This window comes from Oryctolagus cuniculus, chromosome 19 (genome assembly GCF_051225735.1).
Source record: "Oryctolagus cuniculus isolate XC-2025 breed Fujian yellow rabbit chromosome 19, ASM5122573v1, whole genome shotgun sequence".
In the NCBI taxonomy this organism is placed as follows: Eukaryota; Metazoa; Chordata; class Mammalia; order Lagomorpha; family Leporidae; genus Oryctolagus; species Oryctolagus cuniculus.
The window spans coordinates 22430635-22502723 of record NC_142885.1 but is presented as its reverse complement, the minus strand read 5'-3'; the positions used below and the strand labels follow the sequence as shown (position 1 = coordinate 22502723).

General features: G+C 41.7%; 1 pseudogene; it reads left to right on the top strand.

The window, feature by feature from the left end:
• The first annotated feature begins 52648 nt into the window (after positions 1-52648).
• LOC127488830 (mRNA decay activator protein ZFP36L1 pseudogene) lies at positions 52649-53648 on the top strand (annotated as a pseudogene).
• Positions 53649-72089: the final 18441 nt, after the last annotated feature.

The window sequence follows — 72089 nt, the reverse complement described above, 5'->3', positions numbered from 1 at the left end:
TTTTTAACAAAGCAAGACACATAAGCCCAAAGGATCTTGTTGCTATAGATGTAGAAGAAAAGAGAGGCCTGCTGGGTCAGCACAAGTACATCCAGAACAGGGCCTTGTTATAAGCTGCAGTTCTCACAGCTCTCCTCCTCATGGGTACAGCTCCTCAGGAAGACTCCTCGAGTCCCACAAACCACATTCTCTTCTCCCAGATTCTATGGAGTACAGGTGATCTCCTAGTCCCTCTGCCAGCAAGTCACCCAGGAAACTGCCATACCTGCCGTTCCCTACCCATCATGAGTTGGTGGACTGACAATGGCCACAGGGGCTGCTGTGCCTGTGGAAGTTGGAAAGCACATCACATCTGCCTAAGAAACTAGGAGACCATCCCTTTTCCTGGGCCCCCAGAGAGCCTAGATCCATGACAGGCAAGGGAAGTAAGTGTTGCTCGCCCATGACAGAGTGCCGGTACAAGACAAGGGATGCTTGCCAATGGGCGAAGGCAAATCAGCAGTCCTAGAGATTCAGCAAAAGCCTCTGATAAATTTTAACTTTGAATCATCATGAAAAGAAAAGAAAAGAAAAACCCTCTTGTCAGAGAATAAATTTAAAGAAACTTCCTAAACTTGATAAAAACATCTGTGAAACACCTGCAACTAATAGCTTATTGAAGCTGGAAGATTGTGTACTTTCCCTTAAGTTCAGGAGCACAGCAAAGATGTCTTTCTTGTGATCACCATTCTGTAAGTCCAAGTCAGAGAACAATGTCAGAAAGGAAACAAGGGGCAGACAGGTTGGAAATGAGGGAAGCCTCTCTAGGATTAGACAAAACAATGGTCTGTTTATAGAATGCTCCTAAAACTTAGCAATAGGAGAGCTCCCAGAGTTAACTAGGGCATCAGTAAGATCACAGTACGTAAGATCAAAGGAAAAAATCAAATATATTTCTAAACACGAGCAATAAACAATTCAAAATTGAAATTAATAGCAATGAAAAATGAAATAAATACACACTCAACAAAGCATCTGCCAGATCTGTATTCTGAAAAGAACATAATATGGATGTAGGAAGTCCAAACCCAGGTGAATGTGTGATGATCATTTCATCTAAAAGGATCAGATGACAACACAGGAAAGGGGATGGTTTTCCCCAAACTCAGTGTAGCTCTCCCACATGGGTGGCAGGGACCCAACTACTTGAGGAAGCTGGAATCAGGATCTGAATCAGGAAACAATCCCAGACACTCCAATATGGGATGCAAGCATCCAAGCAGCATCTTAACCAGCATACCACACACCTACTCCCTTACCTAATTCTAATTATTTTATTTATAAAATAAACATGTAATACAAAATTCAAAAGGTATACAATCAAAATGAAGTCTACGCACCTATTCTTCCACCACTCAGTGCCCCTCGCCAGAGCAATCAGAGTTACTAGAGTTGGAGTTTTTCTCGACAGACAGCCTAGTGTACAGACATATGCCCTTTTTTTCTTTAAGATTTGTTTATTTATTTGAAAGTCAGAGTTATAAAGAGAGAGAAACAGAGAGAGGTCTTCCAACAGCTGGTTCACTCCCCAGATGGCCACAACAGCCAGGGCTGGGCCAGGCCAGATCCAGGAGCCCAGAGCTTCATCCAGCGTCTCCCACCTGGGGTCAGGGGCCCAGCACTTGGGCCATCTTCCCCTGATTTCACAGGTGCATAAGCAGAGATGGAAGTGAAGCAGCCAAGAAGTGAATGGGCACCCATATGGGATGTCAGGCATTGCAGGTGGTACCTTTACCTACTGTATGACAACATTGGCTTCTCTCTTCATTACATAAATCGTAACAAGTCAAACACTTTTCTGCATATAGAGTTTTACGCTGACTACATTTGGAGAATACTCTGATCTTCTCATACAGACCAGAGCAGCCCCACTCCTCTTCAATGGCTACATGACACCCAGTGTGTGTAGGTACTTCATTTTACTGATGTGATTTCCTGCTGGAAAGCATTTTGGCTTTGTCCAACCTTCTATTAGTTCAAATGATGATGCAATGCATGTTCTTATACCATATGCAACAGTAACTCTAGGATAAAGTCTGAGCCATGGAACTGCTGGGTCAAAAATTATGTTCATTTCACATTTTAACAGATATTGCTAAACAGTATTTTTCACCTATACAAGCAGTATGAGAACCTACTTTTCTATTTAAGGCTCTTACCAATAAACTAGACTATTAAATTTTCATTCTTTTTAAAAGATTTATTTATTCATCTAATTGGCAGAGTTTACAAAGAGAGAGAGAGACAAAGAGAGATCTGCTGGTTCATTCCCTAAATGGCTGCAATGGCTGGAGCTGGGCTGATCTGAAGCCAGGGGCCTCTTCTAGATCTCCCACATAGGCACAGGCGCAGGGGCCCAGGGACTTGGGCCACCTTCCACTGCTTTTCCAGGCACAGCAGGCAGCTGGATCAAAAGCAGAGAAGCCAGCAGCCAGGACTCAAACAGGCTCCCTACATGGGATACCAGTGTCACAGGCAGCAGCTTTACCTGCTATACCACAATGCTGCCCTAAATTGTCATTCTAATGTATAGTTTCTCCACAAATCTTTCCCAAAAAGCCTCAAATTCCACAAGAACACTAGTCTAACTCTGTAACTTCAGGGTTCAGCACATCCTATGTATTCAAATGTTGCTAGAAGAATGAATGAGCAAGAAAAAGGTAAGATTTACTTTGACTATCATAAACAAATATGCCTAAAACATTGGCCATTTTTCCCCTTTCAGAAGGGGAAGAAGAAAGCAAAGATGAATAGATTGATTCTTCCATAAAATTATGTCTCCTATAGGTATTAAAAGAACAGAAAGGACACGTTGTGAGGCAGCAGGTTAAGCCACCACTTGGAAGGTCCACATCCGATCAGAGCACCAGCTCAAGACCCAGCGATTCCACTTCCTATCCAGCTCCCCACCAATGAACCTGGGAAATAGCACATGAAGATTCAAGTACTTGAGTTCTCACCCCCAAGAGGGAAACCAAGATGGAATTCCAGGCTCTTGCCTTGAGCCTGGCCCAGCCCTAAGTTGTAGGCATTGGGGGAGTGAACCAGTGCATGGGTAATATCTGTATCTATTTCTATTTCTCTCTCTCCCTCTCTCACTGTGCCTTTCAAATTAATAAATATTTATGTATTTTAAAAAAGAAGAAAAGAAAACATCATCTGTATTCCTCAGGTCTGTGCTTCTCATTCCCTGCACTGATATTCTTCCACTCCCACATGGCACTATTTCCCAAGGCCCATCTCTTCTAAGGTAAGAGCTACATCTCAAATGTGGGCTGCTTCCCTGGAAATGCTGACCAGATCTCCCCAACTGCCTTTGAAACACTCTGGGAGACCTGAAGCACTGCAGAAACCTGCATCATTCCTGCTGTGAAGAACTCCAGCAGTACAGCTCCTACACATGCACACACACACACACACACACACACACACCAAAAGCAGCCAACTGGATAACTATCTTTAACTCAGAGATCTTTAAAAAGTACCAGCAGCCAAGGATTTACAGGGTATTCATGTAAACAACACAGATGCAGATTCCATGATTCCATAAAATGCAGAATCATACCACATGAGTCCTGTACCAATCAGACATCGTAACCACAGATTTTCAGACAAAATTATCTCAGTAGGACCAGAACAGCAACAGAGTCTGGACACATGACGGAGCTGCTGCAGGTCTTGCTCAGGCCCCTGCATTTCTGCTGCACATGCTCAATGCTGCTTGGTCCCTGGCTTCTTGCTCCCACCTCCAACTATGTGCTAAAAAGTTCACCAAGCAGCTTCTGACTCATGAACATCTCATCGACCCTCACGGGCTGTGACTGAAACAGGCTGGGAGAAGTGCTGGCAGAGGACACAGGGCTACCAGGCCCCCACAGAAGCAGACCCATGGCCACTGGATGGGTGGGAGGGACAAGGGCACAACTGTGCCTTCCCAACTCCAGGGCAGGATGGGGCCTGGGGACTATGTAAATGGATTAGTCCAACTTGGACGCACTCAACACCTGTGTATTGAATGCCTACTGAGCATCAGCCCTCCTGGAATCCGTTCTGATGACCCTGTGAGGTAGAATCTATCATTGCCCCATTTTAACAGAAGAGGAACATGAGGCTTGGAAACTCATCCTTCCATGACATCTCCCCCAGATACCAAACTCTTAACCACTGGGAAATGTGGTGTGTTCCTCTGTTTCATGGCACAAGTTCAAGGACAAAAACAATCAAGAAAGAAAAGCAATGTAAGTGCCCCAAGGTGGAAGAGAACTTGGCACCATCACGGAACTGAGAGGCCAGCATGGATGGGGCAGAGGAGGAAGCTACATAAGGTCAGATTCAGAGAGGTCCCATGAGGACACTCCTGATGGTGCCTTGGGACTTATTCTGCCCCACCAGTCTCACTTCTCTGCTCACAAGGACTCACTCCCCAATTATGCAACACAGGCAGCATCATGCTGTGTCACCAGGGGCAAGTCACTCAGCCTCTCTGAGCCCCAACTTCTGCATGTGAAAATGAGAATAACGTGTATGGAGCAAAAGCCCCACTGTGAAAAAGTGACTGCTTGTGACATTCACCAAAGTAGAACCCAGAGAGGTTGACCCGCCTTTCATTTCCAAAATGAATTCCAAGATTATCAGGTCACAGGGAGGTGGGGGGGGGTTCACAAAGACAAATAACAAATCAGAGGAAACAGTGAGCAAAAATTAGTCAGTGAAAAACTGACCTATAAATGCTTTTCAGGGCCCCTAACCCCTGGGTCCTGCCTCAGGATATGATAAGCTCTGTCCCTTGCAGCCAATTGCAGCATGGACCAGCAGATGGCAGACCTCTCTCTCTCTCGCTCTGTAAATCCTAATTTCAAATAAATAAAAAATATCTTTTAAAAAAGGCATTTTTTTATTCAAAAAGGAAAGCATACCAATAAATAAAATAATACATCAAGGGCATTTACAAGAGTTTATTTAGAATTTGATTTTATATGCATTACCTTACCTATTAACACATTTTTGAAAAAAAGTTTAACTTGGTCTTAGAAAAGATTTTGGTGCCCATTCATTCTCTTTTTCCTTACAAACATTCTGTGTGGTATTATCTCTGACTTGTGCATGAGGTAATCTTAGTAATATATTTTTTTCAGACACTTATGTACCCACTCACACAAGGACTTGAAACACCTGTGATCTACAGAGTTCTCCACAGAACACAGGTCAACTTCCCAGTCACCACCCTGCACAGTCTAGCCCTGCATTTAAAGCATGGATCATGTTGGAAACAAGCCAAATCGAGTCTTCCACAAAGAAAGATCGAATACAAAGAGGTAGCATCTGAGGTCACTGTTGCCATTTTCTATGTGCATGTTATCATGCTGGTATATTTTCTCTCATTTCTCAATATTAAATACAAATTGAGAGAGTAAGACCAACTATCCCCATTTGCAGATCACATGACTCTATATAAAGGTGATCCAAAAGACTACTCTAAGAGACTACTGAAACTCAGAGTAGAATTTGGTAAAGTGCCAGGATAGAAAATCAACATCCTATTTGTATACACAGACAATGTCATGGCTGAGAAAGCACTTCTAAGACAAGAACCGTCACATAGCTACAAAGAAAATAAAGGACCTTAGGATAACTTTAACCAAGGATGTTCAATACCTGAGAATCACAAAAGATCAAACAAAGAAATAGATGAGGACACCAAAACATACAAACAAACAAACTGAGAAGCTTCTGCCCTGCAAAAGAAACACTCAGCAAAGTAAAGAAGAAACTATCAGAATGAGAGAAATTATATGCAAAGTATGCAACTGATAAAGGATAAACGACCAGAAACGTTCAAGAAACTCAATAACAGCAAAACAAACCACCCACTCAAGAAATGGGCAAGGGACTTCAACAGGCATATTTCTAGAAAGGAAATCTAAATGGCCAACAAACACATGCAGAAATGCTCAGGATCACTAGCCATCAGGGAAATGCAAATTGATATTACAATGGCCTTGAGGATGTGGGGAAAAAGGCACCCTAATCCACTGCTGGTGGGAATGTAAACTGAAATCACCACTGTGGAAGATACAATCAAGATACGTGAGAAATCTGAATACAGACGTAGCATATGAGCCAGCCACTCCAGCTCGGGAATGTACCAAGGGAAAGGAAATCAACATACAAAAAAGAGTTCTCTCTGCCCCCATATTTACTACAGCTCAATGCACAAGAGCAAAGATAAGCCATCAGCCAAAATGCCGATCACCTCAAGACTGAATGAAGACATTATAGGTTATGGACACCATACATGCATCTGCAGACTGCATAGCCTGGCTATTGTGCATCCTACTGCAATAAGCATAGGCCTGTGAAAGCCTCTCTGTCTACACAATGATTTAATTTCCTTCAATATGTTCCCAGTAGTGGGTACATCCATACAGTTTTCCATGTTGACAGGACCAATTTCACATGAGAAATTGTATTGCTCTACAGGTATATATTACAGAATGCACACGTCGGATCCATAAACCCAATTTTACCTTCAAACACTAGAACAGCAAAGTAAATCTTAAGAAACCGGAAGGAGGAAAACGATTCAAAGGAAATAAATCCAACAGCATAGAAAATATCAAAACAGACATTCAGTGAGACCAAAATAGAGTCCTTGAAAACTCAGTGAAACTGAGAAAATGTTTATCCACAGGAAACAGGGGGAAAAAAGGAGAACAGACTCAAGTGACTTGACAACAGAAAAGACACAGAGGACATCACTACCAACCTTGCCAAAATAATAATCAAATTCACTGAGGAAAAACCAAGACACAAGGATTTGGTCAATGTAGATAAAATAGAATGATTCTCAGAAAGATGCAAACCACTAAAACTGAATACAGTAAAACAAGAAAATATGAATACACGTATAATTTGAAAAGAGACTGTAGTTGCAGGGAAACTGAAACAAACAAACAAACAACCAAAAACATGAAGAAAAGCCCAGGACCAGATGGCTCCACCGGTGAGAACTCCACTTAAAAGATAATTAAAATCCATGATTCGCACACCCTCCCAAAAAGGGGATGAGAGGAAAAGCCTTCCATTTCATTCTATCAGACCAGCATTATCCCAACATCCCAAAGAAGCACACATCATCAAGAAAATGGCATAGATATATCCGTCGTGAATGTGTAACATGCCTCACCAGACACCATCCAGAAGCACAACCAAAGCTTAGCACACTGTGTGCAACTCAGAGTTACTCCAGAAATGCAAGGATGCCTACCATACAAAATCAATCTATCACAGAACACACCAAACATGGGCAAAACCCACAAAGTATCCCGGTAGACACGGAAAACCTATTCCACAAAAACTCCCATGACTTTTGGGACATGCTCAGGCTGACTTGCCCCAAGTGGTGGAGTTGGAAGCATACCAGGGGATTCCAATTCAATCCCATCGAGGTGGCATGTACCAATGCCATCTCACTGTTCCAGGTGATCAGTTTCAGTTCACAGTTGGTCATGGTGAAGGGACTGGGAGTCAAAGGGAGCACATAGACAAGTCTAGTACCTGCTAAAGCTAACTGATGGAGTAAATAAAGGGGAGAGTGATCCAACATGGGAAGTGAGATACTCAGCAGACTCATAGAATGGCAGATGTCCTAAATAGCACTCTGGCCTCAGAATCAGCCCTAAAGGCATTCGGAGCTGGCTGAAAAGCTCATGAGAGTATTTCAGGCATGGAAAGCCAAGACACTCTGGCAAAAGATCTCTGCGAGTGAGATCCCAGTGGAAAGAACAGGTCTTCAAAGAAGGAGGTACCTTTCTCTGAAGGGAGGAGAGAACCTCCACTTTGACTATGACCTTGTCTAAACAAGATAAGAGTCGGAGAACTCAGAGGGCTTCCATAGCCTTGGAAACTCATGACTGGAGCATAGGGAGATTACTGATGCCATAGACAGGAGTGTCAATTGGTAAAGTCAACAACAGGAGTCACTGTGCACTTACTCCTCATGTAGGATCTCTATCCTTAATGTGCTGTACATTGAGATTTAATGCTATAACGAGTACTCAAACAATATATTTCACTTTGTGTTTCTATGGGGGTGCAAACTGTTGAAATCCTTACTTAATGCATACTAAACTGATCCTCTGTAAAAAAAAAAAAATTATCAATTCCCAACTTGACTCTCACTGGGATTAAACATGACAATAGGTCTGCTCTGATTTCATCATCATTTAAAAAAAATCATCTATTATTTTTCACTTTATGTTTCTGTGTGGGAGCAAACTGTTGAAATCCATACTTAATGTATACTAAGCTGATCTTCTGTATATTAAGATAATCGAAAATGAATCTTAATGTGAATGGAAGGGGAGAGGGAGTGGGAAAGGGGAGGGTTGTGGGGGGGAGGGACGGTATGGGGGGGAAGCCATTGTAATCCATAAGTCGTACTTTGGAAAATTATATGCATTAAATAAAAGTTTAAAAAAAATCATCAAATTAGGAACGGAAGGTACACCTCGGCCTGACAAGGCTCTTTCATGAAAAACCCACAGAGCGCTAACATCACACCCAATGCCAGGAACCCGAAACTGTCCTCCTAGACCAGGACACAGACACGCACTTTCGCTCTCATTCCTCCCGACAACACTCACAGGTCTAGAGCAGGGAGGCTGGGTCCTCGAAAAGCAGACAGACAAGAACACAAGGCCGTTCTGGGAGGAGACCCAGCCACCTCTGCTTTCGCACAGCTGCTCGAACCCTGGGGACCCTTCCAGTCCATCCGCACTGCACAACCGTGACTCCACCTGCGCCTTCATGACCCAAGAGCAACAGGCATGCCTGCAGCCAAGACCCCCCAGCGGGAAACCCCAACAGGCGCGCATCACTCACCTCCAAGGGCACCCGGTCTGCTGGTGGCACTGAGGTCCGGGCAGTCTGTGTGGAGCTGAACGACTTCACATTGTCTTTTCTGAAGGTTTAATAACCCAGGCAGAGTGAGAGCCAGGAGTTAGAGGACTGATGTTTCTCTTCAAGAGATGGAATCTCGCTGAGTGGTGTCAAGGAGGGTCTTCCTCACAGGATGATGGCTGCTTAGGCAGTGTCTGCGTGCTGGGGGGAGTGGAGTGAAATCTGGGCACGTGGGGGAGGAGTGGCAGACCCCCAATGTGGGGTGAGTCTCTGAGCCTTGGCTTCCTAATCTGTGGAGAAGGGATGGCAGTGACTGTGTGTGTCCCGAGTTTGCACTGTCCTGCATGCCTGTCACTGCTGCCATGGTCATCTCAGGTCTAGGAATGCCTGACATTCAAACCAAGGCACCTTGCAGCTTCTGTCCACCTCTGACCTTTTATGGTGCTGGGTTCTGTACCCGGATGGAGGGTTATAGCAGACCCTTTGTAAAAGCTTTTTGGCTTTTTGAAAATTCAAGTTGAAGCATTTAAAAAAAGTTTGTTTATTTATGTAAGAGGCTGAGTGACAGAAAAAAATGAAGGTTTTTTTTTGTAAATGTCACTTTTATTATTTTTTAAAGCTTATTTATTTGAGAGGCATAGTTAGAGAGGAAGAGACAGAGAGAGATGTCTTTCATCCACTGGTTCATTCCCCAAATGGCTGCAACAGCTGGAACTAGGTTGATCCAAAGCCAGGAGCCAGGAGCTTCCTCCAGATCTCCCACATGGATGCAGGGGCCCAAGCACTAGGGCTATCCTCCATTGCTTTCCTAGGCCATTAGCAGATAACTGGATTGGAAGTGGAACAGCCAGGACTTGAACTGGTGCCCGTATGGGATTACAGCACTGTAAGTGGAGGCTTAACCTGCCCCTCAATGTCACTTTTCATCGCTGCATCTGTTTGGAATGTTTGTGTGCCATAGGTTTTATAACAACTAGTTCATAGTCAATAGATTCTAATTATTTATCACTATTCTAAAATTATTTTTATTAAAGATTTATTTAGGCCAGCGCCGTGGCTCAATAGGCTAGTCCTCTGCCTTGCGGTGCCAGCACACCGGGTTCTAGTCCCGGTTGGGGCGCCGGATTCTGTCCCAGTTGCCCCCTTCCAGGCCAGCTCTCTGCTATGTCCCGGGAGTGCAGTGGAGGATGGCCCAGGTCCTTGCGCCCTGCACCCCATGGGAGACCAGGAAAAGCACCTGGCTCCTGGCTTTGGATCAGCATGGTGCACCAGCCACAGCGCACTGGCCGTGGTGGCCATTTGAGGGTGAACCAACGGCAAAGGAAGACCTTTCTCTCTGTCTCTCTCTCTCTCACTGTCCACTCTGCCTGTACAAAAAAAAAAAAAGATTTATTTATTGGGGCCTGCGCTGTGGCACAGTGGCACATCTGCAATACCACCATCCCATATGGGTACCCGTTGGAGTCCCAGCTGCTCCACTTCCAATCCAGTTCCCTGCTAATGTGCCTGGGGAGATGGCCCGAGGTGCTTGGGCCCATGGATCCACATGGGAGACCTCTAAGAAGCTCCTGTCTCCTGGCTTCATACTAGCCCAGCCCTGGCTTTTGTGGCCATATGGGGGGTGAACCAGCAGAGGAAGCTATCTATTTCTCCCTCTCCCTCTCTCTAATTCTGATTTTCAAGTAAGTAAATGAACAAACCTTAAAAAAGAGATTTCCTTATTTATTTGAAAGGCAGAGTTAGAGAGAGAGGAAGAAAGAGAGAAAGAGCTTTTCCATCTGCTTATTCACTCTCTGAATGGCTGCAATTTCCAGAGCCAGGCCAGGCAGAAATCAAGAGCCTGGACCTCCATCTGGGTCCCCTTGTGGGTGGCAGGGATACAAGTACTTGGGCTGTCTTTCACTGTTTTTCTGGTGCATTAACAGAGAGCTGGATCAGAAGTGGAGCAGCTGGGAATACAACCATTCTCCTGTGGGATGTTGGCATTGCAGGCGGTGGTTTAATTCACTGTGCCACACTGCCAGCCCCAAGTCTTTGTTACTAAGGTAATTTCTTCATCTGGATATTATGTTAAGATCCACAGAAATACTCAAAATTTTTCTAGGTAGTGCTTCACACAGATGATTATATAATAAGCTGACAACTTCACATAATTGCCTTGCCTTTGGTGGACCGTGTTTATGCACTTGAAAGGAACAAGGAAAATATTTAGTCTCTTGATCTACTTGAATGATTGCTTATCAGGGCCTCCAGCCTGTCGTATGTAAATGAAGTGACAAGCAGACAGGAGCTGCTGTTGCTGGGAGGGAGGAAGGCAGGGTTCATCTGTTTTTCAGTGTTCCATGAGGGTGCAAGTGTGTTGTGGCCTGTCTTCACAGTAGTGGCACGCATCTTCCTCACTTTGTGTAGTGGAACCATCATGTCACAAGGACGTATGTGCAGAGTCCAGGAAAGCCTAGTTGATTTTTCTTGCCCATGTAAGGTGCTGAACTCGCTGGCCATGGTGATTGGCTGTTTTGGGATATCTGTGTTTTCTTCCACACTTTACAAATTGGGGCACCATGGGTGGGCAGTGTGACAAAATGAACAACGGAGCTCATGGCTCTGAGTCTGAAGAACCTCAAGAACCCTGTGAAAGCCATGTCACTTTTCCAGGTCTGTGAAATGGGTGCTGTGACACCCCGGGGATGCACTCTGCACTGGGACTGGAACGGGCTTGATGGGCTGGGTTAGAACCTCAGCTCTGCTCACGAGCAGTGTGATCTTGGGAAAGGGACTGGGTGTCTCAGGGCCTAGTTGGATGGTCCCTTGTGTGGGGCTGGGCATGATTTTGTAGTAATTGGGTGAGTGCCAATTCTGTGTGAGGCAGTGCTGGGGAAGCCCCTGGTAGTATACTCATCCTATGGGGTCCTGTCTAGGTACCCATTAAGCAGCACTCAGGACCGAGGAGCCTTGCTGTTGCTCATCCTGCTTCCACCCAACTCTTCTTGTTGCATGGAGTCCTGCCCCTGCTGTTTGCTTTGGAGATCACAAATGACCAGTCCACCTTTGTCACATTCATGTCCATTTCTCTTCTTTCCAGAGAACAACCCCCGACTGTTGCCTTTTTTAAAGACTTATTTATTTAAAAGAGAGAGAGAGAGAGAGAAAGAGGGAGAGAGAGAGAGAGAGAGAGAGAGAGAGAGAGAGAGAGAGAGGTCTTCCATTACCTTGATCATTCCCCCAAATGGCTGCAATGGGCAGGGCCGAGCTTAAGCCAGGAGCCAGGAATTTCTTCTGGGTCTCCCACATGGGTGCAGAGGCCCATGCACTCAGGCTGTCTTCCACTGCTTTTCCAGGTACATTAGCAGGGAGCTGGATTAGAAGTGGAGAAGCCGGGACTTGAACTGGTGCCCATGTGGGATGCTGGCACTGTGTGCAGTGGCTTTGCCCGCTTTGCCACAATGCTGCCGCCCCCCATTACCTTCTTGAGTCCTGATCCCATAGGGTTCTTCTCACCCTCATTTCCCCACTGCCCTTGACCTCTGTGTTTCCCAGGTGTTGTCCTTGGGCCCTGCATTTTCCTTCTGTCACCTTCTTTAGGAAATGCTCTCTCTGCTGGTCTTCCTGGAGCTTGGAAGTCCTCCCTGTACCCAGCGCACTTTCCTGGTGGCTGTGCCACAGCTTTTGGGTGCTCTTCATCTCTGGGTGGTCCCCCAGGGCCCTGCCTGCAGATGGGGTCACCTTGACCTTCATCTTCTGTACTCCTGCCTTGCTCAGGGCTTCTCCTACCAGTCCAGAGCTGTTTCCTTTAGTGTCAGCCCTGTCTCCATCTTTGTCTTCAGCTCCTGTGTCCATTTGAACATTGAATCCTTTTTGCTGTAACTCCCTAGTAATAAGGAAGTTACTTAGATCTGTGCATCTCAGATCTCCAGAGCCTTGTACTGTGCTTGGCACCCACTGTCTCACAACCATTTTAAGATTTATTTATTTATTATGAAGGTCTGAGTTATATAGAGAGAGGGAGAGACAAAGAATAAGAGAGATATTCCATCTGCTGGTTCATTCCCCATATGCCCACAATAGCCAGTGCTGGGCCAGGCCAAACCAGGAGCCAGGAGCTTCAACAGGTCTCCCACGGTTTTAGCAGGGGCCTGAGCACTTGAACCATCTCTCCACTGCTTTTCCCAGACCCATTAGTAAGGAACTTGATCCAAAGTGGAACAGCTAGGATTTGAATCGGTGCCAATATGGGATGTTGGTGTCACAGGTGGCAGCTTTACCTGCTACACCACAGCACCGGCCCCACTGTGTGACAACAGTTGATGGTGTAGATATTTGGCTGGACTCACACCTAGGTATTTCCCATGTCCCCCATTACCTCCTGCTTCTTAGACACTCCCTTGATTTCTGTCTGAGCATCGATGTGTTGCCCTGTGTGGAGGCTTGGGTTACTCTCACTGTGTAGTGCTCTGGGGGTTTGCCCAGGGTCCCCGTGATTGTCCTACGATGGGTCCCTGTGAGAGCTGGGCATTTGTCTCTTCAGCTGTGTGAGACTGCTAAAAACGCCAAGCTGCTTTTGCTGAGTGAATTTGTGTTCTTTCAGTTCTTGCCTGGGCTTTGGTGTCAGTGGTTTGCATGGAGGGGAGTACTCCCTCCTTCTCTGTCTTCTGGAGCACTTGTGTAAGCTGTGAGCTTGGTAACACTCCCTCCTGGAATGTGTGATAGGACTTCAGAGTGAAGCCATCTGGGGCAGGATGCTGTTTTTGGGGAGTTTTGATTACAGGTTCAGATTCTTTAATAAATGTAGGGCTATTCAGACTGGCAGTTTGTCTTCTGTCATTTTTCCTTGAGGAATTTTTCTGTTTCACCAAAGTTGTCAAAATTGTTGGCATATGGCTATTAATATTTCCTTAATATCCTTTTTTCAAAAAATATTTATTTATTTATTTGAAAGTCAAAGTTACACAGAGAGGAAAGGCAGAGAGAGAGAGAGAGAGTGAGAGAGAGGTCTTCCATCCGATGGTTCACTCCCCAGTTGGCTGCAACATCTGGAGCTGCGCTGATCCAAAGCCAGGAGTCAGTAGCTTGTTCCAGGTTTCCCAGGTGGGTGCAGAGGCCCAAGGACTTGGGCCATCTTCTACTGCTTTCCCAGGCCATAGTAGAGAGCTGGATTGGAAGTGGAGCAGCTGGGTCTCAAACCAGGCACCCATATGGAATGGCGGTGCTTCAGGCCAGGGCATTAACCCACTGTGCCACAGTGCCGGCCCCCTTTCTTCTTCTTTTTTTTTTTTTTAACAGGCAGAGTGGACAGTGAGAAAGAGAGAGAGAGAGAAAGGTCTTCCTTTGCCATTGGTTCACCCTCCAATGGCCGCCGCGGCCGGCGCACGGCACTGATCCAATGGCAGGAGCCAGGTACTTATCCTGGTCTCCCATGGGGTGCAGGGCCCAAGCACTTGGGCCATCCTCCACTGCCCTCCCTGGCCACAGCAGAGAGCTGGCCTGGAAGAGGGGCAACTGGGACAGAATCCAGCGCCCTGACCAGGACTAGAACCCAGTGTGCCAGCACCGCAAGGCGGAGGATTAGCCTAGTGAGCCGCGGCGCCGACTCCCTTAATATCCTTTTAATGAACATAGGATCTGTGCCCCTTTATCCCAATATAGATGATTTGTGTTTTTCTCCTAGGGGAATTATCAATTTTATTAATTTTTCTTCTAAGAACCAATTTTTGACTTTGTTGATTTTAAAAATTAATTTGTGTTGTCTGTTACATGGATTTTTGCACTTTGGGTTTAATTATGCGATTTTACTAGCATTTACAATGAAGACACAGATCCTTGGTTTTCAGTCTTCCTTCTTGCCTAGGATAAATAGCCAAAACTGCAAATTTCCCTTCAGTACTGCCTTAGGTACAAGTCACAAGTACCAGCACATTGTGTTTTTGTTAACAGAAATGTATTTAAAATAAAGTTCATTGTGTTTGATAAGGCTTACAACATGGTTTCATGACTCACATATGAGGGGACTCCAGAAAGTTCATGGAAAAATAGAATTAAGAGGTAAGCTTGTGTTAATGTGGACATGTTTGAAATCTATACATATGTAATGCATATATATATACATATATGTAAAATTGTGAATTTATCCATAAGCTTTCTGAGTACTCTTTGTATAGGTAGTAAAATGGTTAGTAGAGTGGAGTGGATTAATGTGTCATCTTGATGTAAGCAGTGAATATCTTTGGGCATTTGATATTTTTTAAAGATTTATATATTTATTTGAATGGCAGTGTTAGAGAGAGAGAGAGGAGAGAGAGAGATATAGAGATCTTCCATCTGCTGGGTCATCTGCTGTAGCCCTAAATGGCTACAGTGGTTGGGGCTGGGCCAAGCCAAAGTTAGGAACCAGGAGCTTCTTTAGGGTCTCCCACCTGGGTGAGGGGCTCAAGCACTTGGGCCATCTTCTGCTGCTTTCCCACGTGCACTGTCAGGGAACTGGACTGGAAGCACAAAAGCTTGTACCCGAACCAGTACTCTGTTGTGGGATGCTGACATCACAAGAAGTGGCTTAACCCACTGTGCCAGAACTCCAGCCCCTTGAGCTCTTTTTAAACATTCCACATGTAAATGAGATCATGCAGTGTTTTTCTTCCTGTGTCTGACTTATTTCACACAGCAAGTCTTCCAGGTCTCTCTGTGCTGTGGCAAATGGCAGGATCTCCTACTTCTTTAAGGCTGACTAGTATCCCATTTCTCTCTCTGTCTCTTTCTCTCTCTGTCTCTCTCTGTCTCTCTCTCTCTCTCTCTCTCACACACACACACACACACACACACACACAAAGTTCTTTATTCACCCCCTCACCAGTGAGCATGTTGGCTGTTTCTGTGCCTTGGCTGCAGTGAACATGAGGGTGCACGTATCTGCACAAGGCAATTCTCCCTCTTTGGGTCAGTAGCTAAGGGAAGGACTGGAAAGTCTACTTTTAAATTTCTTTGGGAGCCTCCATGGAGTTTTCCCATCCACATTCCCACCAGCCGTGTGCTGGGATTCTCTCTTCCCCACACAGATCAACAATACCATTTATGAGAATTGAAGCCTTAGTGGGGTCCCTGTTTGTGTAGCTGACAGTCCAGGGCTAGATTCTGAAAACATTGTTTCAGCTGGGGTCCGGCCTCAGCTGTACTTTCACCTCTGCCTTCTTCACTTTCCTCCAGGAAAAGGGGGTGCATTTGCTTGTCCTCATCCTGTAGTCCGCCTGTTTAGAAAGCCATACCTAACTGGGTGCTTATGCGGCTGTCTCGCGTTGTTGCTGGGGAGAAGCAGGAGTGAACTGTGAAATCCTGGCATGCTGGTTTTCTTGCCGGTGTCAGCTCATGGATGGCAAATGGCCTGGAAGCCGTTCATGGTCTGAAGCTCTGGTCATCGGATTTTCTGCTTCTGTAGTGAGGTGACAGCTCGTTTTCATTAAGAATGCTCTGGTTTTTCTGTGTGAATTCTTTAATTTCTTGGGGTGGAAAATTTGAGTTTCAAAGGCGTTAGATGCTCTGTCTACAGTTAGTGGTATGTACTCTGGTCGACATGGACAGGATGTATTGGATTTTAGTGAAATAATGAGTGCCCTCCTCCCGCTGACCGGAGTGTCTGGGGTGAGAGTCTGGGTGTGTGGAGCAGATGTCAGTGGCCGCTGTGTGGGGCCTTGTGCTCGCTCCCCTTTGTTACATGGGTGCCTGGGCAGGTTGGAACAGGAGAATGCAAGCTGACCTCGTTTCTCTGTACTACCTGGAAGAAATCATGTCCTGTCCTCAAGCCCCTTAAGCTTCCAGGATGCTTCAAAATGTTCAAGGAAAATGGAATTAAAAGAAAATTTTTTTCAGTAAAAGACATTTTTGAGATTCATTAATAGATTTTCCATAATACACGTTTTTCATGAACTTTTTTTAGATTTATTTTATGTATTTGAAAGGTGAAGTTACAGACAGAGATAGAGTTCCATCTGCCGGTCCTCTGCCCAAATGGCCACAATGGCCAGGGCTGGGCCAGACTGAAGTCAGGAGCCAGGAGCTTCTTCCAGGTCTCCCATGGAGATTCAGGGACCCAAGCACTTGGCCAGCTTCTGTTGCTTTCCCATTAGCAGGGAGCTGGATCAGAAGTGGAACAGCTGGGATCTGAACCAGCAGCCATATGGGATGTTGGTGTTGCAGGCACCAGCTTCACCCATGATGCCACAATGCTGGCCCCTTCATGAACTTTTTAAACCCTCCTCAGTTGAAAAAAATCTTTAAAAAAAGGCACAAAGCATAGTAATGTGAATCTCCAAATATTAGCCACCAAGATTTAATAGTTACCAAGATTTTTGTGCATTTACTTCATCTGTTGCTTTTTTTGTTTGAGTTATTTAAAAGAAAATCCTGGCCACATTGTGTCATTTCACATCTTCATACTTTAGTATGCCTCTAAAAAATGGGCATGCTCTTATATTACCACAATGTTAATATCATAGTTAAAAGTTAATGTTTAGGGACTGGCACTGTGGTGCAATGGGTTAAGCCGATGCCTCTGGCATTGGCATTCCAAATGGGTGCTGAACATAAGTCTTTTAAAAAATTAGATTTTGGTAGCATTTATAACCAGTGCATAATGAAATTTCCCAGATTATCCTTGAATTAGTCTATCATGTTTCAAAGGGGATAATAATGCCTCTCCCCACCCCTGCTTTTTGTTTCAATAATAATTGAAGACTTTTTTAAAAGACTGATTTATTTATTTGAAAGACAGAATTCCCAAGAGAGAGGTGGAGACAGAGAGATCTTCCATCCGCTGGTAAACTCCCCAAATGGTTGCAGTGGCCAGGGGTAGAGCAGGCTGAAGCCAGGAGTCAGGAGCTTCATCCAGTCCCCCATGTGGATGCAGGGGCCAAGCACTTGGGCCATCTTCCAGTGTGCTCCCAGGCTATTAGCAGGGAGCTGGATCAGAAGTGGAGCAGCCAGGACTTGAACCAGCACCCATATGAGATGCCGGCACTGCCAGTGGAGGCTTTACCTTCTGTGCCACAGCACTGGAACCCCTCTTAACCCCTTCTTTTATAGAAATTTTGAGGGAAAGTATCATGTACCTATTTTGAATAAAAAGTATTGAAGTTCTATAAATATATCAAGATCTCTTGCCTTCAAGGTTTTTTTTTAAAAGATTTGTTTTTATTTATTTGAAAGGCAGAATAACAGGCTGGCACCACGGCTCACTAGGCTAATCCTCTGCCTTGTGGCGCCGGTGCACCAGGTTCTAGCCCCAGTCAGGGCGCCGGATTCTGTCCCGGTTGCCCCTTTTCCAGTCCAGCTCTCTGCTGTGGCCTGGGAATGCAGTGTAGGATGGCCCAAGTGCTTGGGCCCTGCACCCCATGGGAGACCAGGATAAGTACCTGGCTCCTGCCATCGGATCAGCGTGGTGCGCCGGCAACAGCGCGCCAGCTGTGGCGGCCATTGGAGGGTGAACCAATGGCAAAGGAAGACCTTTCTGTCTCTCTCTCTCTCACTGTCCACTCTGCCTGTCAAAAAAAAGGCAGAATAACAGAGAAAGAGGGAGAGACACAGAGAGATCTCCTATCCACTGGTTACTCCCCAAATACCTTTAATGACCAGTGCTAGGCCAGGCTGCAGCCTGGAGCTCCATCTGGGTCTTCCATGTTGCTACAGAGGCCCACAAACTTGGGCTAGCCTCTGCTGCATTCTCAGGCATATTAGCAGGGAGCTGAATTGGAAATGGAGCAGCTGGGACTCAAACCGGTACCCAAATGGGATACTGGCATTGCTAGTGATGGCTTTACCCACTATGCCACAATGCCGGCCCCTCCTTCCAGATTTTGTAGTCTGAAGAACACAGCATGGTACTTGGCCTACATGAGTGCTCAGAAAAATGCAAGTATGGGTAAAGGCAAGGTTTTCTTCCCTTTAAGGAGTTTGTGTCCCAAAAGCTGTATCTTTACTTCTCAACCTTTAAATAAAGATCACAGTAAAAACCATGTATGCTGTGACCACGTCCACCATTTTCTGAGTTGATCTGTGTGTATGCCAAGGGAGATAGTGAGATGCCCTGGTCTCCAGATTCCATTCTTGAAATGCTGCTTCCCACGGAAAGAGCTCAGGGCTCCATGGAGAAGGGATTCAGTTCTAGGTCTGGGGCTGGGGATGAGCCAGAGGAATGGAGGCCGTCAATGAGAAATGGGCACCAGGACCACCCCAGAGAGACTCCTGCCAGCCAAGTGTGGTACCACTTGAGCAGCAAAGAGGTGGCAGTCAGTCAGATCATCACCAGCACCCATCTGCTCATCATGGTGCCAGTGCTCACACAGCTCGGCATCCTCACTGGAACTGATGGACTCTGGCTCCATCCTCAGTAAATAAAGCATCATCTGCACCATGCGTTGGCCCTCCTGTCAGTGTCCTGTGTTTCAGGATCACCAAATGCTTGGTGGGGAAACCATCCTCCCCTGTGAACAAATTCTGGGTTATAAGCACTGCACACAGCATCAGCCCCTCTCTTTCCATTTTCTGACATTTCCTTTGGTGTAGAAGGATGCTGATGGCGATTATAGTTGTCATTGGTTAAATTTATTCAGTGCTGGTTTCTATGGATCACTTTTGTTTGGCGTATTATCTCATTTTATCATTAGTGATTCCTTAGCTCCTCACTGCAGCAAAACGGGTCTCAGCAGGATTGAGTGATGTCCCTTAAAGAATTGCATGAGGAATGAGGAAGGACCAAGCCATTCCTTCAGATGTGGGTCTGACTGCACTACCCCAGGCCCCTCCCCATGCAGATGCCTCTACTTCTCTGGTCCTCAGGATCTGTGCCTTTCCCTTCCATGGTGACTTTGACCTTTGAGGCCAGAGGCCTTGCCCTCCTCAGCCCCACTCACCCTCAGCTCCTTCCTTAATCCTCTAGGGAGACTGCTGCACATGCATTTAACTGCACTTGGTCTCCATTTTCTTCATTTGGAAAAGAGGCAGAGAGAGAGAGAGAGAGGGAGGGAGAGAAAGGTCTTGCACTGGCTGGTTCAATCCTGAGTGGCCACAGTGGCCGGAGATGTACTGATCAGGAGCCAGGAGCTTCTTCTGGGTCTCCCACGTGGATGCAGAGGCCCAAGGACTTGGGCTATCTTCTATTGCTTTCCCAGGCCATAGAAGAGAGCTGAATCAGAAGTGGAGCAGTTGGGATTTAATCAGCACCCATATAGGATGCCAGCACTGCAGGTGTCATCTTTATCCATTACCCCACAGCACCAGCCTCCCACTGTATTTTAAATATGATTAAACTGAGTCCAGGGAGCTGCATACTAAAGTTCACACAGATGAGTCAAAGTTATTAGATAGGATCATCAGCATTTGGTACAAAGATGTCTGTGTTAAAATATCATATATTTTCTCTAACACATAGTAGTTAATATAGAATACAAAAAATGTGTAAAAATGCAATAGATACTTTGTGATTTGATTGTCGTTATTAGCCCTTGGTTATACTCCTGTGGAACTGTGGTCTTTCTACATTTTACATGCTGAATAGGGTTAGTGGTACATTAAGTATGTGATTATATAGTGGGCTGAAATTATGCTCTTGCAAAACTTAAAGAAGGAAGAGAACAAAAGGAGGGAGATTAAGTGAGAGAATTAGGGAGGGAGAGAACTATGGCTATCTTCTTAGAATTGAACCTATGAAATACATGAATCTCTTCTCTTTACATTAATAAAAATTTAAAAATTTAATTAAATGGTAGCATGCCAGTCATATCAAAAATGCCATTTAAAAATTTCTTTTGAAAGACAATAAAGATATATTAAAAAGGAATTTCATAGAAGAAATAATAAAAATGAGAATTTTATTAATTGTAGCCCCCAAAGAATTGGATAAAGATCCTAGCGTTTTCTTTACCTACACACAAAACAAATGCAGGTAAGAAAGTATGGGTTGAACAAGATTTGGCTCCCCAAACTCAGGAAGATATTTAAACCCCAAAGTTTTATTTTAATGATTAATGGGTTAATGTTAATGAATGAAGGGTGCAGACTTTAACTATGGTTCCTGGGAGTGGGCCTACAGGGAGTGGGCCTACGGGGAGGTCTGTAGGTCACTGGGGGCTAGCCCTCAGAAGATGTGACTTGTGACAGGGTTGGATACATAAGTTAACTGTGCTCTCTGTGGCTTTCTTCTTCCTGGCTTGCCATGTGATCAGCCTCACCCATTGGGGCCAACCCTTCTTGCAGTGTGTGTCTCCAACAGTGTAAGCTGAGATAAAACTTCCCCCTTCCTAACTTCCTCCTCTTAGGTACTTTAGATAAAGCAAGAAAAAGTTGAGTGATAAAATACTTGAAAATATTCTTGAGGTATTTGTCCAGAAAAAATTTATCAGTGAAATCAGTAAAAGTAAACAAATCCATAAGAAATGAGATACTTTTCTGAATACAGAGCAAAAAGAGAAGAGATGATAAGTATGAGACAGAAGTTGATGATATTGAAACTAGAGACTTATATAGGAAATCAAAACAAAAAGATTTGAGACATTCCTGTGTCATAATAAGTTCTTGGCAGTGTAATAAATCCTATAATTAAAATAATAGATATAATGTCTGGAATTATTATTTGCTTATGAAATACTTGGCTTCCTGGAAAATGAAAAAAATCAATTCAGAAGGTCTTAGAATTAATCAAAAACATTAATGAAGTGTCAGAATCCAGGACAATTACAAAAGTTATTATCTTTATTCAGAAGAAGCAATGAGAAACCACAATGGAAAGCATCCAGTGTCAGTCGTGTTAGGGAACTGCACAAGGGAAATGCACAGACAGCAAGAAGGAGCCCTCCAGACTGAAAGACTAGAAGATGGGGCTTTCCTTGGGAGGGGTAGGTTTTGGGTCACATTGTACTGCTTTGGAAGAGATTGCAGCAAATGTACTCCAGCAAACCTGCAGGGGTAATGTCAGGTGTGGCTAAGAAGAGAGCTACAACTGAATTCCCACAGAGAAGTAAAGAGGTCCCATGCAGTGTTAGTGGGGATTGCATGGAGAGACTGGACTTCAACACATACCTGGCACTAATGGGATACTCCTTCATTACTAGTTGGTATCAGAAGAAGTGTAGTGCAGAATCAGTATTGCTCTTCAGTAATGAGACCTCTCTCACTACAATGCCAGTGGAGAACATGTGAGGAATAAGATACAAACCATGCCAAGCAGTAATGAGGAGCCTTCCTCCTTAGGTGCAAATCAGGCTAAGTGGGGAAGCTGAACTTCTAAAATCATCTCGCAGTAACAAAGTGATGCCTCACCTCTGTCTGCTGAGCAATGTCATAAAAGGCCAAAAGGCCATCTGAAGCAGAATGTTAAAATAAGGACCTCAGTTCCAGAATACAAAATTGCAGGCTACAATTAAAATTATTTGTTGTGCAATGAGTAAGAAAGATCTCAAACTGAATGACAAAAATAATCAAGAGATGCCAACACTGGGATAGCAAGAATGTTGGAATTATCTGGTAGATAAAAATTCAACCACAAGTGATTACCAAAATATTTGAAACGAATGAAAGAAGCAAAAAGTTTGAGGAAAAAAATAGATACAAAGAAAAATCAATGGAAATATTAGAGCTGAAAAATATAATAACTGAGATGAAAAGATCAGTGGTTGGGTTCAACAATGGGAAAGAAAAGAGAGAAAATAATTAGCATACAGGGAGATAGAACCATAGGAGTTACTCATTCTAAACAACAGCATGAAATCAAATGGAGAGAAATGTGAACAGAGTCTGTCACATATCAATGACTGATGTCATTAGAGTCTTGGAAAAAGAAGGGAAACGGGAAGAGATTAAAAAAGTAGTTGAAGAAATAATGATTGAAGACTTCCCACAAGTAAAATTAAAATTCAGTAGCAGAATGATAACTGGAATATCTTCAAACTCTTGAAAACAGGACATGAATTTATATAACTCACAGTGAAAGAATAAGTCTCACAGGATATTTTAAAACCATATTGAACTGGCCGGTGCTGCGGCTCAGTAGGCTAATCCTCCACCTAGCAGCGCCGGCACACCAGGTTCTAGTCCCGGTCGGGGAACCGGATTCTTTCCCAGTTGCCCCTCTTCCAGGCCATCTCTCTGCTGTGGCCTGGGAAGGCAGTGGAGGATGGCCCAAGTGCTTGGGCCCTGCACCCCATGGGAGACCAGGAGAAGCACCTGGCTCCTGCCTTTGGATCAGCATGGTGTGCCGGCCGCAGCATGCCAGCCATGGTGGCCATTGGAGGGTGAACCAACAGCAAAAAGGAAGACCTTTCTCTCTGTCTCTCTCTCTCTCACTATCCACTCTGCCTGTCAAAAAAAAAAAAAAAAAAAAAAACAAAACATATTGAACTGAATGAAGATGAAAACATAATTTAAATATTTGTGGGACACATCTAAAACATAACTGACAAGGAAATTTATAGCAGTAAATACATGAACTGAAAAAGAAGTCTCTAATTAATAATTTAATATCCCCTCTCAAGAATCTAGAGAAGAAAGAAAAATACACCAAAAGCAAGCAATAAGAAGAAAGAACAGAAATCAATGAAATTGAAAAGTGGAAAACAACAGAGAATAAAACAAAGAGCAGGATCTTTGAAAAAGATCAATAAAATTGACAAACCTGAAACAAGACTGTCAAAGTAAAAGGAAAGAACTTAGTTATACCAGAAATTAAATGGGGACATTGTTATTACAACTGCAGATGTCAAAGTGATAAATAATAGTAAATACTGTGAATAGTTTTTTACACATTAATTTGAAAAGTCAGAAAAAGTGGATCACTTCAATGAAAATACACACTAATAAACTCACTCAATATGAAAAATATCATTTGAATAGACTTATAAGTGCTAAAATATTGAGTTCATTATTTAAAGATTACTAAAAAGGAATTTTCCAAAACTGTATGAGTTCTCTGAGAATTTTCCCAAATATGTAATGATTTAAGAGAAATTCTATACAATCTCAGAGAAAATAGAAGTGAAAGGAACATTTTCCAATTCATTTTTATGAAGCTAGTATCACCTAGTATTACCTGATATTAAAACTTAACTTCCATACATTAAAAATGAAGAAAAAAGGAAACAGAAGTTATAAAACAATTTAGGATAATTAACAACATAACAAAAACTATAAAACAATATCTCTCATGAATATGGATTGAAAAATCCTTTTATATGTTAGTGTGTAGAATTAAGCAATATAAAAGAATTTTGCATGACTAAGTGATACTTATTCTAATGGTTAAATATCAATTCAACATTCAAAAATCAATGTATTAAGCAATATTAATAGCTTATAATAAGACAATACAATTGATATTGTAATGCTGAAAAAGCATTTGACAAAATTCAACATATACGTATGAAAAAAACCCTTAGAAAAATAGGAATAGAAGCAAACTTTCTCATCTAAAGAAAGAGTATCCACAAAAGTCAGCTAACCTAATTGTCAGTGGTGAAGGACTAAAAGCTTTCCTACTGAGAATCACATTTCGTGAAAAAAAAAAAAAAAAAACTTCAAAAGTTCATATGCTATAGAATCCCACTTGTGTAAATATTCTTGAGCTGAAAAATTATAGAAAACGAGAACAGATTAGCAGTTATTAAGGGTAAGGGAGGGATTATGGGTGGGAGGCAGAGGTTGCAGATTCAGAAGTGCAACCTGAAGGCTCTGTGGTGATGGAAATGTTCTGCATTTTGACTGTGTCAGTGGTGACATTCTGGTTGTGATACCGTACAGTTGTTATGCAAACTATTACCATTAAGGAAAACTGGGAAAATGGTCTCATGATCTGTCCGTATTATTTTTATAACTGAATATACATCTACAATGACTCAAAATTACAGTTAAATTTTAAAAAATATTAAACAAGTCCTACATAACACATTTCTTCTGTTTAATAGATTTTGTACAACATAAATCATAATGCTCTAAAATGTACATAATAGACAAAATGTAAAACCTTTGTAAATTGAGAAATAAGTAAAATTAAATGACAAAGGAAGATTACAAAATATTCAAATAAACCAGAAATGCTCTAAAATCCTAATACATCAGTGGGCAAATACCTGGACAGAAAATTTACCATAAAGTAAACATACGTGGTAAGTAAATGAACATCATGAGATGTTTAATAGCCTTAGCTATTAAAGAAGCATGAAATAAAACAAAAATATCATACACAATCAAGTATCTAGTAGAACACTGAGCTATGAACCTTTCAACTTCGCCTGAAATACCATTCTCTAGATCATTTTCCTTCAGTAACATAGGGGAATTCATAACTATTCCCTCTCAATAACTATTCCCTCTCAATACTTCTGTTAGAGTACTTGACTAGACACTGTACATCTTGACTTCTTGGTGTACAGCTTCCTAATTTGTCTTCTTGTATTTGCTTAGATTAGCACAGCGGTGTAGTTGAATACCTTATAACTTCCAAGTGCTTTCTGTGCTTAGAGAGATCAATGGAGTCCAGGGAAAGAGACTGTAACATAAACCTTAAAGATCACGGGTGCTGATAAGAAATATCAGCATGGGACACATTCCACTCCCATTCCACCAGCACTGAGTAGGACAATCACCGGAGCCTTGAAATGGGCGGCGCTCTCTAGCACCAGACCAATATGGACAAAGACAAGACTATCTCCTGGTTTCCCAAGAGTTGAATGTGCTTCATGCTTTAATTCTTTTTCCTAAGATATACCTCCCTTGGACTGAGGGAGTATTGATAAAGTTTCTCCTTTAAGTCCATGACAAGCTTGTAAGAAAAGAGTTAGATTTTTGGTCCAAGGTTTGGAGTGAACAGGCCTGGCCTTGACACTCACAAGCACCAGCAAGAGCGCAGATGGAGACAGGCATACACTATGAGCCATGAGACACTTTGTTCAAGCCAAGCAACCCCTGGCCACACCCTCTGCTAACATCAAACTTACAAGGGTAGAAGGCTAGATTCAAACACAGGATCCCGAAATTTCTCAGGTTCTGAGCTGGAATATGTGTGGGAGCCCTGGTCCTGGATCACCCACCCCAGGTCTTCCTCCTCCTCTTTCTGTTGTGAGCTCTGTCAGGCACTGCCAGGGCCCTTGTGAACATGCAGCTGGACACTCCGGTTATTGTGCTCTCTACTCCCCTCACACATACCTCATCGTTGTTTGCCCTCCTCTGGGTCTGAGGACTGACACATCAGTTTTGTGATCTGCTCTTTGGTTTGGTAGTGGGACTTGGTGAAGTGCTGTAGAGGAATAAGAAGTGAAACCAGGAGTGTTCACCAAAGAATCCTGAACATAGGACCCAGAGCATGGTCTACTAGACACTGGTATTCTGGCCTGTCAGAAAAAGCTCAGAGGGCAGAGAGGAGCTTCAGGGACTGGGATGCCAACAGTGTTGATGCCAACCTGTTGACTGATTCTTCAGCGATTCACAGCAGTTTGACCACTTTCATTCCTGCCCACTATATAACATGGTCTTAATGAGTCACGTGCAGAGCCAACCTTTATCTTTTCAGTGTCTAAGCACTCACAGGGAAGCAGAGACAGATTAGGAGACTGCCCAGTGCTCCTTTCCATCTTTCAGGCTCAGGAGGAGGAGGGGGAGATCGGAGGTTCAGAGGTGGATGGTGTCTCTGCTTTTTCTCACTGTTACAGTAGGGTAGGGCCCACAGTACTGCTGAGATGGTCACCAAGATCCTTGTCTCCATTACTGTCCTGTCTCTTTCATAGCAGTACTTAATGTAGCACTACAATTGAATGCATTAGCATTAACTTTGCTCCTTTAAGCTTTAGTCACCACAACATGTACTCTCACACATGCCGTTTCACCTGATACAGTAGATTACATTCAAAAGTAACTTTCTGATTTCTCATTATCAGTTCAGTAACAATGAACAGCTTCAAATACACATTGAGTACATATATACTGAATACTTTTATGCATCAGGCACAATGTTACATGCTAGGGATAAAATAGTGAACAAGACTGAAGTGATTCTGTCTTCGTTACATTTGCAATCTAATGGGGAATAAAAGAAATGAAGCATGGAACTTTTAAAATTCTTTAATTTTAATAAATAGCTTAGTGGAGACATACAGGAGTATAAAACACAGAATATCTGTGTATAGTGATGCAGAAGTAGTAGGTGTAATTTAGGTCTTTGCTCAAGATCACTTTCTTAAAAATCCTTTTCCAAATACTCTATTAAAATAGCAATAATTCTGGAGCTGGCATTGTGGCTTAGTTAAGTCACCACCTGCAACAGGCATCCCATATGAACAATGATTCGGGTCCCAGCTGCTCCACTTGATCCAGCTCCCTGCTGGTGCACTCAGGAAAGCAACAGAGGATGGCCTGAGTGTCTGAGGCCTTGCCACCCACGTGGGAGACCCAGATAGAGTTCCAGGCTCCTGGCTTTGGTTTAACTCAGTCCTGGCTGTTGTGGCCACTGGGGACTAAACCAGTGGATGGAAGATCTCCTCTGTGTCTCCTTCTCTCTTTGCAACTCTGCCTTTCAAATAAGAAATGCATCTTAAAATATTTAAAATAGCAATAATTCTACTCCAACATTCCTTACCTATGTGTATTTTCTCAAATATTCACATACCTAGACATGCTAACACAAATGCACACACATATAATCAGTTTACTTATTTTTCTGTCTATTAATATGTAAGCTCTATGAGGATGAGGGACTATTGCAGTCTATTATAATGGTTTTTACTTTTTTTGAAATTAAAATTGCACCTGGTACAGTAGTTGCTTATTGAATGAATGAATGATATTGTAAGGAAAAGATTTTCTGAGAAGTAAACATTTAAGATGACACCAACAATGGAGCCTCTTGTGCAAGGGATATGGTAAAAGGAGACTTTTCCAGGTAAAACACAGTAGATACAAGGGCCTTGAGGCAGGAAAGAGGAACCTGAAGCCCATGTGCTGGAAGTATTGCTTGGCAGTAGCTGGAGCTAAGATTGGAAACATGGACAGGGAAAGGATCTTCTGTTTTATAGACTAAGGTTTCAGTCATATTTCATTCTCAAATACACTTGCAAAAGAATAAGCAAGGCAGGAACACAACAACCTGATTCGGGATTAAACATGACCACTCTGGCTTTCATGTATAAAACCACCATTGGATATTGATACAAATGTAACTAAAGAGACCAGTTATGTGACTACAGCTACAAAAGAAATAAAAACATTATTCAATATTTATAGGGCACTTACTCTTATCACTCATGTTAAGTCCTTTATATGTTATTTCATTTAAATAAAAATTTAGTTTAACTAATTGATGAATTCTCAATATTTTTTTAAATTATTTTTCCTTGGGCTTTATTTTCCATATTGTAGTTTACATTAGTATATGTACAGCCAATTGTTTCCCCATTATTTGAAGGCTGCTATGTTAGCATTTAATGGGGGCTCCAAAGAGAGCATTATGATTCCAATTTCCTTCCCATCTTTTTTTAAAATTATTTTCATTTAATTGAAAGGCTTAAGACAGAGACAGAGACAAAGACAGACATACAGTGAGATTTTACATTTTCTCATTTACTCTTCAAATTATCAGGGCTGGGCCAGGCCAACCCTGAGAGTCTAGAACTCAATCCAGGTCTTCCATGCAGGTGGCTCAGACACAAGTGTTGGCGCCATTAGCTGCTGCCTCCCAGGATGTGCATTAGCAGGAAACTGGAATCAGCAGTGGAGATAGGACTTGAACCAAGCACTCAAGATGGGATATGGTCAATAATCAGTGCACCAAATTTCTGCTCCAGTCTTTGTCTTGTTAAAAATTTGAGAAATGTTCACATAGATATTTAAAAACTAAAGCAGATTCTTAAACACTTGCAAGTGGTGTTGGGAGGTGAAAAGTGATAATAGCAATGTGTGGGACAATCACAGAGAATGTTCTAAAATGGAATTAAGCTGGGAAAAGGGTAGGGAAATACAGCTATCAGATGAGAAGTGAGACTAGCATGACTAAAGTAAGAAATAGGCAAAGAAGAGAAACTCAAGAAAATGAAAAAAATAAAACAGAAAGAATTGGTACCTGATTGAATAAGTGAGAAGCATGGCAAGCAGAAATTTATGATGTCTGCAAGGTTTTGAGAAAGAGGGCTGTGATGAGCACTGTTGATGCCCTGCCTGGATCTCCTCTATGTGCTCACAGAATCCGTCTCCCAGCTGCTGAGAATATCATCTGCTAAAATCACAGCTACACCCTTGTCTGCAGCAGTGTCCTCAGGATGCCCTCTGAAAGATTTGCCAGGGAGATTATGCTTCACCTGCAGGGACAGCTGACAGCCACTGACAGGCAGATGTGTTTCAGGCAATGTCTCAAGGTGAGAAAACTTTGAGAAGCCATTCTTGCTCCCTGTGGGAGCATTGAGGCTAGACTTCAACTGAAACCACATCTTTGCATAGCTTCTGCATGGGTCTTATCTGCTTCTTACACTTATTCCAGATTTCTCCTGAAAGAGCTTCCTCAATAAATCACTTAGACAAGAATCCCCATTCTAGGCTCTGCTTCCATGGATGCTGACCTAAGATAGAAGAGTAGAGAATGATTGGCAAAGCTGGCAGAAAAGGGAGAGCAAGTGGGGGTGTTAATTTGGGCTTGATAGAGACCATCAATCTTTCCCTAACATGATCTGAGTTCTCTTGGAGTGTCCTTCACACAGGAAATACAGGATCACAGCTGAAGGTGGAAATCAAGAGATAATGGGCCAGTGCCACGGCTCACTAGGCTAATCCTCCACCTAGCGGCGCCGGCACACCGGGTTCTAGTCCCGGTCGGGGTGCCGGATTCTGTCCCAGTTGCCCCTCTTCCAGGCCAGCTCTCTGCTGTGGCCAGGGAGTGCAGTGGAGGATGGCCCAAGTCCTTGGGCCCTGCACCCCATGGGAGACCAGGAGAAGCACCTGGCTCCTGCAATCAGATCAGCGGGGTGCGCCGGCCGCAGCGCACTGGCCGCGGCGGCCATTGGAGGGTGAACCAACGGCAAAAGGAAGGCCTTTCTGTCTGTCTCTCTCTCTCACTGTCCACTCTGCCTGTCAAAAAAAAAAAAAAGAGAGAGAGAGAGAAAGAGAGATAATGAAGAAGTAGGCATATTTCAAGGACTCTTGATTTCATTTGACTTTTTTCTATCTGTTCCTGAACTAGAGAGCCAAATACCCATTGAATTAACCTGAAGCACATTTTATTGAATGATTTAGATTTCAAAATCTGAGTACTTTTCATGTAGAGACTGGAGACCCTGTGAGCACCTAGGGATCAGCGAAACACCCCAAACAATTTTTCAAGTGCTTCATTTTTGGCAAAACTTGATTTAACTCATTTTGCAAGTGCTCTTCCCTTCAGTTTTTAAACCCTGGGGCATTTCAAAGGAAATTTAGCCCAAATGCTTCTTATTCATTTACATTTTAAGTCATAAAAATGTTATTTTTATAAGACCCATTTGATATTCAAGAAACTTTCTGGGCCTTTTTTAAAAAATCTCTTTAAAGTCCTGGTTGGAGCCAAAGAGTAGACATGGTGTGTGATGCACCACACAAAAATGTAATCCAGACAGACTCAGCCATAGACTGCTTCAGAACAACCAAGACTGACCTCAGCCAAAAAAAATTTTGGCAACAAGATAATCAAGGAAGTTGGTCCAGACACCAGAGAATCCTTGAGAAACACAAGAGAAGCCAACAGCAAATGATAGCAAAGATTAAAGTGAGGTTCATCAGTGTATTGTTGATGTGTCTGAATCCGTGAGCACTAGACTGTCATATATTAGCACATGCTCTAACCGGCCAGATGACTGTACTGTCATATATCACAGCAAGCTGTCAGTCCTGGCTGCACACAGGAAGGTCTGCACGCTTGTACAGGTCAGGTCCCATATTACCACCCAAAGACTGTACATAGACAGCTGTGCCTTTTCTCAGCATTCTACATAACACCTCCCTCCCAAAAAACCAAGAGCTTTAAGTAATTTATTGCATATTCTTATTACTGAGAACCAGGCATAAATTATAATGATGACTTTAATGATGTACAAAAATATTCACAATGCATTGTTAAATGAGAAATACAGTGGCACACCTGTACATGAACATTAAAATCACATTTTTGTTAAAAAAGGAATATAAAAATATGTTTACATATGCACATTAAAATAATAAACAGTAATTATATTCAGCTGGTAGTACTGGGGTATTTCCCTTTTGTTTGCTTGGTGGTGTTTTCTAACTTTTCTACATTATGAACTTTGTAATTAAAAAATACAAGTTTTCTTTGTTTTAAAGCAATTGTACAGTGTGGGATCCCTATAATATTATTAAATAGTAATTTCCTTCTTTTTCTCCTCCTTTCTTACACTTGGAAACAACAGTGCATGGAGTCCAAGCTGGATGAGGTGCTAAAGTAAGCAGCAGATCACATAGTCTGTGAGTTGACGGAATGCAAGTGTGTGTCTGGAGTGGCTGAATCTTTGGTGACCATACTTCAGAACCCCAAATTGGTCACACAATCTAAAACACAGGAGGTATGCAGCAGGAGAGGTTACTTTAAGTAACTTTACTTTTCTTTACTTTACATGAATGGAGGGAGGGAGGAAGATGGAGTCTGATTTGGTGTTTGCTATGTTTATCCTTTAGTGTTGCAATGTGGTCATTATGCCAAGCACTTTTTTTTTTAAATTTGACAGGTAGAGTTAGTGAGAAACCCAGCAAGCACTCTCCCCACCCCCCACCCCCCCACAGGCAGAGTTAGACAGTGAGAGAGAGAGAGAGACAGAGAGAAAGGTCATCCTTCCATTGGTGCAGCGCCCAAATGGCTGACATGGCCGGTGCTGTGCCAATCTGAAGCCAGGAACCAGGTGTCTCTCCCTGGTCTCCCATGTGGGTGCAGGGCCCAAGCACTTGGGCCATGCTCCATTGCCTTCCCTGGGCCACAGCAGAGAACTGGACTGGAAAAGGAGCAACTGGGACAGAACTGGCACCCCAACCAGGACTAGAACATGGAGTACCAGCGCCACAGGTGGAAGATTAGCCCAGTGAGCCGTGGCACCAGCCGACCCAAGCACTCTTGATTCAAAGATCACCAAAGAATGGCATCCAACATGAGACAATATGTGAAATTTTGGTACAGCTGTGGGTGTCAAATAAATAATCATCTCATCCTATTAGCCAGTTACTCATTCATGATTCATTTATTTATTTTTTAATTTTTTGACAGGCAGAGTGGACAGTGAGAGAGAGACAGAGAGAAAGGTCTTCCTTTGCCATTGGTTCACCCTCCAATGGCCGCCGCGGCTGGCGCGCTGTGGCCAGTGCACCGCACTGATCTGATGGCAGGAGCCAGGTACTTCTCCTGGTCTCCCTTGGGGTGCAGGACCCAGGTACTTGGGCCATCCTCCACTGCACTCCCTGGCCACAGCAGAGAGCTGGCCTGGAAGAGGGGCAACTGGGACAGGATCCAGCACCCCGACCGGGTCTAGAACCCGGAGTGCCAGTGCCACAAGGCAGAGGATTAGCCTAGTGAGCCGCGGCGCCGGCTCTCATTCATCATTCAACAACTAGCTTGAAAACCCACTGCAAGCCCATCAGCAGGCTAGGCACTGAGAACACAGGAGTTCTGCAAAATCTCTTCCCTCACAGAATCAATATTCTTTCAGTTGGACAAACAAATCAATGAAAAGAAAGTTCAGAGTCATCAGTACAAAATGAAGAAGGCTGAATATCATACGTGAAAGAGAAGGTAGCTTTCTCAGAAAAGCTGGCACTTGAAATGAGTTTTTTTTTTTAATTTTTTCTTTTTTTTGACAGGCAGAGCGGACAGTGAGAGAGAGACAGAGAGAAAGGTCTTCCTTTTGCCGTTGGTTCACCCTCCAATGGCCGCCGCGGCCCACGCGCTGCGGCCGGCGCACCCCGCTGATCTGATTGCAGGAGCCAGGTGCTTCTCCTGGTCTCCCATGGGGTGCAGGGCCCAAGGACTTGGGCCATCCTCCACTGCACTCCCTGGCCATAGCAGAGAGCTGGCTGGAAGAGGGGCAACCAGGACAGAATCCGGCGCCCTGACCGGGACTAGAACCCAGTGTGCCGGCGCTGCAAGGTGGAGGATTAGCCTAGTGAGCTGCGGCGCTGGCCTTGAAATGAGTTTTTAAGAATAAAGGGAATTAGTCAGCTCAAGGCCAGGATGTGAATGTAGAGACTGAATAGATGAGTGGATGCAGGAATGATATTAATCAGTATTTTTGGTCAGTGAGCATCATATCACTCCCAGTTGGGGCTGGTGGCCTTATTGACTCATGCACCTGAAGAAAACATAACTCATGACTGATTTATTATTAGATTTATATTTGCATTTAAAAACTAATTAAATATATTTGTAATTTAAAAGTCCCTAAATTTTTTTATTGTTATTTTTTGAGAGGCAGAGAGACAGACAGATAGAAAGGGGAGAAAAGATTTCTCAACCACCAGCCCATTCCCTAAATGACCACAATGGCCCTGGGTGTGCAGGAGACAGAAACTCAATCCAGGTCTCCCATCTAGGTAACAAGAGTCCAGCACTGAGCCATCACCATTGCCTCTGAGGTAGGCACTATCAAAAAGATGTATTCAGGAGTGAGTCAGGAATCAAATCAGGTAATTCTATATGGGATGTAGGCATTTTAATCATTAAGCAAAATGCTCACCACAGTGTCTTTAATTCTTAGAGGATTTTTTTTATCAGGGTCCAATGACATTTTATTCTATTGCTGCTACTAAATTATCTAAAACCAACTTCATATGTTTTTGGAGATGTAATGAGGCATTGTTTGATATTTGAGGATACTATACTATGTTTTTAAGATTATGTATTTTATTTGATATGTGGAATTGTAGAGAGAGGGATAGACAGATCTTTCATCTGCAGGTTCACTCCCCAAATGTCTGTAATGGCCCATGCTGAGCTGGGTAGAAGCCAGAAGCCAGGGACTCCATTTTGGTCCCTGACATAGGTCCAGGGACTTGGACCACCTTCTGCTTCTTTCTAAGCACATTAGCAAGGAGCTGGTTCAGAAATGGAGCACCTGGGACTTGAACTGGCACCCATATGGGATGCCAGCATTGCAGACAGCAGCTCAACCCACTGCACCACAATACAAGGCCCTGTACTATTTTTTTTAAACAGAGAATATTGTGTGTTAGAACAAGCATGGATTTAAGTTCATATCCCAGCTTCCCCACATAATAGTTTTATAACTGAGCATATTAATTTCTCTGAGACTTAGTTTCCCTACCTGGTTTAATATTGAAAAAATTCATTTCCTGTTGAATAGGGCTACTGGGAGAATCTAAATAGTGTATATGGGGGTGCTAACATAGGATCTGGAACTCAGCGCATGTGAGTTTTTCTTTCTTTTCTTGAGGATGGAAGTCTGAGATCACCTTAGCTTACCATCTTGGAAGACCTGCTCATGTTGTGGCACCACTGATACTCGCCAAGTCGGCCTCATGTAAGTTAGCCACAACTGACTTATGTCTTATCGTGTTCCTTCTCTTCATCTTGGGAAAAAAGCAACTTACAGTTATGGAGTTTGGATGCCAGTAGACAGCGAGTGCTCAGCATTTCAATTACACAATGGAAAGACACCTGCGGTGCAGTATGGAGAACAGAATTTTTTTTTTGACAGGCAGATTTAGTGAGAGAGAGAGACAGAGAGAAAGGTCTTCCTTCTGTTGGTTTATCCCCCAATGCTGCGCCGATCTGAAGCCGGGAGCCAGGTGCTTCTTCCCGGTCTCCCATGCGAGTGCAGGGCCCAAGCTTCTTCCCGGTCTCCCATGCGAGTGCAGGGCCCAAGCACTCGGGCCATCCTCCACTGCCTTCTTGGGGCCACAGCAGAGAGCTGGACTGGAAGAGGAGCAAACAGGACAGACTGGTGCCCCAACCGGACTAGAACCCGGAGTGCCGGCACCACAGGTGGATTAGCCTAGTGAGCCATGGCGTCAGACAAACAGAATTTTTTAAAAAACATCCCCCATGGTAGCAAAGACACTTACAGTTAATGAGCTAATAAATATTGTCAAGTGACCCTTCTACTGCCAAGTATTAAGTTGTAAAGGGAAGGGAGAAGGGACAGATTAAAACTGCATATTTGCTACAGAGTTCAAATTCTGGGCTGCTTCTGGCTAACTGTCATTACATTCGACTGCATATTAGTCTTGGAAGCCCACTAATTCCCCTTGTTGCTTAGTGCTATATGTTCTCTAACGTGGGTTCTTCTTTCTGATGGGCTAGTGTCTGGCAGAAAGCACATGTTCTTTTCTGAATGGTAATGGTCTTTTGCAGGTTTGCTTTTCCTGCTACTGCCAGCTCAGAGAGTGAGCCATTGGTCTTCCCTGTTGCAAAATTGGCTTCTTTCAGTCTCATTTCTCTCCAGAGACTGTTACTACCGCTTGTTCTCAACATTTGTTCAAAAATTCATGAATTTAGGACTTAACAATCCTAATACTTCTTTCCAACTACTTGGTCTGTCCTAGTGTTTTTTCCTCAGACTGTCATTACAAGTCACCATTTCTTGACCTTTACATTACAGCCAGTGGGATGGTTTAGAAAGGTATCTGGGGTGGACTTTGTGGTGTGGCGGCCTAAGTAACAACTTGGTATGCTGGAATCCCATGTCAGACAGCCTGGTTCGAGTTCTAGCTACTCTGCAAATGCATCCTGGAAGGCAGCAAATGATAGCCCAAGCATTTGAGTCTCTGCCACCCATGTGGGAGAACCAGATGGGGTTTGTAATTCCTGGCTCTGCCCTGGTGCAACCCAGGCTTTTGTGGTCATTTGGGGCTATCAGAAGATAGCCCTCCCTGTGTCTCTGTTTCTCTCCCTTACAAATAAGTATATAAATAAATAAAATTTAAAGAAATATCCATAATGGCTTTCATCAGTGACAAGAACAAGCTATTGAGGAAGTTCAGTTTCCCCTACAAAGGACAGGATACTGCATGCTCTGTTACAGAAATTCGAGGGAGCATCCCTACTCCTTAATTTTCCCCTTCTCCATTCTGACCTATAGTTATTTGCTATTTACTTTTTATTGAACAAAAACTGCCAGAACCATTCAACTATGGACTTTTATATTATTAATAGCCCCTCTCTCTTCCTCTAATCCTTCATTATGGATTTTTAATTTAAAAATTAAAATGTTAATCATTATTGTTTTTGTTTTATAATAAATTGTGGCCATTCTTCTTGAGTATGCTGAATTCCAAGGTTGGAGAAACCAGGTACTTCCAAAATGATATGAAGCCGGTCATCTGTGACCTATCCCCAATACGATTTTGGGCTAGTGTGCACTAAGCAATTTCATCTGTTCTTTCCAGTGCTTATGTTTTTGCAGTCTCCTTAAGACTTCTTTATTCCTGGTTTCCAAAATCCCATTATTTATAGATTCCATTTCTTCTCATTGGGAATTTAGTGTTTCTCAAAGTTCTTAAGCTTTACCCCATTTTCTCTGTTAACTTTTTTTCTTGAAGTTCACCTACATTCATGGCTTGAAGTCAACCAATGTGGCTCCATTCCAATATTACCAAAATCATAAGGACCAATTCTCCAGATTCCTCAGATGTAATTCACAAAAAACTGAAACTTTCAGATCATTTGTGCTCTCTTCCCAGTTCTTTGCCCTGAACTCAAATTTCTCCCATTTAGCCTGTTCTTTTCATCTGGTTTCTGTCTACCAAGAAGTCAAACACTTGTTTTTGATTCTACTTTTGGATCACCACACTTATCCGACAGCTGTTTCTAGAATATGCACAGTTCCCTTTCTCCCTTGTCTCCCTTGTTTCTAGTCCAGCTCTTCACCTGCATTTTTCTGCACTACTGCGGTAGCATCCTACCAAGTCTCCATGACCCATTACCTCAAGCCAAGTTCCAGCATGTTTCTTCTAAAATTCAGAGCTGACAAGATTTACCCTTCAGGGATTCTTCATCAGCTATATGTTCAGCGCAAAACTCCATGTAGCACACTAGTCCTTTCAAAACCTCTTTGGCTGCAATTTCAAATTGTTCTCTAATCTTCCTCTCTACATTTGTGCATGTGGAATCTCTAACTGAGGTGTAAATTGTGTTTCCCCCCGTGTTATAAAGTGTGTATTTGCAAATACTGGTCTTTCTGTATGGAACATCTCCCTGTCCACATCTCTCTATCCAGTAGGAATTGACATAGCCTCTTCTAGATTTGAAGCACCAATATGTCCTCTTTTTTTCCTCTTTTGTATTTAGCCCTGTATCAATGGTTGTTCTTTTGATTTACAAATTCTTCAGCCATGAACCACTAGTGCAAACAGACCAATAATGCCTTTGGAATCAATCCACTGGAACTTCTTTCATGGATACTGCAGATATAACCTATGCATTTGGTCTACCTTTGGCCTTAACCAATTGGGTAATAGTGACATCTCCTGGCAAAATATTTCCCATTTTTAAAGTATCAATCACTGCTCCTCTATGAAGCCTTTTCTTATCTCCAAGATTAATTAACTAAGGCTCTAAATAAATTTGCATTATAGGTAAGGATGTACTAAGGTCTCCAGACTCCACCCTGCAGCCCTGTCTACAACACCCAAACACCACAAAGTAGAAAACCACAGCTTCTGTGAAACTACTACTCAGAACTAGAGCTGACCAAAAATAACATGGCTGTGACTGTGCATGCAAAAAAATCTCATTTCTTTGTTAACCTCTACCTATGTCTTGTACTGGAATTTCTATCTGCGTCTAAAAGAAAAACCTGAACCCAGCTACCCCATGACAATTCAGCTTTCATATTATTTTAATAGTATTGATTTTTCTCCCCCATTAGGCTATGAATACTTTACATAAAGAATGTAGTATTTATTTTATATTCATAATACCCAATAATGTTAGGAAAATGATATTTAACATATAATGTTTGAAGGAGGAAAATTCTTATTCAATATTACTTTTCTCCAGTCTTTCCTTATGACTAAAGAAGTTCATGTACCAATATGTAGGAAGGATATAATATTTATTTATTTATTTAAAGATTTATTTATTTATTTGAAAGTCAGAGTTACACAGAGAGAGGAGAGGCAGAGAGAGAGAGAGAGAGAGAGAGAGGTCTTCCATCTGATGGTTCACTCCCCAGTTGGCTGCAACAGCCAGAGCTGTGCCGATCTGAAGTCAGGAGCCAGGAGCTTCCTCTAGGTCTCCCACACAGGTGCAGGGGCCCAAGGACTTGGGCCATCTTCTACTGCTTTCCCAGGCCACAACAGAGAGCTGGATTGGAAGTGGAGCAGCCAGGTCTTGAACTGGTGCCCCTATGAGATTCTGGCACTTCAGGCCAGGATATTAACCCGCTGCGCCATAGCACCTGCCCCAGGATATAATATTTAATCTTTAATATTACTATTTTTCCAGGTTTTTAGATATTTTCTCTAGTTTCTGCTTTCCCATTTTTCTCTTAGTACCTTTTGTTTTCTTGTTTTTATTTGCACTAAATATTTATTAAAGAGTGGGCATTTAGACTAATAAATGGTTAAGACACTGGTTAAGGTCCCCACACCCTGTATTGCAATGCCTAAATTCAATTCTCAGCTTTGACTCCTGACTCCAGCTTCCTGCCAATGCATAACTGGGAGGGAGATGGTGACTCAAGCGCTTGAATCCTTGACACTCATCTGGAAGACCTAGATTGAGTTATTGACTCCTGGCTTTGAGCAGGCTCTGCCTATTGCAGGCATTTGGGGAGTAAACCAGTAAATGGGATTTATTGGCTTATCTCTCTCTCTCTCACGCTCCCTCTAAATAAAAATTTTGAAAATATGTCTATTAAATGACTTAAATAGTAAATGAATGAGTTGATTTAGTAATACAAATTCAGTGACCTTGGTGAATTTGTATTTTCTTTTTTTTTTTTATTTAATGAATATAAATTTCCAAAGTACGACTTAGGGATTACAATAGCTTCCCCCCCATACCGTCCCTCCCCCCCACAACCCTCCCCTTTCCCACTCCCTCTCCCCTTCCATTCACATCAAGATTCATTTTCGATTATCTTAATATACAGAAGATCAGCTTAGTATACATTAAGTAAGGATTTCAACAGTTTGCTCCCACACAGAAACATAAAGTGAAAAATAATAGATGATTTTTTTAAATGATGATGAAGTCATATCAGACCTATTGTCATGTTTAATCCCAGTGAGAGTCAAGTTGGGAATTGATAATTTCTTTTTTTTTTTTTACAGAAGATCAGTTTAGTATGCATTAAGTAAAGATTTCAACAGTTTGCACCCCCATAGAAACACAAAGTGAAATATATTGTTTGAGTACTCGTTATAGCATTAAATCTCAATGCACAGCACATTAAGGACAGAGATCCTACATGAGAAGTGCACAGTGACTCCTGTTGTTGACTTTACCAATTGACACTCCTGTCTATGGCATCAGTAATCTCCCTATGCTCCAGTCATGAGTTTCCAAGGCTATGGAAGCCCTCTGAGTTCTCTGACTCTTATCTTGTTTAGACAAGGTCATAGTCAAAGTGTAGGTTCTCTCCTCCCTTCAGAGAAAGGTACCTCCTTCTTTGAAGACCTGTTCTTTCCACTGGGATCTCACTCACAGAGATCTTTTGCCAGAGTGTCTTGGCTTTCCATGCCTGAAATACTCTCATGGGCTTTTCAGCCAGATCCGAATGCCTTTAGGGCTGATTCTGAGGCCAGAGTGCTATTTAGGACATCTGCCATTCTATGAGTCTGCTGAGTATCTCACTTCCCATGTTGGATCACTCTCCCCTTTATTTATTCTATCGGTTAGTGTTAGCAGGTACTAGACTTGTTTATGTGCTCCCTTTGACTCTTAGTCCTTTCATTATGATCAATTGTGAACTGAAATTGATCACTTGGAATAGTGAGATGGCATTGGTACATGCCACCTTGATGGGATTGAATTGGAATCCCCTGGTATGTTTCTAACTCCACCATTTGGGGCAAGTCAGCTTGAGCATGTCCCAAATTATACATCTCTTCCCTCTCTTATTCCCACTCTTATGTTTAACAGGGATCACATTTCAGTTAATTTTCAACACTTAAGAATAACTGTGTACTAATTACAGAATTAAACCAGTAGTATTAAGTAGAACAGACAAATAAAGTACTAAGAGGGATAATGTATTAAGTTGTTCATTAACAGTCAGGGCTATTATCAATAAAATTGGGTAATAAACTCTGCTTTTATAGAAGATTTTCAGTATTTTTTAAATTTATTTTTTAAGGAATACAAATTTGATAAGTACAACTTTAGGAATATAGTTATTCTTCCCACCATACTACCCTCCAACCCACACTCCCACCCCTCCTCCTCCCCTCTCTCCCCTTCCCAGTCCCATTCGCCATTAAGATTCATTTTCAATTAACTTTGTACACAGAAGACCAACTCTATACTAAGTAAAGAGCTCAACAATTTGCGCACACACACACAAACTGAAAACCAGATTTAACTTTCATAATACAACTCATTGAGGACAGAAATCTTGCATGGGGAGTTAGTGTACAGTAACTCCTGTTGTTAATTTAACAACACTCTTACGTATGACCTCAGAGAGTACCTGAGGCTCTTGACATGATTAAAAATGATGGCTACAGTCTATTTTTTTGAGGTATATCAAGGTACACGTATGCCCTTTCTAAGCTAAAGCTTGCCTGTTTGTCATAAATATGATTGATTATGGATTAAAAAAATTCATTATGCCAAAATTGCCTTTGGCTTAAAATTCCACTTGTTTTCTTCTTAGAATTTATGATTTTATAAAATATTAGACAAAATCATTATCTCTATTCTTGCTATGGTATCTATAAAAAGTAGATTTCATTTTTTTATCTTTGGAATATATCTACTCAGTCTATATTAAATTCTAAGTAAAATTAATAGGTAAGGCCGGCGCCGTGGCTCACTAGGCTAATCCTCCGCCTAGCGGCGCCAGCACACTGGGTTCTAGTCCCGGTCGGGGCGCCGGATTCTGTCCCGGTTGCCCCTCTTCCAGGCCAGCTCTCTGCTATGGCCAGGGAGTGCAGTGGAGGATGGCCCAAGTCCTTGGGCCCTGCACCCCATGGGAGACCAGGATAAGTACCTGGCTCCTGCCATCGGATCAGCACGGTGCGCCGGCTGCAGCGGGCCGGCTGCAGCAGCCATTGGAGGGTGAACCAATGGCAAAGGAAGACCTTTCTCTCTCTCTCTCTCTCACTGTCCACTCTGCCTGTCAAAAAAAATTGATAGGTAATTATTTCCTTATTAAGAAAGCTTATCCTCAGAAAAATAAAAGTAGTCCCAAAGAGAATTTTGTGTTTAATGTAACTTGACAAATTCTTACCATTGCTGAGCAGAGCAAACTAAGCAAGCATAACATTTCCACAAAAGTTTTTCTCTTTTTCCATGCTGTTCTATTCTTATCCCAGATTTCTCAGAGGTGAAACCTTGCCAAGAATGCAGAAGTCTATTGAATTCTGTAGCAGTTTTATAAAATTGGCAAATGTCCACAAAGACTTAAGAAGGACCACCAAATTCAGCTGAGCTTTGATCTCAAGTTAAAACCTGATGAATACGGGGGTGGGGGGGGCATCAAAGCACAGCAGCAGTGGTGGCAGCACACAGGTGCAGTTCTTCAATTTCTTTGATAAGAGGAGAATAGACAAAGCTTCTATAGTTGAGGGAGGAAAAACAGCTTGAGTAGCACTGGGGCAAATGTGAATAATCTCTTCTGATGTATTTCCCTGATCTTTTAGGGAAAAAAAAGTCTCAAAAGCACAGGAAGAAAACTGCTTCTTTAACCCCCTGATAACAGAAACTAATTGTTTTGCAGCTCTGGGAAGAGACTTGTCACAAATGTGCAAACCAGACCCTGTATCTTGGACATTGTACAGAAGCATGGTATCACATTTTAAAGGAATTCAAAACTAACATTCTAGTAACACAAGAGGTTTTTTTTGTTTTGTTTTGTTTTGAACACAAAGTTCTGTCTTCATGGCTTAGCATGCATTGATTTTGGTGTATGTGATCTCAAATATAATTTTGTTTCTAGTTCATGGATTGTTATTAATTTTGTTTTAATTCTCAATGTAACCAAGGAGGCTTTGTTTTTATACCAAAGCATTTTTGAAAATGCTAATCCTGTTATTTTATATTTGCATTTAATATAAAACACTTTTAAAATTAACTAGTAATTTATGACAAATTGGCAATAAAGACTAGGTCATTGAGCCAAACATTCTCTGAATCACTCTTTTGGTACTATTTTCATAAAAAGAAATGTCCTTACAGTAACCCTTCATAAGCACTGCATCAACACTAGGCATTTTCATAAGCATTTCCATATACATCTATAGAAAGACAACATACATAATATAAAAAAGTGTGTTCTAAATAATAGATAGACCAAGAATCCAAAACCTGGCTCTAGCAATAAACAGGTAAGAAATGGAGTAAATTTCTTACTATGTTTTAGTGTCTAGTTCAAAAATATAATAAAGATAAAACCAATCTGAAAAGATCAGAAGCATTAAATGAAGAAATACACTAAGTACCTAGCTGCAAGTCTAACATTTAATAAATGACCAATAATTGCCAATGTCTGTCACTAAATAACAACAGTTTCACAATAAAATCTGAAAAACTTTTAAATTTTTTTTCGACAGATAGAGTTAGTGGGAGAGAGAGACAGAGAGGAAAGGTCTTCCTTCCATTGGTTCACTCCCCAAATGGCCACTACGGCCAGAGCTATGCCAATCTGAAGCCAGGAGCCAGGTGCTTCCTCCTGGTCTCCCATGCAGGTGCAGTGGTCCAAGCACTGAAACCCAGCACCCATGTGGGATGCCAGTGCCACAAGCAGAGGATTAACCAAGTAAGATATGGCACTGGCCCCAAGATCTGAAAATATTATGAAATTAAAAGTTCTTTCCTTAGGATTTGTGAGTAATTTAATATAAAAATAATATCAGAATATATCATCCAGGTACAAAAAATAAACCAAAATGAGGCCGGCACAGTGGCTCAAGAGGCTAATCCTCCGCCTGCGGCACTGGCACACCAGGTTCTAGTCCCGGTTGGGGTGCCGGTTCTGTCCCGGTTGCTCCTCTTCCAGTCTAGCTCTCTGCTGTGGCCCAGGAGTGCAGTAGAGGATGGCCCAGGTCCTTGGGCCCTGCACCCACCTGGGAGATCAGGAGAGGCACCTGGCTCCTGGCTTCGGATCAGCACAGTGTGCCAGTGGCAGCACACCAGTGGCAGCAGCCATTGGAGGGTGAACTAACGGTAAAAGGGAGACCTTTCTCTCTGTCTCTCTCTCTCTCACTGTCCACTCTGCCTGTCAAAATAAATAAATAAATAAATAAACCAAAATGAATACTCAAATGAGTATCTACAAGCAACACTAATAGAAGGTCCTTAAACATGAATTGATCATGTACTATTTCCTGAAAATATGGAGATAAATGGCATATATCAACAGGGTCACAATTTAGGACAATTATGTATAAAAACTGTATGTCTACAGAGATAGTTATGTGTAAGAATTAATGCAGGTAAGTATTCAATCCAGATTTGAAGAAGTCAGAATTGACAAAAGATCCCAAAGGATCTGACAGAGAGCTGAAATTTGAAAAACCAGAAGTTATCCAGGTATGAAAGTAAACAAAGAGTGGTACTGAGAGCTAAATTGTGTCACCTAGGCTTGGGGAACAGCGTGTGAAAGAAGTGAAAACATAAGCAGTCTTTATTCTGGGAACACCAAATACCTCAAGTAAGGCTGGAGCATAGGACTCAAACACATTTACTAAGAATATCAACATGGTATTTAGGATTATCATTTTTGGCAGGTAACTAAAATGTGAGGTTGCCAACCCATGTCCTTATGCAAGACTCGTGCAGTACTGTTAACAAAAATGGCAATCTGGATGCCAAAATTACTCTTGAATTTAAGTTGTAATAGGACTATATTATCAAGACCACCCAATCTTTTGGTCTTGCAAGGGAAGGAGTGGCTATTTACTTAGGGCATAAGAAAATTACTAACATAGTAAAGAATGGCTCCAATAAAGTATTTATTCAAGAAAAATCAAACTGCTTTCAAATTAGACAGCTAGACAACTAATTGCTAGAACAGTAGGAAGCAGATGTTATTTAAAATTTATGAAGATAGTCATCCAATGAAGTGCTTGTAAAACAGAAATAAAAATTTACTGAAATGGTTTTGGTCCCAAATAAAATTCATAGGTTTAAGTAAGAGTCAAAATAAGGTAGAACACTTTTGTAATATTATATACATTACAAAATTATACAACTGAAAGTTTTTCTTAATCATTTCCAGCAGATTTTTAAACAGCAATCAGAATTACCCCACCTCCACTGCTGGAAGAGTTACTTGAACAAAAACAAAGTTTTTTTAAATTTCTCAAAAAAATAGAATATAACTTCTCTTTTAATTCCCAGATATTATTGTAGGTTATGCTCTTTACTTTGAATGTGAAATGGCATAAGCTATAGAAAAGCATGATTTCAAGGTGATGCCAAGAGAACCACGGGGTTGCCTTATTTTCTGTAAACAGCATAGTGTGAAGCCCTTCCTCATATGACATTGACTTCTCAGTGTGACTTGGTAGCAGGACAGTTGTGGGCATGAGAATGTTCAGTTTCTGTCAATTTAGGGAAATATACTTGTTTATCATAGATTTCTATTGCTCTCTCCACAAAAAAAACACTTCTATATTTGGGAAGAGTGTGCGAAGAGGTGTACGGCACATCATTTCTCCACCTTTTGGATAAGATCAAGTGTAGTGTTGGGCATGTGGGAGTGTTTGACCCACTTGAGTATCACGAAGAATGAAGAAGAGTAATACTTCAGCAGGAAAACACCACAGAGATCCAAAACTATAGGTGCAAGACCCCCTAGATCCTTCGGCTGCACTTCACCCTATCACAAAACACTCCACCTCCCATGCTAAATTAAACATCTTGGGGTCAGTGCTGTGATGTAGTAGGTTAAATCTCCACCTGCTGCTCTGGCATCCTACATCAGTGCCGGTTTGAGCCCAGGCTGCTCCACTTGCAATTAAACTCCCTGTTAATGTGCCTGGAAAAGTGGCAAAAGGTGGCCCAAGTACTTTGGCGCCTACACTCATGTGGGAAACTTGTAAAAAGCTCCTGGCTCCTGTGGCCACTTGGGGAGTCAAGAAGTCAAGCAGCAGATGGAAGATCTCTCTTTTATTTTAAAGATTTATTTATTTATTTGAGAGGTAGAGTTACAGACAAAGAGAGAGAGAGAAAGGGAGAGAGAGAGAAAAAAAAATCTTCCATCTGCTGGTTCACTCTGCAAATGGTCACAACAGCCAGAGATGGGCTGATCTGAAGCCAGGAGCTAGGAGCTTCTTCCAGTCAACCACATGGGTGCATGAGCCCAAGACTTTGGGACATCTTCCACTGCTTTCCCAGGCCATAGCAGGGGGCTGGATTGGAAGAGGAGCAGCAGGGACAGGAACCAGTGCCCATATGGGATGCTGGAACCACGGTGAAGACTTCAAGTCAATAAACCAAGCTAGAGAGTAGAGAAATTAGGGTTTAAATTGAATAAAGGAGATGGTCATAACATCAATTTAACATCTTTCTTTCTCTATGCTGACATTCCCATCAGCCATTTGCATTTCCCGAGCAAAGCTGATTGAAACCACTGAATGCTGTAAGGAGACATGGACAATTACATTGGGGGGAAGATTAAGGTATTAGGCAATAAAAAAAACAATGGATTTTCTGATAAATCCTTCTTCTGGGGCCAAGGTAAATACACTAGCATCAAAAAAGAAGTAGTTCCAGAGTTCAAGTTCTTAATATGTCAATATAAGAAGTAGAGCAGGCAGCACTTAAATTTAGAGAAAAGAAAATTTGAAGTTTTGCCAAGGTAATGTCTCAAGTGCACATGAAACGCTGCCTCTGCTTACCATATACCTGAAAGAAGGTGGGCTTTGGGTTATAAATATGAGATAAGGGATAGTTACCTTGATTAAAGCTTGGACAAATGCTACTTACATATTTGAACTGTAGATTCTAGGTCAAGACCTGTTAACAGTGTAGGTATCACACTTTAAAACAAATAAACAAAAAAAGAGAACAAACCATCAGGGATTTTCAACATTTGAAATGATGACAGAGAAGTTTAGGTAAAGTACACATTGAGAACCAACTATTTGAGAGGCATGATGCAAATTCCATAAGGGGATGTAAAGAGATGAGTAAGCTGTGATTCATGCTTTCAAAAAACCTAAGTTCCAATTTCTGGTACAGCACATGAAGGAACTTAAAAGTCACGACCCTGTCCTAACAAGTCAAAAGCTGAATAATTTGAAAGGCCAGCCAATCTGTTGTTCATCTTAAATTTGTCAGAAAGGCACCATCACAACATGAATCACTCCCCCAAAAATTGCAGTGACAGATACAGAGAAACTCAACTTGCTAGAGCAGAAAATTCTGACAGTGCCAGGATTGCAAAGCCTCAACTGTAACCGACTAGTTGCTGGAGCCTCAGTGTGGAAAACTGTGAGCAAAAATTCCTGGGCCACCCAACCATGTGGTGATCCACAAACCTTTGTGAGTTTTACCTCTAGGAGCTCTACCAGATCTTCCCTGGGAATGCGGCAGAAAAACAGGCAGTGAATATCAATGCCGATGGCTGGAAGACAGGGAAACCAACAATTCTGAAATACTGCAGAGCATTCTATTCTTAACATGCTCTACCCTCAGGAGAACTTATTTCATCAAAGCCTAGCCTGTTAGAACTGTATTAGAACTATATTGAATAGCATGGGTGAGAGTGGGCATCCCTGTCTGGTACCAGATCTCAGTGGAAATGCTTCCAACTTTTCCCCCATTCAATAGGATGTTGGCCGTGGGTTTTTCATAGATTGCTTTGATTGTATTGAGGAATGTTCCTTCCAAACCCAGTTTGCTTAGAGTTTTCATCATGAACGGGTGTTGTATTTTATCAAATGCTTTCTCGGCGTCTATTGAGATAATCATATGGTTTTTCTTCTGCAGTCTGTTAATGTGTATCACATTGATTGTTTTGCGCACATTGAACCATCCCTGCATACCAGGGATAAATCCCACTTGGTCTGGGTGGATGATCTTTCTGATGTGTTGTTGCATTCTATTGGCGAGAATTTTATGGAGGATTTTTGCATCTATGTTCATCAGGGATATTGGTCTGTAATTCTCTTTCAATGCTGCATCTTTTTCCAGCTTAGGAATTAAGGTGATACTGGCTTCATAGAAAGAATTTGGGAGGATTCCCTCTTTTTCGATTGTTCTGAATAGTTTGAGAAGAATTGGAGTTAGTTCTTCTTTAAATGTCTGGTAGAATTCAGCAGGGAATCCATCTGGTCCTGGGCTTTTCTTTGTTGGGAGGGCCTTTATTACTGTTTCAATTTCTGTCTCAGTTATGGGTCTGTTTAGGTTTTCGATGTCTTCCTGGTTCAATTTAGGTAGGTTGCATGTGTCCAGGAATCTATCCATTTCTGATAGGTTTCCCTGTTTGCTGGCATATAAGTCCTTGTAGTAATTTCTGATGATTCTTTTTATTTCTGTGGTGTCTGTTGTTACGTTTCCTTTTGCATCTCTGATTTTATTGATTTGGGTCTTTTCTCTTCTTTTTTTAGTTAGTTGGGCCAATGGGGTGTCAATTTTGTTTATTTTTTCAAAAAACCAGCTCCTCGTTTGGCTGATTTTTTGTAATGTTGTTTTGGATTCAATCCTGTTGATTTCTTCTCTGACTTTAATTATTTCTCTTCTCCTACTAGATTTGGGTCTGGTTTGCTGTAGGTTTTCTAGATCCTTGAGGTGAATTGAAAGCTCATCTATTTGGTGCCTTTCCAATTTCTTGATGTAGGCACCTATTGCTATAAACTTTCCTCTTAACACTGCTTTTGCTGCGTCCCGTAAGTTTTGGTATGTTGTGCTGTTATCCTCATTTACTTCCAGAAAATTTTTGATTTCTCTTTTAAATTCTTCTATGACCCATTGTTCATTCAGGAGCATGTTGTTCAATCTCCATGTGTTTGCGTATGCTCTAGGGGTTCCTGAGTTGCTAATTTCCAACTTCATTCCTTTATGGTCTGAGAAGCTGCATGGTATGTATGATTCTAATTCTTTTGAATTTGCTGAGACTTGCTTTATGGCCTAGTATGTGGTCAATCCTAGAGAAGGTTCCATGCACTGCTGAGAAGAATGTAAAATCTTTAGCTGTAGGATTGAAAGTTCTGTATATATCTGTTAGATCCATTTGGGCTATAGTGTCATTTAAATCTACTGTATCCTTGTTGATCTTCTGTCCTGTTGATCTGTCTATTTCTGAGAGTGGAGTATTGAAGTCCCCCAGTACTATTGTATTGGGGTCTAAGTCTCCCTTTAAGTCCCTTAACAAATCTTTTAGATAAACCAGTGCCCTGTAGTTAGGTGCATATACATTGATAATTGTTATATCTTCCTGTTGATCCCTTAATCATTATAGTGTCCCTCTTTGTCTCTCTTAACAGTTTTTGTGGTAAAGTTTATGTTGTCCGATATTAAGATGGCTACGCCCGCTCTTTTTTCTTTTCTGTTGGCATGGTATATCTTTTTCCAGCCTTTCACTTTCAGTCTATGGATCTTTGTTGGAAAGATGCGTTTCTTATAAGCAGCAAATAGATGGGTTTTGTTCCTTAACCTGATCAGCCAATCTGTTTCTTTTAACTGGACAATTCAGGCCATCAACGTTCAATGTGACTAATGATAAGTGGTAACTTTGCCCTGCCATTTGCCAAAGATAAGTTCTAATATATGCTTTGAATTCCCTGTGATCTTTTGCTGTGAGTTTTCCTTCCTTTACCTTCTTTCATATTGATGACCGTGTTTCTGTGTTTCTGTGTTTCTGTGTGTAACACATCTTTAAGCATCTTTTGCAGGGCTGGACGAGTGGTGACAAATATAGTTCTGGAAGTTCTAGCCAGAGCCATTAGGCAAGAAAAAGAAATTAAAGGGATACAAATTGGGAAGGAAGAACTCAAACTATCCCTCTTTGCAGATGACAAATATAGTTCTGGAAGTTCTAGCCAGAGCCATTAGGCAAGAAAAAGAAATTAAAGGGATACAAATTGGGAAGGAAGAACTCAAACTATCCCTCTTTGCAGATGACATGATTCTTTATTTAGGGGACCCAAAGAACTCTACTAAGAGACTATTGGAACTCATAGAAGAGTTTGGCTAAGTAGCAGGGTATAAAATCAATGCACAAAAATCAACAGCCTTTGTATACACAGACAATACCATGGCTGAGGAAGAACTTCTAAGATCAATCCCATTCACAATAGCTACAAAAACAATCAAATACCTTGGAATAAACTTAAGCAAGGATGTTAAAGATCTCTACGATGAAAATTACAATACCTTAAAGAAAGAAATAGAAGAAGATACCAAGAAATGGAAAAATCTTCCATCCTCATGGATTGGAAGAATCAATATCATCAAAATGTCCATTCTCCCAAAAGCAATTTATAGATTCAATGCAATACCAATCAAGATACTGAAGACCTTCTTCTCAGATATAGAAAAAATGATGCTGAAATTTATATGGAGACACAGGAGACCTCGAATAGCTAAAGCAATCTTGTACAACAAAAACAAAGCTGGAGGCATCACAATACCAGATTTCAGGACATACTACAGGGCAGTTGTAATCAAAACAGCATGGTACTGGTACAGAAACAGATGGATAGACCAATGGAACAGAATTGAAACACCAGAAATCAATCCAAACATCTACAGCCAACTCATATTTGATCAAGGGTCCAAAACCAACCCCTGGAGTAAGGACAGTCTGTTCAATAAATGGTGCTGGGAAAATTGGATTTCCATGTGCAGAATCATGAAGCAAGACCCCTACCTTTCACCTTACAGAAAAATTCACTCAACATGGATTAAAGACTTAAATCTATGACCTGACACCATCAAATTATTAGAGAGCATTGGAAAAACCCTGCAAGATATAGGTATCGGAAATGACTTCTTGGAAAACACCCCAGAAGCACAGGCAGTCAAAGCCAAAATTAACATTTGGGATTGCATCAAATTGAGAAGTTTCTGTACTGCAAAAGAAACAGTCAGGAAAGTGAAGAGACAACCGACAGAATGGGAAAAAATATTTGCAAACTATGCAACAGATAAAGGGTTAATAACCAGAATCTACAAAGAAATCAAGAAACTCCACAAGATCAAACAACCCACTTAAGAGATGGGCCAAGGACTTCAATAGACATTTTTCAAAAGAGGAAATCCAAATGGCCAACAGACACATGAAAAAATGTTCAAGATCACTAGCAATCAGGGAAATGCAAATCAAAACCAAAATGAGGTTCCACCTCACCCCAGTTAGAATGGTTCACATTCAGAAATCAACCAACAATAGATGCTGGGGAGGATGTGGGGAAAAAGGGACACTAACCCACTGTTGGTGGGAATGCAAACTGTTTAAGCCACTATGGAAGTCAGTCTGGTGATTCCTCAGAAACCTGAATATAACCCTACCATTCAACCCAGCCATCCCACTCCTTCGAATTTTCCCAAAGGAAATTAAATTGGCAAACAAAAAAGCAGTCTGCACATTAATGTTTATTGCAGCTCAATTCACAATAGCTAAGACCTGGAACCAACCCAAATGCCCATCAACAGTAGACTGGATAAAGAAATTATGGGACATGTACTCTATAGAATACTATACAGCAGTCAAAAACAACGAAACTCGGTCATTTGCAACAAGATGGAGGAATTTGGAAAACATCATGCTGAGTGAATTAAGCCAGTCCCAAAGGGACAAATGTCATATGTTCTCCCTGATTGGCGACAACTGAGCACCAAAGGGTAAACTTGTTGAAGTGAAATGGACGCTATGAGAAACAGTGACTTGATCAGCTCTTGTCCTGACGGTTGATGTACAATGTAATACTTTATCCATTTTAGTATTTTTTTTTGGTTCTAGTACCATTGGTTGAACTCTGTAATTAACACACAATTATTCTTAGGTGTTTAAATTTTAACTGAAAAGTGATCCCTGTTAGGAATTTGGAAAACATTATGTTGAGTGAAAGAAGCCAATCCCAAAGGGACAAATACCACTTGTTCTCCTTGATAGGTGACAACTAACTGAGCACCAAAAAGGAAACCTGTTAAAGTGAAATGAACACTATGAGAAACGGTGACTTGATCAGCGCTCACCCTGACTGTTGATGAACAGCTTAATATGTTATCCCTCTTAGTATTTTATTTTGTTTGTTCTACTTAATACTTTTGGTTGAATACTATAATCAATACACAATTCTTCTTAAGTGCTGAAACTTAACTGAAAAGTGATCGCTGTTAAATATAAGAGTGGGAATAAGAGAGGGAAGAGATGTGCAATTTGGGACATGCTCAAGCTGACTTACCTCAAACAGTAGAGTTAGAAACATACCAGGGGATTCCAATTCAATCCCATCGAGGTGGCATGTACCAATGCCATCTCACTAGTCCCAGTGATCAATTTCTGTTCACAATTGATCATAATGAAAGGACTAAGAGTCAAAGGGAACACATAAACAAGAATAGTGTCTGCAAATACTAGCTGATAGAATCAAAAAGGGAGAGAATGATCCAACATGGGAAGTGAGATACACAGCAGACCCATAGAATGGCAAATGTCCTAAACAGCACTCAGAATCAGCCCTTAAGGCATGCGGATCCGGCTGAAAAGCCCATGAGAGTATTTCAGGCATGGAAAGCCAAGACACTCTGGGGGGGGGGGGGAACCTAAATGAAAGATCTCTGTGAGTGAGATCCCAGTGGAAAGAATGGGTCATCAAAGAAGGAGGTACCTTTCTCTGAAGGGAGGAGAGAACTTCCACTTTGACCATGGCCTTGTCTAAATATGATCAGAGTCAGTGAACTCAGGGGGCTTCCATAGCCTTGGCAGCTCATGACAAAAGCCTAGGTTGATTACTGATGCCATAAACAAGAGTGTCAATTTGTTAAGTCAACAACAGGAGTCACTGTGCACTTACTCCTCATGTAGGATCTTTGTCCTTAGTGTGCTGTACATTGAGATTTAATGCTATAACTAGTACTCAAACAGTATTTTTCACTGTATGTTTCTGTGTGGGAGCAAACTGTTGAAATCTTTACTTAATATATGCTAAACTGATCTTCTGTATATAAAGAGAATAGAAAATGAATCTTGATGTGAATGGAAGGGGAGAGGGAGTGGATAAGGGGAGGGTTGCGGGTTGGAGGGACGTATGGGGGGGAAGCCATTGTAATCAATATTCTGTACTTTGGAAATTTATATTCATTAAATAAAAGTTAAAAAAAGGAAAAAAAAGAACAATGACAAGAAATAGAAAAATAAATATGGTAGTTATTAATATAACTATATCAATAATCACCTTACACATCAATGTTCTAAACACAAGAATTAAAACAGAAATTGTCGCAGTAGATAAAACGCAAGACAAACTACATTGTTGGCAAGAAGTCCATCTTTAGGGAGAGTGAGACAGGCGAGGGGCCCTGGGAGCAGGCCCGCGGGAGTCCGGACCTCAGAGCCTGTGGCTGCGCCTTCCCCGCACCGAGACCTTCCCACGCACCAGACCCTCGCCTCTGTCCCCCGTGCGAGCTCTCAGGATGACCACCACCCTCGTGTCTGCCACCATCTTCGACCTGAGCGAAATTTTATGCAAGGGTAACAAGATGATCAACTACAGTGTTCCCAGCACCGCGGGTTGCCTGCTGGACAAAAAGGCAGTGGGCACCCCTGCCGGCGGGGGCTTCCCCCGGAGGCACTCGGTCACCCTACCCAGCTCCAAATTCCACCAGAACCAACTCCTTAGCAGCCTCAAGGGCGAGCCGGCCGCGGCCCTGAGCTCCCGGGACAGCAGCTTCCAAGACCGCTCCTTCTCCGAAGGGGGCGAGCGGCTGCTGCCGACGCAGAAGCAGCCCGGGAGCGGCCTGGTCAACTCGAGCCGCTACAAGACGGAGCTGTGCCGCCCCTTCGAGGAGAACAGCGCCTGTAAGTACGGGGTCAAGTGCCAGCAGGCATCCACGAGCTGCGCAGCCTGACCCGCCGCCCCAGGTACAAGACGGAGCTGTGCCGCACCTTCCACACCATCGGCTTCTGCCCCTACGGGCCGGCTGCCACTTCATCCACAGCGCTGGGGAGCGCCGCGCCCTGGCCGGGGCCGGGACCTCTCCGCCGACCGCCCCCGCCTCCAGCATAGCTTTAGCTTTGCTGGGTTTCCCGGCGCCGCCGCCTCGGGGCTGCTGGACAGCCCCACGTCCATCACCACCACCCCCATCCTGAGCGCCGATGACCTCCTGGGCTCACCTACCCTGCCGGACGGCACCAATAACCCCTTCGCCTTCGAACCTCTTCGCCCCTAGCATGGGGCTGCCGGGCGGCGGCTCCCCGACCGCCTTCCTCTTCCGGCCCATGTCCGAGTCGCCCCCCAGCCCTCAGGATTCGCTCTCAGACCACGAGGGCTACCTGAGCAGTTCCAGCAGCAGCCACAGTGGCTCCGATTTCCCTAGCTTGGACAATTCAAGACGTCTGCCCATCTTCAGCAGACTTTCCATCTCAGATGACTAAGCCAGGGTAGGGAGGGACTCCCTGCCTGCTCCGCCCCACCCCACACCCCCAGACCCCCTACCCGCCCGAGGCCCCCAGCAAGGTTAAACTCAACCCCTGCCCCTACACACCCGGAACCTTGGAGTGCCCCTCCCCGTGCCCCCCGCCCCCCTGGTGTCCGCGCCTAAAATGAGGACAAGTCCATTTGTCGGTAGCTTCTTCTGGCTTGAAACCCCCCCTCCCTAGGTTTTCATAGCCTACTCAATGCGCGTAAGACAAGTCACATATTCGTCAGTGGATGCCTGTTTCCAACTTAAGCCTTAAGTGCTAAATCACAAAAGAAAAAGCAGTATCAGTGTATAGAAGCAACTTAGTGCCTTGTAACCGAACTTTGTCATTGTGACTATATTGCTTCTTCAGCGCCAGGGGGCGCCCTTGGGCCTCCCGGAGCGTCTGCCCGGGGGAGGGGGAGGTGACCCAGAACCTACAGCTCCCCAGTCTGGCGACAGAGCTGCACCTGCGCTTGTCTCAGCTTCCTACACACTTCTTCCTCCCTGCCCGGGACCCCTCGCCCCGCCTCAGGAGAGTTGTTCTTGGCAAACTTGGGTTTTGATGCCGGAAAGTCTTTTTCCTTCCATCCCGAGCCCCTGTTGACTAATCTTGCCCAGGTTTGCTAATGCTGCAGGAAGGAAGGCTGGGAAAAGCGGACACGAAGATTTTGACATCCGTGGGACTTTGTGATTTAACTTTTTTCTTTTTCTTTTTTTTTTTTTAAGTGGGGAGGAAGGGGACGCTAGGTGGACTATGAGAGACCTGATTTTGGTGCTAAAGTTCCCCAGTTCGTATGTGACATCTTTTACGGAAAAAAGTAACAAAAAAAAATGAGAGAAAAGCTAAAAAAAAAAAAAATGTAAGGGGTGAGCAGTTAATGGTATTCATTCCACATACAGTATCTGTGTAAGGCGATTTCCTGTAGAAGTAGCGTTAATGGTTTTTTGCTCTAGAATACCGTAGATTTCTCCTTGGAGCATCCACACTGTGCTTTTTTCTCCTGGGATTTAAACTTCATGTAACTTTTAGAAATTGCAGAGCAAAAATTTTGCTTGTCACTGCACATCAATATAAAAAAGCTTATTTAACTTATCAAAACGTATTTGTTGCCAAACTATGCCTTTTTTGTTAATTTTGTTCTTATTTATCAGGATGACAAATCCATAGAATATATTTTTTATGTTAAATTATAATCTTCATATTAATCTTAAAATTTTGTGACGTGTCTTCCCTTTTTATTTCCACAGTTTTAATATATTATTCTTAAACAGCATTTTTTGTAACTTTACACTTTTTTGGTTATTTTATTTTAAATAAATGAAAAATTAATTTAAAAATGCAAAAAACTGTTGGATTATTTATTTTAGAAATTCCCCCCTTTGTGTTGGACTGCAAATTCAGTTTCTTTCAGCCTCTCACGACTAGGACTGAGAATGTATGCAGAAGTTCTGTGACAGTGCAGAAGGGAACCAGCTTGTCCGGGGTACCTTCTGAAAGGGAGCTAAGCGAGAGAAACCCTTTAACTTCTGCACGCCCGTCCCGACATTCCGCTGGCAGAGCTAAGGTTCTGGATTCTAGGGGTGGAGTTTTCCGATGTTGATGTAAACAGAACTGGTGTGCACACATATAAAGATGAATGTAATTACTCCTTTGGCTGGCCATCACCATTGCTTTCTATTTCTCTTTCTTTGTGTGAATTTATTTAAAAGAAAAACAAAACTTTTTGTAACAACTATTTGCAGGTTAAAGAAAATCAACAAATCCCATTTTTCTTTTTTTCAAAAAAAAAAAAAAAAAGAAACCCATCTTTATACTATCTAAAAGGAAAGGCAAGACATTCATCAATGACTACAAAGTTAGTCTGAAGAAATAAATTCTAATGATCTGCATGGTGACCACAGTTAAAAGTAACATATCACATATTTCAAAATTTCTAAAAAACCATATTTTTAGCATTCCCAACACAAAAATATGATGAACTTTATAAGGTGATAGATATGTTAGTTTGCTTTAATCTTTCTATCATATATACCTAGAACACTGCAGAGAGGCTGTAGAAATGGGGCAGGTGTTCAGTGCAGCAGTTAAGATGATGCTTCTGGAGTAGGGGTGCCTATTCTGGCACAGAGGGTTAGACCTCTGCTTGCAATGCCTGCATTCCATACCAGAACACCAGTTCAAGTTTATTCTTCTTCTTGCTAATGGATCTGAGAGTATCTAATATGTAATATCTAATCTTACCATTTCAGAGATGATGGCCCAAGTACTTGGGCCCCTGCCATCTGTGTGGGAGAGCAGCATGAAATTCCAGGCTCATGCCTTCCTCCTGGCCCAGACCTGGGTGCTGCAGCTTTTTGGGAAGTGAATCAGTCGATGGAAGCTCTTTGTCATTCTGCTTTTCAAATAAATCAATCTTTTGTTGTTGTTGTTCTAAAACATACACTTTTTATACACTATTCATGTTAATTTTTAAATATAATTTAGGTAATTCAACAAAGTAAACACTTTTTTCTTTGCAATTTGGCTATAGAATAGGGATTTCTGTAAATTTTCAAAAATTATCAAAAGCTTAAAGCTTTTAAACACTGGGATGAAACAGACAAGAAAGTGACAACCTAGGAACATGGTTTAGCATTTGTTTCCTTCACTTACAACATCTGTAAAACTGTGAAAGATGTTTATCATCAAACAACTTGGTAAACATCTTCAGTGTGCAGATTAAAATGTTTCTGTAAGGGACTGACACTGTGGCACTGTGGGTTAAAGCCTTGGCCTGCAGTGCTGGCATTCCATATGGGCACTGGTTCAAGTCCTGGCTGCTCCACTTCTGATCCAGCTCTCTGTTATGGCCTGGGAAAGCAGTGGAAGATGGTCCAAGTCCTTGGGCCCCTAAACCCAAGTGGGAGAACTGGAAGAAGCTCCTGGCTCTGGATCAGCTCAGCTTTGGCTGTTGTGGCCATTTGGGGAGTGAACCAGTGGATGGACAACCTCTCTCTCTCTGACTGCACCTCTCTATTCTTTCAAATAAATAAATAAATAAAATAAATCTTTTAAAAAAGTTTCTATCCAAAGGAGGCAATTAATATTAATAAGCACAGATGTAACTGTATATAAATGGATTGCTACTTTGTGTAGTACTTGCGTTTCCGTTACATATTTATATTTCAAGTTCAAATATTAAAAAACTCAATCTTGAAATAGGTGATTGCTCAAGTACTTGGGTGGTTGCCAATTGCTTAGGAGACCAGGATGGAGTTCTGAGCTCCTTGATTCAGTCTGGGCAAGCCCCAGCTATTGTGAGCATTGGGAAAGTGAACCAGTAGGTGGAAGATCTGTCTCTCTGCCTTTCATATAAAATTAACATAAATAAATAAAAATACTAAAGTTTGTGAAAATTTGTGTTAAAAAGTTTTTATTACAAAAATTGAAATCCAGGGGCCAGGCCAGCACTGTGGCTCACTAGGATAATCCTCCGCCTACAGCACCGGCACCCCAGGTTCTAGTCCCATTCGGGGCACCGGATTCTGTCCCAGTTGCCCCTCTTCTAGTCCAGCTCTCTGCTGTGGCCCAGGAAGGCAGTGGAGGATGGCCCAAATCCTTAGGCCCTGCACCCACATGGGAGACCAGAAGAAGCACCTGGCTCCTGGCTTTGGATCAGGGCAGCGTGCCGGCCTTAGCAGCCATTTGGGGGGGTGAACCAACAGAGAAAGAACCAACCTTTCTTTGTCTCTCTCTCTCTTACTCTGCCTGTCCAAAAAAAAAAAAAAAAAAAAGAGACAGAGAAAGATCCATTTTTTATCTACTGGCTCACTCCCCAGATGTCCACAACAGAGGGGCTGGGCCAGGCTGAGGCCAGGAGCCAGGGACTCCATCCTGGTCCTACACATGAGTGGCAATGACCTAAGCACTTGCGCCATCATCCATTGCCTCCCATAGCTAATATTTGCAGGAAGCTGAATCAAAATCAGAGGAGCCAGGAACAAGACTTGGGCCAGGCACTCTGATTAAGGATGTGGCCATCTGAAGCTGTGACTTAGCCACCACACCGAATGCCCACCCCACAATTAGTTTATGAATAGTAACAGTAATGAAAAGCTCAACTACTGTGGAGTCACTAAAAAAGCTACACAAGAGGAATCAAATATTTTTCAAATTAAGCCCACTATTTAAGGGATATGAAATTCCTTCTAGAAGATATCCAATACTTTTCACGTATAACAACCAGTATTTACATAAACAGCTGAAGTGTGGGATGTTTAACGTTCTTTGTCCTCAAGAACTTTAATAAGGAAGCCTTCCCGCCTCTTAAATTCAAGGTTAGTAATACCAGAACAACTGCCTTAATGAGAAGTTTTTCTTCTTTTAAGTATAAATCTACAGGTATTTCCTGAACAAAACAAAATCATACAAGTCTATTAAAAATGTCTAAATGAAGTTTTATTTTTATTATTTTCACAATATTGTTTGTGTCAAACCAGGAAATAAGTTCCAAAATCATATTAATAATGTTTTTAAAAGAATAAGTAAATTGAAAATATGTCATTGTAAAAATTAAAAGAAAAGTATGGGAGGAGGAGAAAGGGAAATAGAATTTGTTCTTTTTATATAAATAAGATGTTTTAAAATGATGAATAAATGATTAAATGCATATGATTAAATTTTGGCAAAAGTAAGGTTTAGATAAGTTGATGAATATATGGAAGAATAAGCCATATGTTCTAATTTGGACCAGAGATTGATAAGGCACTTCACAATTACAAAGATATATAACTGATGGAATTGAAAAATAAAATTATTTCCACATCTGTGTAAAGAACCATGACATATTTATAATTATTCAAAGCATTCTATGATCCCAGGTTTTGCTCTTGGGCATGGGCCCAAGTCAAGTCCCAGAGCCATTACAATTACTCCTGTCTCCCTAGGAGTCCCCCCTTTTTTAAATTGTGGGGAGTTGTATGTATCTATTTCTTTACTTGAAAGGAAGATTCAGAGACAGACTGACAGAGATCCACTGATCCACTGATTCACTGATCCATACCCTAAATGTCCTTAATAATCCAGACTGGGTCAGGCTAGAGCCAGATTGGGTCAGGCTAGAGCCCACTCTGGGGCTCCCATATGAGTGATAAGGACCCAAGCATATGGGCCATCATCGCTGCTTCCCAGCATGAGAATTAGCAGTTAAGATGGTATCAGAAGCAGCACCCAGGCACTCCAATATGGGATGCTGGTGTTCCAAGTGGGATCTTAACCACTGTGCCAAACCCACACCCCTCTTCATCTTGAGATCCCTGTATCTCACGATCTTGATTTGTTGCCTCTGATACATAAATGCAAGCAGCAAGGCATAGATACATAAAGCCTCTGAGCTACTTCAAACCATTCTCCTGAGCCCCAAGTTTTCCACTAAAGACTTTCCATTGAAAAATCTCCACTTTGTATGATTATTTTCACCACTCTGTTTCAAGTATTGAAAATTATTTTAAAACATCAAGTTGGCATTTCATTTTGTGTGAGATGGTATTTTTTACAATCTTTGCTCCTTTTTAATCAATATTTAATTTTATGCAGCAAAACAGTTTTTCAGCTCCCTCCCCCCATATATTTCTCAATATTTTATACTGACTTCAAGGTTTTAATTAGTGTCCTAAAATGCAATGCTAAGTTACACCATACAATTATGTGGGCAAAGTACTCTGGAGGTTAGATATTATTAACTATAATCACCCTCTAAAGTAAAAGTTTAAAAGACATGATTGTGTGATATTTTTTATTCTGGATACAATCTCCCTCTAATGATAAACAACTTTTCTATTTTTCTATTCAAACAATGACAAAGAATGTCACATGAAAAAATTCATGCTGACACAGATAAAAAAAAAAAGGAAAAAGGAAAGAAAACCCCAATACATTTCATTTTCCTTCCAGCTTCTAATCTTTCATTGGTGGCAGACTGGTAGCAGAGAACAAATAGTTATTATAACTTCTTTAAAAAGTGTGTTGGGGCCAGCATTGTGGCATTGTGGTGCAGCAGGTTAAGCTGCTGCTTATGCTGCCAGCACCTTGTATGAATGCAGGTTTGAGTCCAGTCCTGCTCCCTGCCAATGCACCTGAGAAAGCAACAGAAGATGGCCCAAGCATTTAGACCCCTGCTACCCACATGGGAAACCTGGATGGAGTTCCAGATTCCTGGTTTGGCCTGACCCAGCCCCAGCAATTGTGGCCATTTGGAAAGTGAATCAGTGGAAAGAAGATTGATCTCTGTCTCTGTCTCTAATTCTGCCTATACAAATAAATAAAAATAAATCATTAAAAATAACGTATTAACACTTGAAAAGTTTCCCTATATAGTTGATATCCAATAATAAGTGCAAAATGATCCACTTCTTTCCTTGAGTTGTCCTAATACCTTGAAAGATTTTCTGCCCCAAATCAAAGAAACAAAACACAGAATCATAGCCAAATAATGTAGTTCCATTAACTCATTATGTTTAAGAAGTAATCACATATGCACCATTCTTCTTTGGGTACAAAAATATAATAAAATATATGTATTTTATCTCCCCTTTTACTGTAACTGAGTTTCTCAAAGAACACATTTAATTGTTTTTAATACTGAGCTGATTGTCTTGAATGCTTGAGGTAACCTATTTATTATATTTAATACTTATAGAATTTTAAAAATAAAAAATTAAGTTAAATTAAAATTCTTCATGTTTATGAGGTACCATGTGATGTTTCAATCCATGTATACATTATGTACTGTCCAAGCACAAACAGAAAGTAAGTGCCACATTATTTCACTCATGTGGAAATTATAAAAATTGATCTCCTGGGGCCGGTGCCTCAACTCAATAGACTAATCCTCTGCCTGTGTGCCGGCACACCGGGTTCTAGTCCCAGTCGGGGTGCCAGATTCTGTCCCGGTTGCCCCTCCTCCAGGCCAGCTCTCTGCTATGCAGTGGAGTGCAGTGGAGGATGGCCCAAGTCTTTGGGCCCTGCACCCGCATGGGAGACCAGGAGAAGCACCTGGCTCCTGGCTTCAGATCAGCGCAATGTGCCAGCCGCAGTGCACCAGCCACGGTGGCCATTGGAGGGTGAACCAATGGCAAAAGGAAGGCCTTTCTCTCTGTCTCTCTCTCACTGTCCACTCTGCCTGTCAAAAAAAAAAATTGATCTCCTGGAAGCCTGGAGTGGAATAGTGGTTACCAGAGAATGGGAAAAGTAAATGGGAAGGAGAGATGGGAAAAGTAGGGGTACTAAGATATAGTTAGATAGGAATACTCACAGAGGTTTTTTTTTAAAAAGCAAAGAACCCCCTACTCTCCATTTTTCCCCTGCAATAACAACAGCAATGACAATTTATGTGGGTTTTGCATGTAATATACAGTGAGACACAGTAATTTAATCTAAATTACAGTGCAGTTTAGTTCATCTGTTGTTAATACTGTGTCTGCCTTTAAATAGAAATGCTATGTTGAAAACGTAAGGCAGCAAGTGCTACATATGTGCAATATAAAATAGTAATGTGATACTGATGCTGTTAACCAAAGGGCAGAATCCATAAGCAAAATGACAAAAGGGGTCTTAATTGAAATTAAAATTTAATTTTGTTTTAAAAATATCATTCATCTTTATTTATTTTGTAGTAATATAGTACATGTTTTTTAGAAAATAATTTTCACAACTTGATAAATTATAATTTTGTTAGAAAAGTTGCTCTTAAATAGATAATAATAGATGTAAATAGATGATGAATGGTGTAAATAATTTTGTAAGAGCTTTCAAAATGTTAATACATGGAAACATTACCTACATAAAAAGCATAAATTGGTTGCTGTTTTGCTTCTTTTTCCCTTATTTTTGTATTGTGGTAATTTGCTATGCAAATAATGGAGTAAACAGATGTATAGTTGTAGAATTTTTTGAGAGAACAAGAAGTTTATATATTAATGACTTTTTTTTGGAAAATAAAAAGTGCCTAAAAGAAAAGAAAAAGATATACTGGGTTAGACAAAATAATTTCACATATTTTTATTTTTTTAAACATGGCTATTAGAAAATTTAAAATAGCATATGTGGCTCTTTCCACTGTACAGCACTCTTCTAGATACTGATACAGCTGAAATGTAAAAGATGATAGAAAGCAAGATTAGATTATTTTTCATGAAGCTTTAAACATATTGCTATACTCACTTGGCAGGGAATATACTATGTTTTAAATGCCACATATTTATAAATATTTGGTGGCAATATACAAGTATAAAATGGTAGGAGAAGTCCTTGAGAGGGTACAAAGCAATGAAAAATATGCGATCAAGATATTGCCAGCTTGAGCCGGCGCCGTGGCTCAATAGGCTAATCCTCCACCTTGCGGCGCCTGCACACCGGGTTCTAGTCCCGGTCGGGGCGCCGGATTCTGTCCTGGTTGCCCCTCTTCCAGGCCAGCTCTCTGCTATGGCCAGGGAGTGCAGTGGAGGATGGCCCAGGTGCTTGGGCCCTGCACCCCATGGGAGACCAGGAAAAGCACCTGGCTCCTGGCTCCTGCCATCGGATCAGCGCGGTGCGCCGGCTGCAGCGGCGGCCATTGGAGGGTGAACCAACGGCAAAAAGGAAGACCTTTCTCTCTCTGTCTCTCTCTCTCACTGTCCACTCTGCCTATCAAAAAAAAAAAAAAAAAAAAAAAAGATATTGTCAGCCAAGACAGCAAAATCCTTCCTCTTATACATCTCACTATCCTGCAGTAAAGGTCCCTAACTTCATCACACCCAGACTTTCTAGATTCTTGGTGCTGAAAAGTTTACATGAATTTGTAAGATTAAAAATATTAGATGGGGCCAGTGCTGTGGAGTAATGGTTTAAGCTGCCATCTGCAGTGCCAGCATCCCATATGGTTCAAGTCCCGGCTGCTCCACTTCCTATCTGGCTCCCCGCTAACATGCCTGGGAAAGTAGTGGAAGATGGCCCAAGTGCTTGGGCCCCTGCCACCCACATGGGAGACCCAGAAGAAGCTCCTGGCTCCTGGGCTTGGCCTGGCCCAGCCCTAGCTGTTGCAGCTATTTGGGGAGTGAACCAACAGATGGAAGATCCCTCTCTCTCTCTCCCTCTGCCATTCAAATAATAAATATTAAAAAAATTAGATTTTAAAAAGAAAAAAGGATGCAGCAGTTGGATGGTTAGTCATACTATATCAGTAAGAGTATCAGAGTGAGAATGAGTGAGAAAAAAGGAGGAGGAAGGGGAGGCTTGTGCCCATCCAAGCAGTGTCTGGTGGAACGAAGCCATTACACTTGAAATAGTCTGGCATTTAGACCTTAAATATGTAAAAATATATATGTTATTTATGTATTTATGTTTATATTTATTTTCTCAAAAATAGTTTTCAAAGATGATACTTCCAACATCCTTTAAATTGGAACATGATACTGCTATATTTGTTATAGTTGTTAGACTGGAAATAGGAGTCTTATCTCAGATTTGCTTTCACCACATCCATTCTATTACATGGACTTAATTACAGAGTTCTTTTTTTTTTTTAAGTGAAAGGAGAAATTTTGATTCCCTATCAAGAAAATCAACTGAACTGAATCAATGTGAATTCTGACATATTTGAGTATCTTTTCTGGAGTTATGGATTATACTTCTCTGAATATAAGGAATTGATAACATAGTACTCATTTTTAGAAGGCAGAGGAATGGGAACAACTACTTTCAAAGCCTCTTCCAATAGTATAAATCCACCAATCTTCTGAGTTTGGATATTACAGTGTGGACATATATTCTGTTGATTTTCCCACTTAGAAATGAATTGTCAAAGCATTAGTAGTAGAGGAGCTGTGACAATTCATGATGATAAATATACTCTCCAAAGTAGGAATAGTCACTTTACATAATCATTTACAATTAGATATTTTATGTTTAGATCTGACTTCTTCCCCCTGAAACTGACTATATTTGTTGTTATTAGAGAGAAATAAAAACTTTTAATATGGAACCTATTTATAGTAACTAGAACAGCATATACTATGTTAAGACTACAGTTATGAATCTATAAAACATGTCTATTCTATATGTTTACAAAGAAAAATATAATTTTCTTCTTTAACATAATATTTAGAATGAAATATCAGTAAGGAAGTGATTTTGTAATTTTAATTTGTACAAGTGTTAAAGAAACAGTGTAATTTGTAGCAATATGATACTGAAGGAAAGTGACCCAAGTAATAGAAGTAAAAATTTAATGGAACCAACAGATCCTATTTTTTTTTTTTGACAGGCAGAGTTAGACAGTGAGAGAGACAGAGAGAGAGTTATAGAGACAGAGAGAAAGGTCTTTTTCCTGTTAGTTCACTCCCCTAATGGCCACTACAGCTGGTGCTGCGCCAACCTGAAGCCAGGAGCTGTGTGCTTCCTCCCAGTCTCCCATGCAGGTGCAGGGACCCAAGCACTTGGGCCATCCTCCACTGCCCTCCCAGGCCACAGCAGAGAGCTGGACTGGAAGAGGAGCAACTGGGACTAGTACCCAGTACCCCAACCGGGACTAGAACCCGGGGTGCTGGCACCACAGGTGAAAGATTAGCCAAATGAGCCACGGTGCCGCTCCAACAGATCCTATCTTAATATTTATTTTTACTATTATCCAATATTTCTATTATTTACTATTATGATTAATGGAGTTTTTTCCCCAAAATTCCACCTGATAAGTACTTGCCCACAAGGGAACATTGAGGAAAGGAATATCCATGGTACAAATTAAGAAAATAATGAGCAGAGACTCATTATTTACCAGGAAAGGGCCCAATTTGTTCAGTTAGAATCAGAAAAGTCTCCTCCCCTTATCAGAATATTCTTGTAAATGCCAGTGATATTTATATAAGGATATATTAGCAATTTAATATAACATCTATAGTAGTAGGAATTTGTTACCTGTGACTTTGAGCAGAATGGTGACTGTCACACAGAGGCATTCAGCAAATATTTTCAATTAAAGAACTAATTTATTAAATCAATTCACCCTTTCCTTCAATAATATTTCTGAACATACAGAAACAAACACTGGAGTAGAACACAATCATCAACCTCCAAAAACCTGTCAATCAATTATGAAAAATAAAAAAATTACAAACCATGAAAAATAGAAAATGCAATAACTGAAGTTTTCATAAAATACCATGTGAACCCATCTTTGGAGGACTGTGGGGAGAAGAATGTAGATTGGGCAATGTTTCTTCAAAAAAATGATTGCTCAGTGATGAACAATAGTCTGCCAAAGAGCTAACAAAGCAGAGAGCACCTCAGACAGGAGAAGCAAGAAGATGAGAAAAAGAAGGGGTGCTCAAGAATGACAAGTTCCACATGGCTGTGGATTAAATGGAAGGCAGAGCACTGGAAAGGAAGACAGAGAGCAGATCACAGAAACATTATTGTTTTGGTTTAGTTTTTTTTTATGGGTAATAGGAAGTCTTTAAGAGTCTTAAGTCGCAAATGATAGGTTTCTATGTTAGATAATTACTCTGGCATTATGTAGAAAATAGATTAGACAGCGGTGGAATTGTGTTCCAATAGTTTTTTTTTTTTTTTTTTTGACAGGCAGAGTGGACAGTGAGAGAGAGAGACAGAGAGAAAGGTCTTCCTTTTGCCATTGGTTCACCCTCCAATGGCCACCACGGCCAGCCTGCTGTGGCCGGCGCACCATGCTGATCTGATGGCAGGAGCCAGGTACTTATCCTGGTGTCCCATGCAGGTGCAGGGCCCAAGCACTTGGGCCATCCTCCACTGCACTCCCTGGCCACAGCAGAGAGCTGGCCTGGAAGAGGGGCAACCGGGACAGAATCCGGCACCCCGACTGGACTAGAACCCAGTGTGCCGGTGCTGCAAGCCGGAGGATTAACCTAGTGAGCCGCGGCGCTAGCCCAGTAGTTTTTTTATTTGACAGAGTTAGACAGTGAGAGAGACACAGAGAGAAAGGTCTTCCTTCCATTGGTTCACCCTCTAAAATGGCCATTATGGCCAGCACTGCGCCAATCCAAAGCCAGGAGCCAGGTGCTTCTTCCTGGTCTCCCACATGGGAGCAGAGGCCCAAGTACTTGGGCCATCCTCCACTGCCCTCCTGGGCCATAGCAGAGAACTGGACTGGAAGAGGAGCAACCGGGACTAGAACCCAGTGCCCATATGGGATGCCAGTGCTGCAAGCAGAGGATTAACCAAGTGAGCCACGGTGCCGGCCCCAAGAAGAGAACTGATAAGGGATTGAACTAAAACAGTAGGATTTGCAAGGAAGAGAGCATCTGATTAACACAATGCTTAGGACATCAGTCCCCAAGCTCTGGAATCTATTGGAACCACATGGGAGCCTGTTTCAAGCTCTCTACACTCTCTCTTAGGATTTCTGACCACTACACTCTCTCTTAGGATTTCTCCTAAGGAGTACAGCCCTCTGCCTCCAATGAGGATCACCGACATTATGATTTACTATCATGCCTATAAATATGCTTTGGTCCTCATCTTCTTGGGGAATAAAAAGGTTGAGAGCCACATATTCAGAAGATATAATCACTTGGACTGAGTAATTAATCTGGTGGAGAAATAAGGAGCCTAGGATTATTGTGTAAGCCAGATCGATAATGGAGCCATCAACTGCGATGAGCAAAAAGGTGTGGGGAAAAGGCACATTTGAAGTCTGAAATGCTTGTGAACATCTAGCTGGAACAGTCAGCTGGGGTTACAAATGTAAGCCTGACACTTAGAGAAAAAGTCTGAGCTGGAGATTTGAATTTATCAGGCTGTAGAGGAGAGATAATACACAAGTGATGGAATCTCTTGTAGACCCCAAAATGTAGAGGTCAAAATAGGACCTGTAGCATACTCAAGAGGCACTAGACAAAGAGATCAAGACAGTTGAGAAGTAATTGTTCAGAAATAAAGATGAGCAGGAGAAGAAAGGCCAAGGAGAAAGAGGGAAGGAGTAGGGGAGAGAAAAGGAGAACCATGACTACCACCACAAGAAGAGATCCCCTGAAATCTACAAGTAAAAGTGTTCCAAAAAAGATCCAGTGATCAAGAATGAAGTGCAGTAGAGAAGTCTAATAAGATTGGCATATGGCACCCCTTACCTTTGGCTGTGAACTGGCAGTCATGAGTTTTTCCATAAGACATTCCAGGAAGACACAGAAGTGGAAGACAGGCTATTTAGAACTGAGGACTAAGTTAGATTGGGGAAATGACTATAGTGAAAAGAGAGTAGTCTTTGAAGAAGTTAAACTATATTAATTCTGTGTTGCTTTGTTATTGTTTACTTGCTGAAAAAAAAAAGTTTCCTTACCATTTTCTAAGTTCAAAAAGAAATAGAGAAGACATTTGACCTAGTAGTTAGCTAAGACACCGTGTCCTGGGGCAGGTGCTATGGTGTAGCAGGTTAAGCCACTTCCTGAAGTGTTAGCATCTACTGGTTCAAGTCCTGGCTGCTCCACTTCTGATCCAGCTCCCTGCTAGTGTGACTAAGAAAGCAGCAGGAGATGGCCCAAGTGCTTGGGCCCCTGCACCCACATTGGAGACCTGAAAGAGGCTCCTGGCTCCTGGCTTTAGCCTGGCCCAAACTGAGCTCTGCCTTTGCCTCTTCCCTCTCTGAAACTCTGACTTTCAAATAAATAAAATAACTCTTTAAAAAAGGAAAAGACACCATGCCCCACATCAGAATACCTGGGTTTAATACCTGGTTCCCCTCCTGACTCCAACTTCTGGCTAAGCTCATGCCACCCACATGTGAGATATGGACTGAGTTCCTGCATCCAGGCTTCAGCCCAGCCCAAGATCCCGTCACTGCAAGGCATTTGGAAAGTGAACCAGTGGATGGGAGTGTACTTTCTCATGCACTTTCCCTCTCTCTCAGTTCTCCACCCCCCAATCTGATGTGAAAATAAATAACAAAAAGAAACATAAAATAATATATAATCACACAAGCTTGTCCCACAGACTGTCATTCCTCCATTTTCAATGCAAAAAATTTTTTTTTCATACTAAATTTCTAATGTTAAAACACCAGCAAGATGAAAAGCAAATATACCCATGTTAAAAAAATTCCCTTAGTCCTTCTGAAACTATCAACTTTGAAAACTGGTAAGGACATCTTAAATCAGAACAGGGACTGGTTTCTACCAAATAATTGAATCTTCATTTGAGTAGAGCTTTTTTTTTCTTAATCTTAATCTCCAAATTCAATATGCAACATAAATCTACTTAAGGAATTGGAAAAAATAAAAGGCAAAACAGGACAAAGTTATATAAAACAGACATCTGGCTTTTCCCCCCAAAAAAACTACAAACATGGGATCTGACACAACAAAATGTAGTCAAAGGAAGTCACATGTGGTGGCTCTGATAGATCCATGTGTGAGACCATCAGCTTACTTATCATACTGATCCTATCCTTACTGCCTCTTGGTATTCAGTTAGCCTTTCATAAACAAACTTAATAAGTACCTGGTATTGTGCCAGACACCCAGGCACTGAGGATACAGTTCACAGTGGGCATAAAAGGCACACCAAAAAGCAAAAATCTTCAAGTCTCATGCATGTACAATTGAAAAGGAACAAGAGTTCTTACCCAAATGTGGGGAATTGGGAGGGACTGGTCAGATAATATCAAGCTGAAATCTACACTACATATTTGAATTAGCCAAGCAAAGAGAAGACAGGACAACTGCCCCAGGTCTGGGAACAAAAGAGAACATGAAGCATTTTAGAAACTGAAAGAATCTGATTGGACTGTGTCTAATTGGAATGAAAAACTGGCAAGGGATAAAACCAGAGCACTAGGTAGTTAGAGCCCTGCTGATGTGAGCCAGGTGTGGCAGGCAGCCCTCTGAGAAGGCCACAGTGATCCCCAGTTTGTGTAGTTCTCAGACCTTGAACAAGGACTGGGTTATTACCTCCCCTCTAAGGATTATACAGCAAGAGAGATGGCATGTCAAATTTAAGGATTATGGCTTCTATCTTGGGTGCTCTCTCACTCTTCCATGGTTCTGTCACTCCAGTGGACATGAATTGCTCCATTGAAAGCCTGTGCAGTCTCTGAGAGCCACTTAAGTGAGCTTAGAGGCAGATTCCTGTTAAGTTGCACTTGGAAATGAGTGCAGCCCTGGCTGACACCTGGAATGTTGAGGCCCTGCATCCTAACCAACTGCTCCTGGACATGTGACTACAGAAACTGTGACAAAACAAATCTGTGTTTCCAGTCCCTACATTTGTGGGTAATTTGTTAGCACAAACGTTTAGTTCTATGCCCTATTCAAGAATTGGGTTGAGCACTAACCTAAAGGAATGAGAATTTGTTGAAGGATTTTAAGCTGCAAATGACATTAAATATGTTTCTATTTCCAATTTTAGACAGTAAAATTGTCACAATGAAGTTGAAAAAATAATCTGAAACTATCAATAAAAGTAAACATTTAAGTAAACAACTTCGGCTACAAAATTCTAGTTATAAAATTCAATATCCTATATAATACTTCTCCTTTAATTAACTGTGGCAACTGAAACAATCAGTCTGGATGGAAAACCAAAGGGAAAGTTTACTCAGCTGGTCAAACTGAGAATTTAAACCTGGAAAGAGTCAGTTGCCTGAGTCAGCTGTTCCACAAGCCTGAGTTTGGTTACAGCTTTTTACACTTTTCTTACAGAGTGGGTATGTGTACTGAATCAAGTTTCAACAATACAGATTTATGTGTGGTTATCAGTCACATTGAAAATCAGAGAATTGCTTATTGAAACTGAAGAACTAAAAGCTAACAGACTTGATAACTGATTAAGGAAGTATATTTGCATGCTCATTCCTGCACTCAGCCTTACCTTCATGTAGCCATGGAGGGAGAGGGGAAACAGTGGGAGTCCTTAATCCCTCCTCCTGCCTTGGCCCACAGTTAGCTTATTCATTCTTAAGGTACAATAGATATTTCCTTGGTCAATAGTTAGAGTCTTAATGAAATGTCATGTTACCTGGATATCAGCTGCAGGGTGACTTCATAGCATGGGACACTATCATGGCTGACTTAGGCCTCTGCAGTCCCCACTCCGTTCCTAAGTCCACAGTCAACAATCAACCTGCTTAACCTCTTAAAAACTGTAAACTCCCCCCCCCCCTTTCTTCTATAGATCTACTAGCTTATTGCCTTCATTCAGCCTTTGTCATACTTTAGCTGGACCACTGGTGATAGCTTTCTAATCATTTCCTCATTGAGAATCTGGTCATAAAAGAGAAAACTAAGTATGCTACATACTTAGTATACATACAGGAAACAATTTAAGCAGCTATTCAAGTCATACATATACTTCAATGACATGGCTCAAACTATTCTCTATCATTTCCCAAATCACAAATTTGGACTGTGTACAGTATTCCCAGTTTAGTGTCCTTCCCTCCAAAACAACATGTGGTAGAGTGCTTACTATAATTTTCATCAAGGTAAAAGAATCTGAACCTATTAATCAATGAGTAAGGGATCCCAAATGCACCTAGAAGGAGCCAGTGTTGACACACTTCTGATTGTAATCACTACTTTCAAATACACACTCCAATGTAAAGAAATTAAAATACTAGAGGGGAAAAAGCAATTTCCTTCTTTTTAATCAGGAAGGCTAAATACCCTTGGGGAAAATGTCAGACTCATATCTCATCATAAAACTATTCATTTACCAGCTTAATACCTCCTCACAGCACAGTGTAAGCCCATGGACCTCTCAGACTTCTAAGTGTTCAGAAACAAGGTGGTAGCTTTGGGATCCACAAGGAGGGAAGGCCTACACTTCCGAGAATGGAGAGGCCTACTTCCTGGGAACAAAGTCCTTGTCAAGGTCCCTGCGGGTGCCTAAAGGTCAACCAATGAGGATCAGACCTGCCTCAACCTTTAACCCCCATGCCCTGAATATATAAAAGTAGCTCCCCCAATCTCTGAGGCGTGACTTCCCGGGCCCCTGCTCTGTTGCTTTGTTGGGACCGGGGAACCCCAATAAAAGCCTGTGAATTAATTGGTTCATCTGCCTGGGAGATCTGTTATGCGCGGGACACCTTACACAAGGCAAGATTAGTACCTCAGGAGCCATCATCATTTCCAAAAGCACTATATCAATAGTTTCTTTGTGAGACATTTCAATGTAAATAGGAAACTGGTAGTTAATTCACAGTCATTTCAACTACATGGTTATTTCAAGTAATATTCATGTTGTAAAATCTGTTATCCAAGTAATAGACTTTTAAGTGAATATGCAAAGTTACAAAAATGAAGTAAAAAGTCTTTCTCCTCTGAAGCCCAATAACCCTATCTGAAATGAAAGTAAACAGAAAATTTCAACTAAAGCCTTAGCTTTTATTTATCTAAATGATACAGCCAATCTTTGAAGTTTAAGAAAAAAAGTTAAACATAATCATTTATTTCCAAAATTGCTTTTCATTGAGCAAAACCCTAGTTCTTTATTTCATTCTTTTTACAACTTTTGATAAGGTTAAATACTGAGGTTCAGTGGAACCATCAAGGTAGAAAATGAAAAATACTTTTTAAGCACCTTGATCTATCACCAAATTTGAAATAATCCTCCATCCTTCAGTAATATTAGTCTGCAAGATAGTTTTGCAAATTGGAGTTCATTTTCCCCAATTTAAGTAAGTAAAAATTAATGTCAGAAAACATCTTCTGCAACTTATTAATCAATCAAATAAATTCATCACTAACATTCAAAAGTAAATATTCACCACTAATTCTGTTTGGGGTGAGTTTAAAAAATCTTGAGTTGTTTTTTCCTAATGAAGTTTAGAATACCCATCATGGGCATGTTAAGATAACTGGTAAGTAAGCATGTTTTCTAACATTCTAGGAAATTATCATTAAGTAACAGCACTCCTATAAAGACTATATAACAAGAAAAATCCATTTACATCTTATTTGCAATTTACACTTCCCTTAAATGGTTCAGAATCATAAAAGCATCCATGGAGACAGATTTAATAATTATTATACAACAATATTTAATAGAAAGTGATGGCTTAAATGCTACAATATGTTTCTTGAATACCTTCACATTAAATAGCATTTGAACAACAACAAAAAAAAAACCCTGGTTCTGCTTAAGGGCAAGTCCCACCAAAGCTACTCATTATTGGAATTTCCAACTTGAAAGTCAAGCTAAATAACAAGGAGTAATTTGCCAATTAGAGCTTCCTGCTTTTTTCTCTTTATTCCTTAAACATCATTCAGGGACTGAACTGGTCAAACAATTTTAGTTTCAAAACAGAAACTGAAAGAGCTTAATTTGTGTCTCTCTAAGGTGAACATGTCAAGAGGCAGTGGTGATGCATTCCATATACCCCAGCAGCAATTTCCCTTAAAGACAGTGAAGTGGGTTTCTACTCTTGTGAAG